Here is a 72,089-nt window from a genome sequence, read left to right on the forward strand (position 1 = left end):
AGAGACTTAGGAATAGGGATGAGAGAGAGGAGAGATGTAATGGACATTACAAACCATTTAAGGATAAGGACTGAGATGGTCAATTTTTAAATGTTACCGACTTGATTGGTATTACCCCAATCCTCAGGGTATTTTTGTGAAATTTACCTCTATTTCATGAGGATGGAGCTGTATTATAATTTGACCTCTTTTAACACATTGTTTTACTTTTATAGTGATTTAATTTGGCCCTATAATTTAAATGGAAAGTTTAATATCTACTTGTAGACACTCGATTTTGCACCCATAATTTAATCAAGGAAGATAGCTAGAATGATCATTCATATAATTAAAATTCATGATTACATTATATGCATTAATTCATTCATTGCATATCAAAAAAATAATTTTGAGATTCTAACAGTCGTGACGGTATGCCCGATTTCCAAATTGGACTGTCAGATTGAACAATATCACATGATCAAATTTGCACAGTCTGCGTGCATTTTGTTTAGGTGGAACCAACCACACATGATTAATTTAAATTAATTTTGATTGGCTAGACAATTAAAATTAATTAAATAATTTTGTGATTGGTTGTTAGTTAGTATTAAAAATAGGCTTGCTTGCATGACAATAAAGAGGATAATCAGATAATTACAAAATTGTGGATAATCAAGACTTTTTGAAGTGTTTATCTACAAGATAATCAATGTTGTAGAGACCTGAATCATCAGAAAATAAGTTTAATTTTTAGAATATGGATTAAAAACACGTCTATGTGCAAGTTCCGGCTAAAAAAACCTCAAAAAAGGAGTCCAAAATGAATTAAAACTCAAACGCGGGTCCTGCACCCAAAAGGGACGTTTGGCACTTCTTAAGTGCCGATTGGCACAAATTGTGGGCACAGCCCGAGGGCTCCTGGATTGAGATAAATCTTATCCTTTTCGATTTTTTAGAGATAAGGACGCGTCCCAGTTCATATTCTGATCATTCAGCTAATTTTTCGAACATCCCAACCTCTATAAATAGAGGATGCCTCTCAAAATTTAGCACACTTTTTCACGTTTTCTGACCCCCACCCCTCTTTCTAGCTCTTTTCTTCTTTTCTTTTTCCTCTTACATTAAAGACGTTTTGGAGGCTCTTGCGTTAGGAATTTCTTTTCTATAAGCAAAAGATTTTAGGCTTTAAAGAGTTGAATAAATTTCTTTGAATCCTAAAATATCCTTTCACAAAGAAGGGTACACTCATGCAAAAGGTAGTCTATTCATTTTCTTTTTGTTTTCTAGTTTTTTTCCATTAATTTTATTTGATGATGCATGAGTAGATTTAAGGTGTTTTATTAATTCTGATTCTTGATGTAATTGCCATGTTTTGTTTAAAGTTTTTTTTAGATATGTTCTAGTTGATTTCTCTCTTGAATCTCAAAATCTGCTAATTATCAAAGATCTTTTTAAACTAAAAACTGATCTGAATTTTTCAGATCTGATTTTCTAAATTAAAAACTGATCGTATTTTCGTTAAATGCAGATCTGATTTAAAAAAAAATACAAAACTGACCTGTATTTTCATTAAATATAGATCTGATTTTTTCAACACACAAAACTGATTTGTATTTTCATTAAATACAGATATGATTTTTTTAACACACAAAACTGAGCTGTATTTTCATTAAATACATATTTGATTTTTTTAGCTCTCAAAACTGATCTATATTTTCATTAAATACAGATCTGATTTTTTTTAACTCTCAAAATTGATCTGTGTTTTTATTAAATACAGATCGGATTTTATAGAGAAAGTTTTCTTTGATACAATTGCGGATTTTGAAATTTAAAAGAAGAAATTAAAATTTAGGTTGAAGTTTTATATATGTGATGCATGTAATATAAATTTATCTAATAAGTGTGAATCCTCTCTCAAAAAGTTTTTTTTTTGTGTTCAATAACAGATCTGATTTTTTTTTTTTTTTACATATAAACCAAAAATCATTTTTTTTACTATTCAAAGCAGATATGATTTTTCTTAATAAAATCACATTTTTTAACTTTACACCAAAAACAGATCTAATCTTTTTTTTTTTTTTTTACAGAAATCTTGTTCCTTTCTTTGCATAAAAACAGACTTGATTTTTCTTTACAAATTTCAATTTTTTTTAATTCACAAAACAGATCTTAATTTTTCTAAAAAAGATGATGCATTCATAAGTTAAGCTTATTTAAATTAGTGTTAGTCAAGTGCTTGTCATGTATGTGCAACATATCATTCACATCATGCAAAAAGGGTATATTGGTCATTAGAGTCTAGAAGAGCAGACTCTGTCTGAGTGGAATGGGTGCCTAATACCTTCCCATTTCGTAACTTAGCCCCCGAACTTAGTTCTTTTGGATAGGTAGATCTGTGTTTTGTCTTTCTTTTTATTTATGGGTAGATTGTAACTAGGACAAAAAGTTATGTATTCTTTTGCATAGATATTAACAAGGACTCAAAGCCTTGTAAGGTTTAATTTATCAAGATTGTGTTTATTTTTATTCAATCAATGACAATGAAGCATTTTGATCATGTAATTTTGTATTTCTTTTTTCTTTTCTTTTTTTGTATAAGAAATAAGTGACGACTCCACACCACTTACCCAAAAAGAGAGGTGCCCTGAAAAAGTACCCAAATCTCTTTTTTGAGAGCACCCTAGGTTTTGCTGTCTCTCACACTACTATTTCGCTATTCTTTGATATTAAGCAAAAATTGCATAATTCAATAAATCTATTAGTAAAAACACAGAGGAAAGACATGATTTGATGTTTGATTTTTTTTTTTTTAATGGAATTTGATTTAACCTTGAAGGATAAAAGAAAATAAGAATAGCTTGATTAAAGTTTTATCATGATTTGATCTTGAAAGGATAAAAAAAGACGTGGTTGGAGCTTTATAATTTGGCCTCTTTTATCACAATTTTTATATTGATTTAAATTTTGAGAGAGTTTCAACCTATAAGGTTCGCTTTTAATGATAGCTTTTTATCATTAGATTAAGACACTAATTGGTTTTTTGTGTAGGCGGAGATTAAATCTTAAATATTTTATTTAACCATCAAAGACTTTACCATTTGAGCTAACTGGTGTGTTAAAAAAGAACAAGATAACCTTGCCATGTGGCACAATAAGAATTTTTTTTTTTTTTTTTAAATGGCACTAGAAGAATTTAAAGGATATAAAATAAAACATAAAATATTCACTTGAGGTGACAAGAGTTTTGTAACTCAACTGACACTCCCTAGTTTTTTCAACAAAGATGTCAAGAGTTCAAAAATCTCACCTCCAACTATTTATTTATCAAAAAAAAAAAAATCACTTGAGGCAACATAACAAATGATACCTACCACATAGTAGCTTCTTTTTTTATTTATTTATTTTTAATAGATGATATAGTATCTTCAATTCTGTTTATTTTGGTTTTATATTTTTATGTAACTGGCTTTTAAGTATATGCTATTTAATCCTAACAAAATTAAATAAATAATAAAATATACGCAAAATAATAACACCTAGAATTTTCCTAACCTTTGCAACAATGAGCTTAACATGGAATGATGCGTGTTGAGATCATACAGAAAATTTTTTATAATTCTACCTTTCAATCTTTGCTACTCTTACTTATTTACCCCAGGTACCTCTCCAAGAATTTTAATAAAATTATGAAAAAAATCAAACAATTAGCTTGACCATTGTAAACACATTAATAATTGTGTCACATATCTTTGATTTTTGCCATAAACTTCAATTTAGGTGATTAAATACATATCTTCTCCACGTGAGTATCTATTAGAAATACATGGTTAAATTATTAGAATTACCATATCTCAATAGTTTAAATTTTGAGACAATTGGTAATTTAGCATAATATCAGAGTGGGAGGTCTTGAGTTTGATCACTATCTCATCCACTCTTCCTCTGATTTAAATTCTCACATATTGGGCCTCGCCTATTAAAATGTAACTTTGTCCCACACATGAGAGGAAATATTAGAAGTATGTGGTCAAATGATTAAATTTACTATATCTCAATAGTGCCAAAGATGCTCTTTTTTTTTTCTTTAAAAAAAAAATCGAAGAAGACAACAATAAGCAATAGATACAAAGGAAACAGATCAGGAGTCCTGCACAATAGCATTAACAAAGGCTTATTATGTAAAGATCTTTACATAATTGTTGGCAACTCTATAATTAAATCCAATAATAAGAGCAAGCTGAGAGCCTGAGAGGCTATTATGCGAAATTGAGATAAGATGCACATTTGTTAGATTCCCCCACAGGATCAATATCTATTCAAAACATATATACTTGTTTATTACTTCTTCCACTTCTCCCCATGTGAATGTCTTCTAATGTAGCCAGTATTTTACTTTGAGAAAGATTTTTTTTTTTTCCTTTTATAACAAATTGTTCACATGGGAGCAAATTAGTTTTTAATTATCGAATTAAAGTTGAAAATGCTAATTTTTTTAGTCCAAATTTAGTAAGGATGAGGTATAAAACATGAATTTTACACCATCCAATTAAAGATTGTCACACCAATCTTTAATTTAAAACTTAATACATCTTACCATACCTAATAGCACCACATCAACCTTAATTTTACTTAAAACTTATAATATGATGTTTATTAAGATGTTATCCTACGTAATAAAATGTATTTATGTTTTAGTAATATGATAATGTGTCATATCCTTATTGGAAAGTGTAGGAAAATTATTGAATACTCCGAAAATACCATAAATGCGTACTCCTTTTACATGAATTGTGGGTCTCATCATAAATTTAATTAGTGGGACCCACAGTTCTGTGAGAGAAGAGAGTATGCATTTATGGTACTCCGGGAGTACTTAATAATTACCTGAAAATGTAAACTAAATAATGTACATTAAGTCCTTATAAAATTTAATCTCTTTTTTAAAATATTGGTATGATATAGGTATTAGGTAGTGTTTCAATTTAGTTTGATGACAAAGTTTGAATTGGAGTAATCTCATTAGTGCAATAATTTTAATATTGATTATGACGTAGGACAATCAGAACAAAATTAAAACAACAATAAAATAAATGATATGACCTAGGAGTTAGTACCTAGGCCTTGCTTGGAGTCACCACCAAGCAAGGAAACCACTAGGACTCAGCATCTACGGTGGGATCTGGAGTTAGTACCATACCAAAGAGAGATCAAATGACCATTTTTTTTCATTCATCAAGATATCAACTAACTCCTTAACTAGTACAATAGGTTCTTATAAAATATTGCTAAACCTTAGATCTAATTATCTAGGAAACCCTAATTGCCTTATTACAAAAATAACCTTACTTCCAAATTAAAATACTAATAGCCTACTAAAAAACTAAAGCCTAAAACATAAAAATATAATTGACTTGTGTAGGTGCAAGTTAGATTTGAGCTTATATAGAGAAGTAAAATAAGTTATATAACAATACATTTACATGAGAAAGCTTGACAAGATGCTAGCTTTGACATGAAACTCAAACAAGAAGAAGAAAATGATGATAGGACGTGAAAAAGACGCACATTTAAACAAGAAGAAGAAACCGATGATGAAAGAAACACAGGATGTACGTGGAAAACCCTAATGAAGGGATGAAAAATCACGGTTTGAGCAAGAATGTAACATTCTTGCTCTGTTCAGATTGTGTTGTGTGTAAAAGAGATCAATTTCTTACAACAAGGTTATTCTTCTCTCCTACCAACTCTCTATCCTCTTCTACAAATATCTACTTGGGTTCTTACCCTAACAACACAACTACATGTTCCTTTTATACTCTAAGGAATATGGCTGAGTACAAAGACAGGTATCAAGTCATCATTTCTCTATTTTGAATCTTTTCACAGTTGTGATGTTATCTACTAACTAGAGGATAAGAACTGCGCCAACGAGGCATTGGGACCCGTGAGTAAGTGACTTTGCTACTGCTTGGGAAACAAGTCTTGGACATTGAGAGGGACATCAGGAGTACTGTAATTGATACATGTGTCTCTGATGTGATCCAACATGCATTCAACTAATAAGGAGTGTCCTCATAGCTTCTGACCTTAGAAAGTCACTATCTCCCTTTTTGTGAGTACTTGAGTACTATGTCAAGTGCAAATCTTACTTCCTTTCTAAGGCAGTCACGCCTTTAACACTTACCAAAACAAAATCCCTTAGCCAACGCTTCTTTTTCCTTTGCTCACAGTCGTTCCACATGTAAGATCCAAATTCAACCACCTATGCATTCTTCCATGCCTTAGTGGTGTTATGTACAACTTGCAAACATAAATAATACTAAATAAAGATCTTCTTGCATCTCTCACATCAAATTAAACTTGAAAAAATTTAAAAAGAAAAGAGAGAAAAATGAGTGGGCCCTGTGGAGAAGAGACATAGGGTCTGTTTGGATAGAACTTATTGCTGAAAACTGAAAACTGAAAACTGAAAACACTGTAGTAAAATAATTTTAAAATGTGTGAATAGTACCGCGGGACCCATTTTTAATGAAAAAGTTGCTGAAAAGTGAAATTTGTGGGTCCGTAAACAGTGCACGAATGCACTGTTCACAGAAAATTGGGTCAACACTTGCGGCTGGAGGAAAAAAAAAAAAAAAAAAAAAAGGCAAAACTTGGACGCAAAACGTGGACGCTGAATCCAAACCGCACCATATAATATTCACATTAAGCCATTTGATAGAATCATGAGTAAGATCCAATTTAACTATATATATATATATATATATATATATCAAATGACTTCATAAAATTATAGTAAGTGTTAGGCAAGAAAAAAAAACGTTAAATCTTACAAAATTTTGTTCATGCTATTTCCACTTTTTTGTCATATAATTTTTTTTTAATCTTTGATTAGTTTTCAAAATCAAAAGTGAAGATCAAATTTGATGAAGGATTTGTTAATTGAAAAAAAAAACACATTATTGATCACTAAAATTTATATTCTGGGCATTTTAGTCCCTAATGATAGTGTTTAAAATAAACACTTTTAATTCCTAAAGTTTTAAAAAAAACAAGCAGTATTAGTTCCTCTGTTTAGATCTGTTATTATTATTTATTTTTTGTGTGCGTGTCTAACAGAATGATGAGATGGCTACTGAATGTTCATTAAAAAAAATTTACATAGTAAGAGCATCACCATCAGCTGTTGTAACATTATGTCATTTTAACACATCAAAACACCTACTTTATTATTTTACCACATCATTTTACAATACACCATTTATCACATGTTCTATTCTTCAATTCTATATATTAAAATAATATATACAACATATTTGAATAATATTTACAACTCATCAAACACAATCAACAGCCACCACACAGCTGCCAACAACCAACAACCACCACCATACAACCACCACATCCTCCACAACCCAAAACACAATTCAGAACAAACCCATAGCTCACCAACACCAAATTGGAAGCCCCACCACCACCACCACCTCAACCACAAACCCTGACAAACCCACCACCTCCACACCCTCACTCACACCCACTTCCAAACCCAAAACCTTCATAATCCAAGTCAACCCAGACTCTAAACCCACCATCTTCCCCCCCACACTCTTCGCTACCTCCACGTCACTCGCTCCCCTCAATTCCTCGACCTCAAAACCACCAACAACTCCGGCCTCCTCAAAGAGTCCAACTTTGGTTCCAACCTCGTCATCACCGTCATCGACACCGACATTACTCCCAACCACAAAAGCTTCAATGACCCACCCACCACCGATCCGCCCATCCGAACCCACCCACCTCCGTCGGAACCGAACCCAGCCAACACAATCTGAACCCACACATCACCGTCTAAACGCACCCATCAAACCACAACCAAAAAAAAAAAAAAACAGAAAAACCATTGCTAGAGAGAGATCGGCGTGGAAGTGATCGTCAGCGTCGACATCAACATGGAAGAGTAGTGAGGGTGAGAGAACAAAAGATGAGAGGTTGAGAGAGAGGAGAGGATTGGGGTTTGAGAAAAAAAGAGAGGAAGAGACTGACGGAGAGATGAGAGAGAAAGATGAATAAAAAAATAATAAACAAATGTGCTATATTGGTCCGTACTGTGCCAAACTTATCATGGTACTGTAGCATGTTGTAAATTTTTGACACATTTGGAACACCTCATGAGGCTTGAATAGTGGTGTTTGGTGTGCTAAATGCCAAATATTTGGCATTTGCCACACCTGATAGTAGTGCTCTAATAATCTTAACTTACCTGTATTTTTTTGGTACTTTTCCCAATAATTCAAGCCCAAACCCAAAGAGATCTCCTTATCCTACATACACTTTGACAGTTTTCATTAAAACATTATATATCATTGTTTTGTAAGTTACATATATAAAAAAAAAAATTAACAGAAAAATTAATAGTGCTTATTTTTTAAAATTTTAGGGATTAATATCACTCGTTTATCACAGACTAAAAGAGTTCATCAATATTTAAATTTTATAGAAAAACAATCTATTATAATTTAGCCAAAAAAAAATGAATCTATAAAATACTTCAATACTCCTTGCGAAATAACAAAAACTGAAAAACCCAACCTTATCAAATATATACAATCGAAATTAAAGCTTCTTTACTTAATATATCCCAATTCCACCTTCCCACATATTCAAAAAAAAAAAAAAAATCCACCTTCCCACATCCTTTCCAAAACTCAGGAGGTTTTTTTTTTTTTTTTTTTTAATGTTTTGGGGTTAAATAAAACTGAAAAGACTTTGAAAATGAAATCAGCCTTTTAGTTTTAGACTAGTTAGGGCAGCACGTGCAAGGCATGTGCTTGCCATGGAAAAAAAGTAGTAATTAAGATCAATTCTAGATTTTATTTGTATCACAAAACAAAAATATGAATCATTTGATTTTTAAAGTATATAAAGATTTACATTAATCAAAAGAGACATTAATTTTAAGAATTTTGATAAGGCGTAAATGCACTTTTAGTCCCTACATTTTGACCCGATTTCTATTTTGGTCCCTACATTTTATTTTTACCACTTTTAGTCCCTAAACCAATTAACGCGTGACGTTTAAGTCCTTACCGTCACCCAACTAACAGAAAATGCTGACGTGGCTAACGGCACAGTAAAATAATAATTAAAAAATCTATTTTGGCATTAAAAAATTGCCACGTCAACTTTTAAATTAATTTTAATTAAATAAAAAAAATTAAAAACAAAAAACTGTTTCTTTTTCAAAAGTTTCAGATCTAAAACTGATTTTTTGTGTGTTTGAAACTTGTCACCTCTATAAACTTAGTTTCAGATCTGTGTGTTTGAAACTTGCTTTCAGATCTGAAAACTCGTCGCCTCTAAAAAGCTCGTCAAGGTGAAAAACTCGTTCAAGCTCGTTCCTGCTGCTCCGGTGAAGAAGTCCTCAACCGTTTCTGCTCCGGCGAAGCCTAAGTCCATTGCAAAGCCGAAGGCAACCAAAGTGGCTCCCAAGGCAAAGAAAGTTTCAACCAAGCCAAAGCCAAAGGCAAAAGCCGCAGCGTCTGTGAAGCCTAAGGCGAAGTTCGTGACTGCGAAGCCAAAGCCAAAGCCAAAGACGAAGGTTGCAGCGAAGGCAAAACCAGTTGCGAAGCCAAAGGCGAAGGTGGCAAGGACTTGAACGAGAACAACTCCGTCGAAGAAGGTGGTGTCGGCAAAGAAAGCACCGAAGCTGAAGAGTGTGAAGTCTCCGGCGGCAAAGAAGAAAGCTCCGGCGAGCGTGAAGTTAGGGTCCGGTTCTATCTCGGTGGAAGAGAGTTTTGTGTTGTGTTGTGGTTTGTTTTGTTTCTAATGGGGTTTGGGACTTGAAGCTTTGTTAGATGTTAGAAGTTAGAATGCTAACAACAAAGATTTCATCTTAGAAGCCAGGAGATTGAAGAGTTTAATTTTCATTGTGTTTTAGGTTCTGGATTTAAATGTCAGAAAAGATTTTGTTTTTTAGGTCTTGGATTCCTGTGATTTTGTATAGATTGTTTTTCACATTTTTGTGTGGTTTTCATTTTTGGGTATTGTTTAGAAAGTTGGGGTTCTTTGATCAAATTTTGATTGATTTGTACAAATTTTTGAGTCCGATTCGCAAAGAATCATTGAATTCTGCTGGGGATTATCGAAGTGGGGAAGGATCCATTCTTGTATACATTACTGTTGCAGGGTTTGTTGTTGTTGTTGTTGGTCTGATTGGCGTGGGTTTGTTGTTGTTGGTTTGGGTGTGGTTCAGTCTGATCTATTTTGTTTTTGTTGATGTTCATGTTCTTGATTCTGGGATTGTTCATGTTCAATTTTTTGTTTTTAATTTTTTTATTTAATTAAAATTAATTTAAAAGCTGACGTGGCAATTTTTTAATGCCAAAATAGATTTTTTAATTATTATTTTACTGTGCCGTTAGCCACGTCAGCATTTTCTGTTAGTTGGGTGACGGTAAGGACTTAAACGTCACGCGTTAATTGGTTTAGGGACTAAAAGTGGTAAAAATAAAATGTAGGGACCAAAATAGAAATCGGGTCAAAATGTAGGGACTAAAAGTGCATTTACGCCTTTTGATAATTATGTCATAAAAAGTTAATCTCATTCGCACAAGAATTTTAATCAACCAAAAAGTTAAGGTAGCTATTGAACATATAAATATTTATTTAAGTATAATAGTTTTTTAGTACCTACTTGCTAGAGACAATATATCTACTTTCTAAAACTTCTAAGAATGATAATGAATATCATCATCTTCCAATAATAAACAATTGGGTTTTGTTAAGAAATTTAAAACAAAATAAAAAATAAAATATAAAAAGATAACAAAAGGCATATGTTATCGAATTTTTCATTAGATAAATTATAAGTTTTGAAAATTTAAACCTAGAAAATCGACGTTCTTTAGATAACAAATAAAACACCTAATATCATCATTCTAATTTTCTAAGAATTTCTATCATTTAAAACTCAAAATACGTAAAGAAAATTTTTAGGATGTTAAATTTTAGTGAGAGTAATTTAGATATTACACAATAAAATATTTTAAAAATCATAAGTTTTCATTAGGGTTTAACTGAGAGAATAATAATATGATATGTTTGCTCTTTTCCAAAATATTAAGGGAAAAATTACTTAATTTTAATGTTTAAGGAAAAATTGTAAACTACCCCAAACATAAAGGATGAAAAATGTTTTTTTCCTAAGTTTTTGTTTTGTGTGTAAAACTATGTGTTTTTACTTAAAATAGTGTGTAAAGAAAAAAATATACAAAAAGTCAACCCAAGAAAATTGTATGTGGAATAGTGAATTTTGGCTCAACAAAGTTGATTAAATCAACAAAAAATTTCTAAAAATACAACAGAATGATGCAATATTTTCATAATACCTTTATAATTTTGTTATATTTTATTTTAACTTGTAAAGAATTGACAACTCAGCAATTTTGAAAATATTGTGAAGACATCAAGATGTCTTAACATTTTTTCACACAAAAAAATGTTATGTCCATGACATTTTTACAACAAATCATAAATAGTAAGTTACTACAAGTTGTTATTAGTGGGCAAAAAAGTAGTTTCATTGGTAAGTTTAAATTAGAACCAATAACAATTTACTATATTTAATTTGTTATGAAAATGTTGTGAAAATGATTGTGGATATAGCACTTCTTTTTCACAATACTTTTATTTTTAGTTGTAACTGGTTTTAGTATGATATTTTATTGTTTTATTTTGACCTATAATGAATTAACACCTCAACAATTGTGAAAATATTGTGCCAATTTGTGATGTTAATATTTTATTATAATGCGAAACAGCATGAATTGGACAAACCAAAAATAATATAGCAAATATACTACAACTTTATGCATTCACCAAAAAAAAAAAAAAACAGCTAGCAAAACTGTGAAAGTTGAACAAACCAAAATTATTGTAGCAAAATTACTGTAACTTTTCTCATTCACTCTTTTTATATATAGAAATATACATTACACTTACAATGTAAATTTATATTGTAAACACATAAAAATTGGCAAATATAGTACACATTTGTACAATTTTTTTTTCAAATATATATAATATTTGCTATTTTTTGTGTGTATACGATGTAAGTTTATATTACAAGTAGAAAGTAAACATATAAAGATCTTTTAAAAAAAAAAAAAAAGCTCAAACCAAGTTGGTTATCTTGAAGAAATTTAAATAAATAAATAAATAACCAATTCACTAAACCAAAAATACTGTTTATAATACTGATTATGAGCTTATTAAATGCAACCTTTTCTATTTTAGGTATACAATGTAAGCCTAACAATTATATTTATGTCTAATCAATGTTGTTATCCACCAAAAATTAATGTATGTACGATGGGTACTAAATGAATAAGACAGCTAGCATATTTATGTCTAATTAATGTTGTTACGAGTACTATTCACACTCCCCATAATAAAATTTTTTTTAAAAAAGTACTGTACGTCACCCAAGGATAACCATACATTTAATAATAAAGGGACCTTTACCGACTCGCAAAGCTAAAATTGGAATCTCCCACTTTTAGCTTCATCTGTTGATATTTTTTCTGAGTTTGCCGTCAGTACTGGCTCTAGGAATAGGCCTAGGCCACCTAGTGGAAGATTTCAAATTTTGAGGTAAAAATTAATATATTTAAAAAAAAATAATATAGAAAAAAAATTAGTTTTATAATTTTTCTTTGCTTTTAAAAAATTTCAAAAAATTTGAATAATGTTAGAGGTAATATAATTTTAAATATATGGGTCGTATAAATAGAGCAATGATACAGTTACAAACTATTATTGTGTCCAACTTCTTACTGATTCTCACATAAATCCACCGATAACATTACTTTTTTTTTTTATCTATAAGCATTCATCACATCATCAGTTTGTAAAAAAATTTATATCTATAGCGTTTTTTCTTACAAATATATGTATCACTAATATCAAAAAATAATAATGATTTTTTTTTTGAGAAACACACACACACACACATATATATATATATATAAGAAATGAGGATGAGATAAGAGAATACACTCACAAGTCAACACCAAAACTGCATGCGACAGTTAGTGTCGCGGAGCAAGTGATAAACCCCTTCTTAATATCACACATAATCGCAAAAAATAATTCAAATAGGAAAATGCTAAAAATATTATTAAATTTACTTGAAAACTTTACAAATTGATATAACAATTAATATGATATGTGGACGTTAATAACTTATTAAATGCATTTTTGAATTATTTTTTGTGATTAATGATACATCTTTGTAAGCCTCATGTTGTAAAATTTATAATATTCTTAACATCATTCATTCCTGTAAAGTGTCACTAATCGCATTCATTTCTACGTCGTTTGAAAGTTTTTTTAGTAAAATTTGTTATAACTTTAGCATTTTCCCAAAAAAAGAAAAAGCATATTACAAAATAAAAAGAATAGATTTTTGTTATTAAAAATTATGATATTAAATATTATTTAAGTGATAACAAAAAGACCCCATTTAAAAATATCGCCTTACGCCTCCAAATTTGTTAGACGGCCCTTATTTACAGTGTGGTTAGAGGATTTACCATTTCAATTTTCTTCTGTTTTAATTGATGATGTATTAGCAGTGATGTAATTCCTTCTTCCTATAATGAAATTTCTAACTTTTCCATTAAAAAAAAAATCTCAATTGTTGTTATACAAAATGTGAGCATTAAACAGAAAAGGGACCCAAAAAAAAAGAACCTGTACAAGTACCAATCACGTTAATCATTTTTTTTTTATGAAAAAAAAAAATCCTTTATACGTATGGTCATTGACTCGGTTTATTTGAACTCATAGAACTCATGGCCTAGAGTATTCTTAAGTGCGTTAGGGCTATTTACTTTGTAGCATAGTATTTTTGCGAAATGCATGATTTGAACCAAGCAATTCTTGGACCTGTAAATATGATTCAATTCAGGACTCCTACTAACACACCACACGCATGTTAAAATAGACCCTGATAATGGAGGGGTTTAAAAAAACACCTTTGCCTTTTAAAAAGACTATCAGTGGAGTATGATCCAATTCAGGACTCCTACTAACACACCACGCACATGTTAAAATAAACCCTGATAATGGAGGGGTTTAGAAAAATACCTTGACCTTTTGGAAAGACTATCAATGGAGGTGAAATTTACATATAAATTTATTGTTTTTTATTACTAGCACCTTTTTGTTGCTATTAATAGTTTTTTTTTTAAGAAATACTTAGTGCCGAGGGAGTTACCAACTGTCCAAATGTTGTGGTGGTTGTTGAGATCAATAGTTGTTACTACTAATATGAACATTTATAATTATGAGCCTAACTAGTTAGACATGTATTAAGAAATATTAAGTATTAAATTATAAGGTATAATATATGGTCTTTTTTTAAAATAATTCATTAGTAAGTAAGCAAATCAAAATGGTTTTACTTGCTTTTCTTGATATTTATATACAATTTGACTTCATTTCTTTAAAATTACAAAATTTATGCTCAACTTGGAGTAAGTTTGTCTGACTTGTCAACAAGTACAACTTTAACCCATGTAGGTTACCAATTATTACCGTAATGTTAAATTCTTTTTTAGTACTAGCTGTTGGACAGGGATGAAATTTGTCAACCAACATTTCTCTATATAAACGTGTATTCTAGAGTTTGAACATCACTTGAACCTTCCCATTTGCCATTGCTAATTATAGGAGCCATGGTTGGTGAAAAAAGCAAGATTATGGTATTTGGAGCCACCGGGTACCTTGGCAAATACATGGTGAAGGCAAGCATTTCAATGGGTCATCCAACCTTTGCCTATGTGCGCCCAATCAAACCAAACGCAGACCCTTCCAAGCTAGAGCAGCACAAAGAGTTTGAAGCTTTGGGAGTTACCATTATCCAAGTACTAATCTTTATTATCTAAAAACTCTGTAGGATGTGGTTTTTTTTACAAACTTCATTTTGGTTCTTTTTTTAGTAATATCATGGTTATGAAATCCATATTAGATTTTTAAAACTCAAAGAAAATGATTTGATTGAACAGGGTGACTTGGATGAGCATGAGAAGCTTGTAACAGCACTTAGTCAAGTGGATGTTGTGATTTCTACCTTGGCTGTTCCTCAACATCTTGAGCAATTCAAAATAATCAAAGCCATGAAAGAAGCTGGAAATATAAAGGTGACTATCCCTCCCTTTTGTTTATTTGCTTATAACAAATGGGATTTAATAGCTTTATCCTAATATATATGTATGTGTGTGCGTGTGTATATTTGTGCATCAGAGATTTGTTCCATCAGAATTTGGAAACGAAGTTGATAGAGTGAGTGGATTGCCTCCTTTTGAGGCTTTGCTTGCAAACAAAAGGAAGATCAGAAGGGCAACTGAAGAGGCTGGAATTTCATACACTTATGTGTCTGCAAACTCATTTGCAGCCTATTTTGTTGACTATTTGCTACATCCTCATGAAAACAAAGATGAAGTTGTTGTTTATGGAAGTGGTGAAGCCAAGGGTAGGTTTTTTTCCGTCCTTAACTTCGTCGAATTCGAGGCAATGACTTTTTATGAATTCTCGAAAATAATTCTAGCTATACCATTTTCAATGATGGTGACTTGGTTAATTATTCTAAATTTCTTTTTCAAGTGGCTGAATTATTCTTTAGGTGCTCATATCTCAACGTTAAATAAAACGGGTCTTTTCAGAATTTAAGGGTAAATAAACAGACTTATTTGACCTATCAATTCATGAAGTGGGAACCATGCATGCACAAATGCCAAAAGGCATATTACTATTAGACATTTTTACATATGGTTCTTTCAATCATAAAATAGTGACATATATATTTACAATTTATCTTCTGTCACGGAGGTATTATCACTATTTAGTCTAAAAAATTTTAATGGTAATACTTGACTCTCTAAAATTTAGACTAAAATGAAATTGTTAAGATTCTGTCTAAAATATTTTTAATGGCTTCATTTTAATCCAAACTTTAAGGACTCAAAATATGATAATTGAGAAGGTGAGTGAGGCTAAACTATGATTATGTCAAATTAAAAGGGATAAATTGTTTGTCCACAAACCGCAGAATCTGTTAGTTTCGATGAAACTTTAACAATTTCTATATGCTTTTTTGCCCACTTTATTTATTTATTTTTTGTGGTATTTTGTTTATGCAGCCGTGTTAAATTATGAGGAGGATGTAGCAGCCTATACAGTAAAAGCAGCCACAGATCCAAGGGTGGAAAATAGGGTAATTGTTTATAGGCCACCAAAAAACATCGTTTCTCAATTGGATTTGATTTCTTCATGGGAGAAAAAGACAGGACGTACTCTTAAAAAAATCAACGTGCCTGAAGAGGAAATAGTGAAGCTCTCTGAGAGTAAGAAATCTTCTCTCTTTAATATAATATCTAGGAATGCTTGGTCTATAAATTTTAGGAGTACAGATTATCCATGTTCTATAAATTGTTAGACACTGCTCACAGGAAGATTCAATTTTTTTTCTTTCTTTCTATTTTATAGAATATTTGTCATATAATGATTTTATGTGGTGTCGAGGAAGGATGAGGATATTTGTTGTTGCCGTTTTTGACAACAGTCAACAAAGACGTCCATTTGTAATTATCAAGATTGCAATTTGCAAATTACTTTTTGAAGAGATAAAGAGATGCTTTAAAAAAAATAAAAAATAAAAATTATTAGGCCGTGTAATCATAATAGTCTTTATCTGCTCTGAAAGGTGACTTATAAGGAGATGCTTGTCCCTTTGAGATAGTAGCACCTCAAACTCAAAACACCATTTTTTACCACAACTTTTTACATTTAATTTTTTTTTTTTTATATCCATTTTACAATCAACTATTTCAATATATTATACACAAAATTGTGTCTAACTTGCGTCCATTATGGCCTGTTTGGATGTTTAAAAAAAGGAGGGAGAGTAGAGTAGAGGGAGGGAGAGAAATTTAAATCCTTGTTTGGAAGTTTTTTAAGGAAGGAGGGGAGGGATTTGGAGGGGTTTGGGGGGGTTTTAACTACCTTTAACCCCTCATTTTTAATTCTCCCAAATTGGAGAGATTTGGAGGGAGAGTAGAGTAGATAAATTATTGACCAAATGAATTCTCTAATTTACCCATTTTAAATTAACAAAATTACAAACCAATTAATCATAGACCAATGTTGCAATTTATTTTCAAATATGGGTAAATTTGTCTATTTAATCATTTCTTCTCCTCTCCATCCCAATTTTAAAAACATCCAAACAAGAGGAAGAGCTAATTACTCCCTTCCCCCTTACTAATTTTAAAAACATCCAAACAAGATGGAGGGTAATCATTTCACTCTACTCTCCTCCCCACTACTCTCCTCTCATCTACTCTCCTCCCTCTCTAAACTTCCAAACAGGCCATTAGTCCATAGAAAAACTAGGAAAGATAAAATGGGGTTTAGGTTCGTTGTTGCCATGTTTTACAAAGTACAAATATATCAAAAAACCAATTATTTAGGATTGGAAACTACTTTTTGAAGAGGACCAAGAGGTAATTAGGAGATGCTTCTCCTTTGTCATGGATAACTTCTATTATTATTTTTCTTTTTGGTGAGACGACTCGAACCCGAAACTAAACGACAAGAAAAAGGTATGTGACAGTGCACGGGGGCTCAAGACCACTTTTCTTTTCTTTTTCTTTTTTGTAAAAAAAAAAAGAAAAAAGAGTCCACTTTTCTTTTCTTTCTATTTCAAACTCGATACAATGCAAATGTTGAATGGCATGTCCAAAACGACCAAAACAAATCCGAATATTTGTACATACACATGTCACATGTGCAGCAGCTTTTCCTCTGTCGACTAGTAGTTTATTAAGAGAAAGCATGTTGAATGCATTTATTTATTTATTTATTTATTGTTGCTATTCACATTAATTAGTTTGATGAAAACTCCAAAAAGTACGGAGTTGTTGATTATAGACCATTAATTCATCTTTCTCTCTTAGCACATAAGCTTGATGGTATTACTTAAGATTGTAAACTCAAATTATTGTTCCTTCCTTTGCAGCACTGCCATTCCCGGACAGTGTACCTGTGTCTATCCTTCACAACATATTCATCAAAGGGGATCAGACAAGCTTTGAACTCAGCGCTAATGACTTGGAGGCCTCCCAATTATATCCTGATCACAAATACACTTCAGTCGATGCCCTCCTTGACACTTGCTTGGTGAATCCCCCCAAGCCCAAATTAGCTGCATTTGCATAATAAAAAGAACTATATATCTTTTTACTTTTTCATCAAAGCTCGGCCAACACTAGTGCTCTCTCTCATTTTTTATGGACAAAATATGAGCTCCACTTCAATGAGTGTACCTTCTATCATTTCCCAGTACCACTAATTCCTCTCTCTCTCTCATGTATTAATCTTGCGTACAAGAACTGAGATATAGCTTCTCTCTCTCTTGTATTATTGTGTACTACTATTGAAAATATTAGACCATATCCTGCCTACACGTGCGGATACTTTATATTTTCTTTTCAAAATAATTTTTAATTATTCTTCATTATTAGTAAATAATTAAAAATAAATAAAACTTGTTAAGACTAACATCGTTAAGAATATATATATATATATATATATATATATATATATATATTATCAGAGTGAATTCACAATTATTTAATTATTTCATCCAACCTAACTGATCCTATACAGCAGTGGGATGAAAAATAAATATGAAAACTAAACAATTCATCAACATAAGAAAAAAAAAAAAAACATAAATGCTTTTCAAAATACCAAATCAATATGAAGTACATTCCTTCAAGTAATTACTGAATTTTTATCTTAAGCTAGCTACAACAGTGTGACTAATTCTCAAGTTATTGCTTGTTATTGACTTTCTTTAAACCAGTGATTAGTTATTGCTTAAAACTCAAAGGCGATGTATGATGGTGTTTTGGTAGAGTTTCGGTACAGTAAGCCTAAGGTTCCAGAGCCTTTGGTATGGTGATGGAGGGTGATATTTATAGAGCGCTTAGGATCTTTGGGTTTCTCATCTATTCTGGCCAGCTAAAGGCTTACCATATTTAATCACTCAATCGATTGGAAATGGAAATGAGCAATTTTAGTGGTCCTGTTCCTAAGTGGTGTACGCTAATGTGGGACTATTGGCCATAAAAGGGCTTGGAAACTTGGGCCAAATTTTGCATTTGGGGTTGTTGAGCTCCATAAATATTGTTGATAGTTTTGGTAGTGATTAGGGCTTTCTATGTCATTGGGACCGAAAAGTTTGGGTATAGGTCTAAAAAAATGCAGTGTCTACGTTATCACCATCAAGAATTAGGCAATTTTGTCACTTTAGTTGTGGCAACATATCTTAGGTTTCACATAAACCAAATTTCTATTTCAATATGTTACACCGTATTTCTAAAAAAGATATGTTCGCTCCTATACTTAGCAAAGCATGAAATAAGCATCTTAGTATCCTAATTTAATTCGCGTGAGTAACTCTCAAAAATTGAATATTCTCAATGGAGATACCTAAATGTACATATTCTGGCATACAAGAAATATAAATGTGATGCATGAGTCATGTTACATTGTTACTTACATTAGTCATGGGGTAATACTAGATACTCTGTCTGAATAAGAAAGTCAATGGGTTTAGAAGTATGCTGTATGCATATGAAATTGTATATCATCATCTCAGGGAGAGATTGCAAAACAATCAAAGAGCATTTCTTTAATAGTTCTTAGGGACCCAAATTATGAGAAAAAACTATTTTCAGCCCATTCTTAAACGTCCAAGTATGACATTCTATCCCAAGCTTTTCTATCTACTAATTCTTAACATCAACGACGTGTACCATTTTCGTGGATATACCTATCACTCTAACATTGTAAGTCCATTCATAAGGACTCAAAAAGAGGTGAAGTAATATTAGTCTTGATGATTTCGTAGGCAGCAAGGACTTATATTAAAGCAATCATTGCGCTCTAGTCCTTCGACTATGTAATGTCCTAGAAAAATGTCATACTCTAATCATGCGACAATAACTAGAAGTTGTTATGGGACAAACTCACATGTTTGTCCATGTCTATAACCTAATTTCCTTTATCATAACGCAAATATATATATTATAGAGGTATGTATGTTGGAATTTTAAACAATGCTACAATACTCAATAGTTTTTAATTTAATACAAATTTTGACAAATCTATCTTTGGAATCACATTATTTTTTAATATTCTTTATACTTACAAAATTTCAAGATAATCAAATATCAATAGTCATGTTATTGGGTCATTCTACTGTACCCCTTTGTTTTGTTTTGTTTTTTGTTTTTTGTGTGGGTATAGTACCTACACAAATCTTAACAATTAATTTAGTGTTGTTTTAATTGTAAGGTCACAATTTATGCCTGAACCAAACCGTACCAAGGGAATAGGCCCAAAATGCCCAATACAATGAAATTTATAGAGAGTGGGCTTGAAACTTAGGTTCTATGGATGTTGAATAACGAAAATGATGGGCTAGATCCCCAATTCACATGCAACAAACTGTTTATGTAATAGAAATTCTCCTCGAACGTATGCCAAGGGTAGTTTATATTGTTTTTCCTTGTCCTAAAGATAGATTAAAATTGAAGGTGGTGTGTACAGTGTTTTTCTATTTCTTTCTCGATCTCCCCCACTTGAATATCTTTCTCTTCCTTTTATATCATCTTTTTTACTTTCCTTTATCCTCCACGTATGGATTAGATCACCGATCCAGATACTTGTCCCATCCACCGCCATCTTGAAGTCTTCCAACAATAGCTATAAGGTTGATCCCCACTGTTCAGATGTCATTTCTTTATTAATGCGACCAGAGAAGTAGGTGCAGAGTCTTTAATGTAGTGGTAGCAGCTTTTTCTAAAATATTTCTCATTCGTTCTTCCAATAAAAGGTATACATCAAAATCTTATTTGATTTACCTGTGGACTATACCCCTATGTATTCTACTCGTATCTAGCATAAGGCCCTCTCGGAAGTAGTTGAAGATCTCAATATGAAATCCTACTAAAATGCAACTCTAATTCCCACTAAAACATTGCCTAAAAATTAAGACCACTCTTCTATTAATTTTGAAATTGCTCTATCTACTTATAAATTAGATTCACAAATAAAAATTATATATATAAAATAAAAATACGGGTTTTTCATAACATTTTCACGATAAATCTGAGATGGTAAGTTGTTATTGATTCTAATTTGAATTCAACACTTAAATTACTTTTTTGCCTATTAATAACAACCATTAAGAAGTTTCCGCATAGAATTTGTTTGGAAAGTGGTGAGAAAAAGAAAATGGACGATGCATTTATAAACCCCAAAAAAAAAAGGCAGTTGCCTTCTCCTCTCTCATCTCATATTTTTCCTCTGCCTTTGTACGCTCCCTACAATCCTCACTACTCTTAGGGTGTGTTTGGTTGGGGTGAAAACAGGAAAGATGGAAAATAGGGAAAGGAAAATAGGGTGAAAAATGTTGTTTTCCACTGTTTGGTTGATGAATGAAAATAGGAGAGACAGAAAATAAGGGAGAAAGTTTTCCCTCCTGAGTCCACTTTTTTTATTCTCCCAAATTAGAAGGAAAATGAAGAGAGAAAAGTGATGAGAAATCAATTTTACACAAATACTCTCTCACCTACCCCTCACATATTATGTAACAAGAGTATAATAGTCAATTTATATAAAATACATTTTTCATCCTTCTCTTTTTCTTTCCAACCAAACAAAAGAGTTTTTTACCCCTCCAACCAAACACACCTGAAAAAATATTTCCTATCCCCTAACTTTTCCCTCTTTTTTTTTTTGTATATAAGAACAAAATGCATGCCCTATTACTCATTCGTTCTCTCTTTTTGTATATAAGAAGAAGCACAAAATGCATGCCCTATTACTCATTCGTTCTCAGTAACTCTATCTCTCTCTTTCTCTCTGGGTTATCATTTTTTGATTTTTCTAAAACGAATGAACAGAGGACTCTCTGAAACACGAGACTGGAAGCAAGGTCCAACATGCTAATGTTGTTTTTTTTTATCTCTTCTCCGCTTCTTACGTATTGCTTCTTCTTAGAAAACCCAGATTGCTTCTTCTCGCATTCTCTCCATTATCCAGCCGATCTTATCTCAGATGAAGGTTTATTTAAAGGATCAAAACCGTTTAGCTATCCATAAAGGTAAGGATTAAAACAATAAAACCCTTATTTCACTGTCATTGTTTTGCTTTCCTGTTTTCTTTATTAGTTTTCGGGATCACCCACTTGCAAAAGTAGATATATGCAATTTCAACTTTTTGTTTCATATGATTAGTGTTGATTTTCTTGTGGGTATTGTACTATGTTTTTCTGAATTAAATCAATAACATAAGAATTTTGAGTTACGAAGTATGACAATTCTTCTTCAATCAACTTGAAAAAACATAAAAATAATTTCCTTCAATCAGCTTCTTCTTCCCAAATATAATGAGGGATCTGCCGATTTTTAATTTTCTTAGAATACTTAGGATTTTAGCATTTGTGCATTTGGGCTTTGTCAAAATTATGCTCATCTTTGTTTAGATTTTCTGGTATTTTGAAATTTGAATTGGTTGATTGGTTTTAAGGTTTTTTTTTTTTTAATAGTGCTTTTATGATTAGTGTTCAGTCTGATATGGGAATTCAAAATATGGGTTTGAAGCTAATAGATTGTTACAGTTTTCTTAACATCAGGTACACCTGTTTCTGTTTTTTTATTTTTTTGGAGATTGGGTGTTTTAACAACTGGTATTTTCGCTGTAGTTGTCCGTTGTTGTTTTGTTGATTATATAACTGTGAGATGGTTGGTTTGTGTACAATTTGGATGAGATTTATTAGGCCTTCAAAACTTCCTTTAGTTGCTTGGAGAGACTAAGAAAAAGGTAGGAAACTAAAGTTAAATTTGAAGATCTAAAGAATTTTCTTTTATTTTTCCTACATTGTCACAGCTGCTAAACAATGGATACAGTGTTGCATCTGGGCTTTGGGCCATATGTTTAGTTTTTGTTTAAGCAAGAGGGGAGAGATGAAAGAGGAATATGAAATCATATGTAGCTGTTTTGAGTTGTTAGAAGCTTATTCTAGAAAATGGATGGAGATTTTATTTTCTTAGCATTTAGTAATAGACTCCAAGGTGAGAAATATTTTGGTATTGTGTGTTCATCATCATGAACATGCATTTGGTCAATTCAATTCATAATTAGTTTGCTTAATGAAACTCTCGACAGTGTACTTCATCTTTTGAATTAATGAAAGTTTACATACCTCACATCATAGACAAAAACAGGGGGAAAAAAAAAACCTATTGAAAAGGTGTGATTTGTGGTGCTAATCATATTTCATGTTCCTGGAGCTCCACTATTGCTTCAAATATTTCATGGTCTCGAAAATAAAAGCATTTCTAATGAACTTCTCTTTTTGTATTTCTAATGAACATAATTGGTATGTATTTCTAATGAACTTTTCTTTGTATTTCTAATTTTTTTTGAAACAGATTTATGAGATCATGTGTTTCAAGTTGTAGCCTTGACTTTTAGCTGGAATTGTAAGACTTGTATTCCCCAAAATAACTAGGGTTGTAAAGAAAGAAGGTAGAAAAGACTTGAGAGAAATGCAACCAATGTAATCCACGTGATAGTTATATGTTCAAATGGCCAAAGTTTGCTGGCCTAAGCATCGACCTAGGAGAAATGCCAATCAATTGAGCAAGGACAACAATCTTTTATGTGATGGTTATACTTTCAAAAGTACAAAGTGTACTCAAATTTATATCTTTCTCAGTTAAGTGTTTAATGTTAATGATTTAAAGATTATGTACTGATAGTTAAGTGCATAGTGTTTATGAGAGGTGCATGGATATGCAATAGCTCTCATGTATGTATGGCTATTTCTATGTAATATAGTAGTGTTTTTTTTAATATGAAAATAAATTTAAATCTGCTTATGAATGGAAGGGTTTGCAATTTGAATCTTATTTGTGATAATTTGTTCACAGACTACTGCTTATGAAAATAACTGAGAGAGAAGGGTGTTAGGGGGCAAAAATTAATGCTCTTGAATAAAATATGGGAAGGCCAAACTGAGACTTAACCTTGGGCTTAGAAATGCCACCTAAACGCTTTTGGTGTAATGAAAGGCCTATCCAAGTGAGAAATGAAGGCTGCACTTTAGCAAGAACAACATTAAGGCCCAAAGAAACATTTCATAATGATTAATTGATACAGAAGTAGTTCTATTACAACAATGCAAGAAAATAAAATTTTCCAGCAGTAAAGTAAAATTAAACTAATGGCCCAACAGTCAATTTTTGAAAAAATTTAAGTAAAAGTCCGTTAGAAAATAGCTTATTTAGGGTGAGTTTGGTTCAACTTTTTTAAATAGGCTTTTTTTAAAAAGTGGGGGTTTTAAAAAGTGTAGTATGAAATTGAGTTTTTTTAAAAAGTTGAGTGTTTGGTAAAAACTGTTAAAAAGTGCTTTTTAAAAAAGCTGAGTGTTTGGCTAGTACTTATAAAAATGGTGATTTGAATTCTAAATTACCAAAAAAAACAAATGTATATCAGTGGTGGAGCTAGAAATTTAGGTCAGAGGGGGCAAGATTAGAAGACAAGATTTTTAAAGTAAAAAAATGAATTTGAAAAATTTTTATCAATATTAATAACAAAAGAAATAAACAACTATATGCTAATGTAATTACCATATAGAATCTAACATAAAATCATGGTTTTAAAAACCAGTACGGTAAAAGAATCGAAAAAGAGACTGGTTACCAGTTTTTTGGTCAGACTGGTGGTCAAACTGATAACATCATAAATAATATAATTAAATTTTTTAAATAATAAAAATTAAAAAAATATATTTTAAGTTTTTTTTAACTAAGTTAAACATATATATATATATATATATATATATAATTTTAAAAAATAACGTGAATTTAGTTTTCGTGTATTAAATTTAGGAATAAAAATAACAAAACCTAACAGTAATAGTTTTAATTCTCCAATGGTATTTTTTTAACACATCTAGTGAAGCACTTGTGGCAATAATATAATGACTTGTAAAATCATCTAATATTAATATGAAGTGCCATGTTCCCAACATTTGTACAATACTTTCACAACAAATCATGTGTGGTAAGTTGTTATTGATTTTAATTTGAACACACCACTTAAATTATTTTTATTCACTAGTATTAGCTAGTACCTACCCTACACTTAAGATTTATTGTAAAAATATTGTGATAGCATTTCTTAATTTTAACTTCTTATTTTTTATTTTATTTTTCCCTTATCTCTTTTTTCTTCATCCACACATTTCTTTATTATTTTTTTCTTTTTTTTTTCTCCTCCACACATATTATTTCCCTTCTCTCTGATCTTTATCTTCACTTTTGATCACTTTTCTTTTCACTTTTCTCCGCTATAGACTACCACTTCGTCCACTCCATATTCCACAACATACCAATATACTATATTATAATTATATATAAAAAAATTTGCAAGTTCAGTGGGGGCAGTTCAGGGGGGGCACCTGCCCCCCCACGCCCCCCCCCTCTCTCCGCCCCTGATGTATATATAAGAGAGTTTATTTCATACTTAAATCAACTACTTAATAATACTTACTCAAAAAAAAAAAAAAAACTACTTAATAATAATAATAATAATAATTTATTGTTAACTAAAATTTGTCATAAAAATATTGTTAATTAAAAATTGTTGTAAAAATATTTTAAAGATAACATTACTCTAATATAATTTTTTTTTCATAGGCTTACTTAAAAAAAATTTTGTTCATGCCCTTCCCCCACACCACACGTATATCCAAAACCAACACAACACCTTTTTTCCCCCCTTTTTTTCCCTGCCACATTTTCTTCACCTTTTGTCTTCTTTATTTCTCCCTTATCTCTATTTTCCTCCACACACTTCTTCACATTGTCTTCTATCAAGTTTCAACACCTCTAAACTATTACTTCATCAAAGGGGAGAGAGTGAGAAAGATCAAAATGAAAAAGAGAGATCTCGACAAACCCAAAGAAATTGAAGAACAACAAAGAGAGAGAGAGAGGTGGTCGCCGGTCATTGACTGAAGATTAGATTAGAGCAGAGCAGACGAAAGGGAGATACTGCACAAGGGAAGATTTCTCTATATTCCGATGTTTTTTTGTTTTGCATTTTGAGGAATCCTGATTTGCAAGGGATTGATTTTTTTTTTCCTTAACTGATTTGGGAATTTATTATAGATTTTTTGTGTTTGGATTTGGAAATTTGTTATTGAATTGAACTTGGACTAGATGCTATTTTTTTGTAATCTTTGTAGAAGACAAGATGCCGCTGCACAACAGCATAGAGGAGCAGAAAAAACCATGGGCAATTTAAGAAAAAGAGAAACCCACCAACGGTAATATTTTTGTTTTGAGAAAACGCGTTTGTACGTTTTGCAACTGCAGCTCAAAGTTGCCGTGCCAAAGCGCGCAAGGCCTTCACATTTCAAAGCGCAGCTTTTTAGAAAAAGCAGTGCTTAAACCTTACCAAATGCAAATATTATTTTTTGGGTTTCAAAAAACACTTTTTACCAGAGGAAAGTGCAAACAAATGGGCATAGCTGGAGATAAAAACTTTTTGCTAAAAGTGTAGAAAAAAAGTTGAATAATACAATGAAACCCATGAATAGTATCAAAAAGTGCAATGGAACCCATGAATAATAACAAAAATAAGCTAAAATTGCAAATAAGTTGAAAATTTTAGCCCATCCCAAACAATTTCTAAGTGTCCACATTAGAAAATCCTTGTGTGTTTCAATCAAAATGGTCCAGGGTACTATCTGCTACTACCACATCAATGTGAGGAAAAAACTTCATTGTTACAAACACATTATATCCTTCAATGGAAAAGCAAAAAGTAAAGACCGAAGGTTCCATGGTAAAAAAAAAAAAAAAAAAGGTTATTTGGCATGAGATGAAGCGAGAGAAAGATTCCAGCTCAATGCAGTGAAGCTTCAACTAAGATCTTATGAAATAAATATTAAGGATAAATGTGGGATTGTAAAGGCTATTTTTAAGTAAATGGGTGAACTAGTTTGTGGTAAAATAAAGGGAAATAATGAGAAGGCTTAGCTGTATTCAATCTTTTGTGGGGGGAAGGTAGATTATAACTGATTTGGGAACATTTACGGAATTAGGATTTGTTGAAAAGGGCAAGGAATGTTTCTGGGTAGATGAATGTGAGCTTTTATGGACTGAAGGAGGTTATTTATGAATTGGGAGAACTAGTCTACAAGCTAAAGAAGGCTTTTCTTTATGAGCTGAGGATCAAAATAACAAGAGTAACATAAGTTTTCAAAAGGGTTGGTGTGTGTTGGTAAAGCTAATGAGATTTCTCTTTTATAGTGGAGCTTAAGCAAGTAATTAGCAATAGTCCAAAAACGTAGGGATGATCTGTAAGAAGGTTGCCCGATTGCTCGTTCAAGGATTTGACTAAAAATGATGGTTTTTCTTTTGGGATGTCTTGCTATTTTGGATAACATCAGATGGAGGTGAATATTTGGGTAATCTTGCATGAAATGCTGAGATGCTTGGGATTGACTTCAACCAATGAGCTTAAGGCAGGTATTAGGGTAGAATCTTGGTTGCTGCAACTGAGATTTGAACCCTAGAGAGTAGGATTTAGCACCCTAAGCTAGGTGTCAAATTTTAGGCTTACTTCAGAAAAATCCGTTGGAGATCCCTTCATGCCCTCCAAACCATATTTTCCCAAATTTTCCCCTTTTAGGATTCATGGGCTTGGTGCATGAACCGATTCTTGAACATTTTTGGCATTTAAGGAGCTGTTTTGTTAAGGTTTGAGTAATTTGGTTTTGGCCTCCTTCTGCTAGAACTAGAGCTTTGAGGAAGATCCATCAGACTTTAGTTGCCAGCCCAACCTTTGGGCATTGTCCACATCAGGGAAGGTAGTGGCAAAAATTTGATGGCTCTTAGTTTAGTCATAAAGATCTGGTTGCTTCTTGAGGAATCCTCCAATTGAACCTTGGCTAGGGATGGATAAGAGAGAAGTTGTCCAGTTGATTATATCTTTTGCCCTGGGCTGCCTTTGCTAGGACTTCAAATTAGGCTTTGTCTACATGGGCTGAACTCTTCAACTGGGCCTTTTTTGTGCCTCTCTTCACTTAGGTTTGTTCCCTCTCTATTACTTCGTGGTTCCTACAAAATGGAAAATATTGACACATGTTGCCATGGGTTTTTTAATCCTCATGGGCTTTCATCGTTAGTAAATATTTTATATATTTTAGAGTTTTAGTAGATATTTGTAATAGGTTCTTGGGTAATGATTTGTAAGATAATAAAATAATAGTATTTGATATAAGCTTAATTATTTCAAAAATCTTGGTGAATAATAACTACTATTTTTAAATAATGATTTCCATGTTTTTTTTAGAATAATATAGGTAATGTTTATGGGTTCCAAATAAAACCCAATAATCATGTCATGAATTAAATGATGAGCTTGTAAGATGAATAATCTACCATAGCATCATGGACGTAAAATAAATAGGGACCAGGGGTTTTTATATGAATCTCCTGTGTTTAGGACAAATAATCATAACTTTCCATGAGTTTTGGAAGTAGATAAGTAGCCATGGGTTCTTAAAGATAAATCCCATGGGTACATAACTAGATTTGAAATGATTGTGGTTATGAGTTTAGGTGATTTCATCATTAACATATGGTATCTTCCAAAGAATCAACAACCTTGAGTTTTTTTACTAATAGTGCCAAGTAACTAGCTTAGGCTTTTAATATTGCCAATGAGATAATTGAGCTTTTTGATATTACCAGTAAGAATTGGGCTTTTGATAGATGTAAGCGCACAATTGCACCTGGACCCAAAGACAACTACAGGCTCAGGCACAATGAGCCTTAAACAATAAAATTTGTAGAGTGTGGGCTTGAAACCTAGATTAGGAGTACTGAGAACTTGAGAACATGCTAAGAGTTACAAACACATGTAAATAACAAAAGATAGTTGTAAATTGGCCTCCTCGGACGTAAGCCGATGACTACTTCTATATTATTTCTGTTTCTTACTTCAAAGTTACAATTCTTAGTTTCTTTCTTTATTGCAGATCTCCCCTTCTCTTTGGCCTTCACCCCCCTTAAATACTTCCTTCCCTGATACTTTTTGGAAAGTGACTAGAAGTTTCAACCCTACTGTTCAAGGGTCACTTCCCCATTAATGCGGCCAGGGAGGTAGGTGCAGGGCCTTTAATGCGGAGGTGGCAGCCTTTACTCTTGATATTTTCTTTAACACCGGTGCATCTAGAAGGTTCAGGGTGTCCCCCTTTAACCATTAGTCTTTCCAGAGTTGTGCCTTGACCTTCATAATGAAATTTTGAGTTCTCTCGGATCTGTTCGAGGAGAAGCTCGCCCTCGGCTGTATCCCCGGAACCTCGGCGTATGGGCCAATTCGTAGAGTTTAATTTTGGAGCAGGTTGGCCCTCCATGCTACAGTCCAAAGGCCCATATGCCCACTTGGGTCCTTTTACCCCCACAATAGATAATTTAGCATTAGCAGTTCTATCTCAATTGCCATTTTCACACACCAAATCCTATTTTATCTATTTTAACACACCATTTTATGATACATTCTGCATTAGATCTTCTATTTTCATATTCAATACATTAAAATAATATATTCAATCAATTAAAATATTCATTTTATTGCACAACCCACAAACCAAATAAAAAATTATTTCACCACCAATAACCATTGGCCACCATGACCACAACTCAATTCTACCAAAATCTAACCAAACTTGCAACAACAAAATAATCTAAAAACAAACCAAAATCACAAAAAACCCACTAGAGGAAATTAAATAAACCCCCCACCACCACCAGAGGAAAAAAGTAAAGAAAATAAAAAGTAAAGCACCATCACCACATGAAACTCACCATCATCGAGGGGAAAAAAAAACAACTGACCTGCAAACCACCAACTAGCAGCCAAAATCCACCCAAGTCCCACGTCATAAACCCACCAAAATCTTTGTCAAAATCAACCCATGACCCAGACAACTTAGATTGGCAATGGGTGAGGTAGCGAGAAGGCAACATGGAAATACTAGAAGCTGGGCGAGATCGGTAGTAGTGGAGTTTGGCTGCTTGGTGAGATTGGTTGTAGTAGAGATCGCTGGCTTACACTAAGGTTGAGAACAGTGACGGCTCTAGAAATTTTTTTTAGGGTGATCATTAAAAAACTTAAATTATACAAAATTTAACAAAGAGACAAATTGAATATATCAATTCACAAAAAAAATGCAAATACATGAAATATTACAATTTTTTGTACAAACAAAGAGAATAAGGAAAAAAAAGACTAATAAAAGATAGTGCAAATTGAAAATGTTGATATGAGAATAATAAAGTAACCACAACAATTTCATAACAAATCTTATGCAACGATAAAACATGTCAATATTGAACGCGAATTAGAATTAGTAACAGCTTACTACATAAGATTTATTATGAAATTATTATGAAAATGTTGTGGATCTACATTACTCTTATATATACTGAACTCAAATTCTTATGATTATCAAGTAAAGGTAGGGACAGACCCAGGATTTCAAGCTAGGGGGGCCGGAGTATAACAAAAAATTGTTGAGAAAATAAGCAAAGATGTTTCAACTGTTGCAGTCTTGCAGATTAGGGATGGATGTAAGCTCCAAGTCTATCCACCTCTGGACCCATTTCCAACAATTGATTAAGAAAAGTAGTTGATTTGTTGTGCTATGCTTTGGCTTGAGGTAGGGGTGGACGCATGATTTTAAACTAGCAAGGGCCAGAGTACAAAGGGAAAAAAAAAATTCAAATAGGCATCCATATAGTAATAAAAAAATTATAAATACTCAAAAAAAATTAATGCTTTTTTTTAAAACTAGGCTTGCTAGGATTTTTTTTTTTTTGGTTAAAGTTAGAGCATTCACAATGGTGGTGCTAAAGTGTTTAGCTCTTAGCATCTCAAAAAGTTACTTTATTTATTATATCACCTCACTTTACTATACATCCAATAAAAAATATTCTATTTTTTTATCACTTCATCTAAAATAATATAAACAACTCATTAAAATAATAAAGGAAGAGAGAGAATTTGAATTTTTTAATTGAAGAAAGAGATATAATCTTGATAAAATATTTATTTTATTTTTAACAATTTACTACAGTCAACTGGTATTTATATCAATTTACTGTAGTTGCAAAACAATTTAGCGAGGACCTAAGGTTTTGGAAGGGGGCCCAACTACAAAAATTAAACATATAATAACTATTAAAAAAAAAAAAATCGGACCCAAGGGGACTTGGGTCCCTACCTAGGTCCATCCCTATTAATAAAGGTGTTCAACATTTTTATTAGAGTAGTCAAAATAAGTTTTTTTTTTTGAGAAAAAAAAGGTTAATTTAGTATGTAATATATTTTTTAAAAGTATATATACACATTTTTTTCAAGTCAGGGTGAACACAGAACATATTAGTTTAAAATAATTGTTTATATAAAATTTTTTTTGCATGTATAAATTTCTTTTTTTGACAAGTGAGGGTGGTCCTAGGACCTCCCTCACATAAAAGTAGAGCCGCCAATGATTGAGAGTGAGAGAGAGAGGCTGAGAAAAAAAAAAGAAAAAAAAAGAGAGGTTGAGAGAAAGATAGGTAGACGGTAGAGAAAGAGAAAGACACGTGAGAAGAGAGAGAAAATGTAGAATAAAATAATGACAATTTTTTTTTACAATTTCTATTGTACCGTTCTAAAAATAGATTGACACGGTACACAAATGCCGGTTTTTTAGAGTTTGGTGTGTTAAATGTAAAAAATTTAATATTTAATACACTGATGCTAATGCTCTAATGATTGTGCATATTATCATTTGATTAAGACACCAATTAACTTTTGATATAGGCAAAGATTGAATCTCAGATTTTTTATTCAATCATAAGAGATTTTACCAGTTTATCTAAGTAGAACCCACAATGCTCTGATGCATTAAGGCTATGTTTGTTTCTGGTGAAATGGAGATTTGGAAAATATTTTACACCAAGGCGTGTGTTTGGGTGCACATGAAAATACGGCCGTACATAATTTTCAATTGATCGTAAAATAACCCCAGCTAACCCGTAAATGGATTTACACTTCCATTTTACCTTCATTCAATTTCTGGACTCACACACTCAAAGAGAGAGAGAGAGTGAGAGAGAGCTCAAAGGGACACGAGTAGAAGACAACCTAAGTAAGGTTCATTGGTCAGATCGCGCCATCTTCTTCCTTTCCACGCGACGGTGAGTACTATTTTCCTTTTCTTCCTTTCTTTTCTCTCTTCTTTCTCGGCTTTTCTTCTCTCCCTGCCCATCCTCATTCCCTCCATCTTGCTCAAACCCAACTCCAATGAAACAAGCCCAAATTGAGCAATGCATGTACCCGATCTACCCACTGCAACTAAACCCACACTGATTTTAGCATCCCAACACTTGATCTGTCCCACTTCGGACACCGTCTCCTCAAACCACTGGCGGAGCCAGAGGGGGGCGAGGGGGGGCACCTGCCCCCCTGACTCCTAAATTTTTTTTGTTGTTGTATTAGTAGTCACATGGAGGGAACAAAAAAAGAAAAAAAAACTTCTACTTGTTGAAAGTGACCAAATCATTGCTTTTGTCTTGTCTACGTGCAACTTGCTCCTATTTCACTATTTTTTTTATGTCATTATTTACACAATTTTTACTATCTATGATACTTTTCACAGCATTTTATCTTTAAATGATGCTAGAGATATTATAAATTTTACTACTTATGTCTTACAAATTTGCATGTCACCAATCACAAAAAATAATTTCAAACATTTATTCATTATATTTTTTAAGTAACACTAATCATATTTTGCTCCATCAGTTTGTAAATTTTTTAGTAGCTATGAATTGGTTGTTTTTGTTTATTTATTTTAATAATATGAAATATATTCATATTTGCTTACAATTGTTTATTTATTTTGTTATTATTGTTGATTAATGTTTTTTAGATAAATTTCACTTTTAATATCGTCTTTTAATTTTGCCCCCTCTAGACTAAAATCCTAGCTCTGCCACTACCTCAAACCCACCACTCAAACCTATCCCTGTACTAGATCCGCTATATATATTTATTAATTTAGATATTAATATATATATATATATATATTTGTATATAAAATATATGTGCATAATGTTATCTACAATAAGTGTTTGTGAAGGTATATGATAGCTTGTGAATATTTTAGTAAACTGAATTTAGCATTGTTCTTGAATTGAGCTTGTTATAATATTTATGTGAATTTGGATGGTTTAACAACAATTATTGTGGAGGCTGAGATGATGGTTGAATAGGTCTACACTGTCTTGTATTGCAGGAAAAAAAATCATTTTCTTGGAAAATATCATTTTCTTGCTTACACATTTGATTGAATGGTATGTCAAATAATCCCCTATGCTAAATATATATGCCAATTTTGGTTTTTAAACTGTTTATCATATTCACCACCTAAAGGGTAAAGACGTATGTTGTTTTTGTTGGCCTTGTGCCTGGTGTGTACGGCACATGGGAAGAAGCCTGTTCCCAAGTTCATCAATATTTCAGAGCTAATCACAATGCATTTAAGCATAAAATGGAGGTAGAAGTTGCTTTTATGAGGTTTTGGCAAATTGATGGTAGGAATGTGCAACAAGGTTCTTCATCCAATATATATTCTACTCATTCCAGCTCAAGTACCAGAACTCCTTCAATTGAAGAGAGCCCCTACTGCACAGGAGATGTTAAATACAATTTATTGAAATATCAATTAGATATTGCAATTGAGCAGGGGAACCATGCAATAAAGATTGCAAAGTTGAATGTAAGAATGCTAAATGCAATAGCATCTCAAGTCCTGCCCAAAGATGAGCTCAATAAAATGGCACATCTAAACTTGGGTGAATAATCATGAAAGAATCGTTGATTTTCTGATTTTTGTATGTGGATACCTCTGTAATTGTTATGTAAAACTTGGATTTGTATATGTTAATATTTTTTGTGATTGCAATTAATGGATGTGCATATATGATGTGTATAGGTATGTTGAGATGCTCAATTGTAGTATATTTTTTGATTGATTTCCTGTAAAATGTTTTACATTACAAAGACAAACAAAGGAAAATATTTTTTGAAAAAACGCTTTTATACACAAGACCAAACATTGAAAATACTTTTTCGGTGTATTCACTAAAACAGAAACAAACATTTGAAAATATTTTCATTTTCATAAAATATTTTCAACTCACATGTTACCAAACAAAGCCTAATATCCAAAGTTTTGTCAAGTGCACTGCACAGTACCTTACATATTGCTAGGGATATTTCATATTTGATCCATTATATCCGAAGCTTTGTCACGATTAGTTTACCTATCTAAAAAAAAATATCTACAAAAATACAAGTAGATGGTGAGATTTGAACTGAACGGGAAACGGTCCCCGGCCCCACTTGGAAACGGGTCAGAAGATTCAAGAATCTGGATTCCTAAAATAGTCAACAAAAAATTTAAAAGATTCATTCACAGCTAGCAACGAAGACATTCCGAAGATATCGGAAACCGTCGAGAGAGAGGATCATATGGACATTTCCGTAATTTCACACGGCCGACGACACACATAACGCTTGTCGATTCCAAAGTAAGCAAGCAAGCTAAGCAAAAGGTAAATCAAGCCGTGTTGTTTGCGCATACGAAATAAAAAAAAAAGTCCCGCGCTTTTCCCTCGTCTTTCCACTTTTTATATTTTTATATTTTTAATTAATAATTATTCTATATTCTTCAACAACTAGTATATAATGATAATAAATAATACTAATACTATATACTGATTGTTTTATCCAAAAATATCAAAAGCCTCTCTCTCTCTCTCTCTCTCTTTCTTTTTCGCTTCGCATCTGAGAAATTTCGTTTCCTTCTCTCTCACTCCGAAGCACGTAAGCCATGAATTCTAGGGTTTCTTCTCCAGGTAACACTGGTTCACTTTTAATGTTTCGATTCCTTTCTCTTTCTTTCTTTCTTTATTTATTTATTTTTTTGCGTTTTCTTTGTGTGTATTATTTGTATTTGATCAATTAGATCTCAAATTCCAGTGTTTAGGTTTTTTTTTTTTTTTTTGATACACCACGGAATTTGATTCAGGTGGATTTTGATCGTTTTAATCATTTGCTTGATATGAATGTTTGGTTTAATTTTAAATTTAAGTTTTTATACGATTGTCTTTGCTTCGAATTTCGGCAAACGATGAAGCTTTAGCTAGAAATTACCATTGCTTTTTCTTGCGTTTTGGCATTGGCTCTCGGAATGAATAATATTTCACATTTTAATCAGAGATTGATTAGTTTTTAGTTGAAATTTCCATTTATTAATTGAATTGTGTGTGACTTTTCTCATTCCATTTCATTAATGAAACAATTGTCATATCTGGTTCGAAATGATCTCGGTCTTTCACTCTTCTTTAATTCTCAGAAACGATCATAATTTTTTTAATTTTAAAAACTCATAAACCCCACCACAGTGGTTTAATGTTATAAATTTCAGAAAGGGCCCGAGAGATTTTCGCTTCTGATTTGTTTTCGTGCGGGCTACATGGTTTTGATTTGAGAAATTTAGGATTTTTATATTTAATGGGATTGGTTGCAGAGTTAGATGGCGCTAGTAGTGAGGATGATTTAATGTGTAGTATGCAGGAGAGCATAGGAAATGGAAGCATAATGTGAGCTGTATGTATGTTCGTCAATAATAGAATAAAACGTAGCTGGTTAGGAGTAATAGGGAGTGATTCACTTGTTTCTTGACCCTATGGAAATTAGCCTATCCCGTTATTGCCACAGTAAATTCCCACCCCTAGATGTTTGAATAAGTTAATCTTCATGCCTTGGCTTGTTCCATGCCGATGGGTAGTCAGGTTTGAGCAGTGGTGAAATGCTGAGAGCTGGATTTATCAGTATAATAACTGTCTTGAAGTCATATGAGTAGGTTCGAAGAAACTATATTTAGTTACACTATCCTTAAATAGTGATTAGTGTCCTACACTTTTGATAGATGACTTTTCCAAGAAAAAGAGAGGATTAAGGTGAGATCTCAAGGGGCCTACATTAAGCTGCGAAATTTGTTTCTTTCTCTTTCTCTCTTTTCTTTATTTTCTCTTCTTTCTTTCTAGGGTTTCTGTTCACACAGCCCTAGCTTCTCTCTAGTGCTTCTTCTTTCCTACCCTAAATCCACAACAACTAAAAGTAGACAAATCCCTAATTTGTCCTACATCATTTTCCTTTTTAAGTTTTGATTGAGTCTCCCACTTCTTTAAAGCTTGCTTTAGCACTAGATTACACATTTTTCATTTAGGTAAGCCTTTGTTCTTCTTTTTCACTTCCCCAATACACGACTCCATCTTTAGTCAATACATTACACACACTCACACTGATAGTTGGGGTTGGGGGGGACTTGACCCCTGGATGTTTTTGTTGGAAACACCAGAAGAGGCCAACCAGTTGAGCTACAAGGCTCTTGGTCAATACATTCTTGTCTTGCATGTGGTATACTTATAAAACATGGAATTACCTTGTGGTTTATTTTCTGATACTCCCCCCCCCCCCCCCCCCCTCTTGTTGTTAGTTTTATGAGGCATTTACCTCCCTTCTAGTTTGTTTTATGAGCTATTTTCTCTAATTTTAACAGAATTTGATGATGTGCCAAATTTTAACACTACATATAGAGAAAGAATTGAAGAGAAAATTGTTCTACCCTCACATTTCTGGTGTTCTTTCTAACTTTCTTCTTTAATCCTCATTTTGGTTTGTCTGTTTAGAAGGTGCAAGTTTTAAGGTAGAACAATCTTTTTATTTATTTATTTTTTCTTTCCCCATGGGTGTTATCTTCTCAACGGTTGTTGTTAGCACTTGTCACATTATTAAATTCCTATAAAATTAGCGGAAATGCCTCATAAAGCAAACTGCACAGGACATAAATGCCTCATAAAGCTAAACACAAGGTAGGTAAGTGTCACGATATAAAATACAGAGTCGTTCCATGATTTAAGGGTATACGGTATACCACATGGGTGGTAGCGATAACTTATCCTATTTTTAATGGTATCTAACTAAGCCTAGAACTAGAACTTAGCTCATTAGAGTTTGAACTTAAGTAAAAGAAAACAATGGTTGCCAGACCTCATATATTTGTGCAGTTACAATGGTAAATTCTATTTACTTATGTTGATTTGTTTCTCATGAATGGTTTTTTTTTTTTTTATCTGATCAGGTTTTGCATGCATAGTCTATTTGGATATCTTTCATTCTGTCTACAGTAAACAAAACTGAAATAGACAATGGATATAAGGTTCACCATGATTGATTTGAGAAATTCACTTGCATGGTTGCTGATTTGCTCCGATGCTTATGGTCCATTTATTTTTAAATGGCTGGTAACTGGATCATTTGGGCTTCTAGCTGTCATATATGCATTTCTTAAGTGGCAAAAAAGGAAATCTCTAAAATGGGTTGAAGCTGCTGCCAAAGCAAAGAAAAAAGTCTGGAAGAATCTAAAGGTTCCTCTATCACATCATATGTGGATAGAAGATTTTGCTGATGGTGAACAGCCATCCATGTGCTATGTTTGCTTGAATTCCTTGGTGTCTCTTCAAAATTTAGGTACAAAAGCCTCATCACAAACCCTTGTTCATCGTTGCTCTGTTTGTGGTGTAGCAGCTCATTTCTATTGTTCTCAGTTAACAGAAAACGATTGTAAGTGTGTGGCACAAGCTGGTCTTAACCATGTTCGACACCACTGGTCAGAAAGGTGGGGTGATATGGATGATAATCCTGAGATGTCTGCTTTCTGTTTTTACTGTGATGAACCTTGTGGTGTTCCTTTTCTTGATGCATCTCCTACATGGCATTGCTTATGGTGCCAACGCCTTATTCATGTCAAATGTCACACTAAAATGGCGAAAGAATATGGTGATGTTTGTGATCTGGGTCCTCTTAGAAGGATTATTCTTTCTCCACTCTGTGTGAAAGAAGTTATTGAAGAAAACACTGAAGGTGAAGTGCTAAGTTCTATAGCCAAGGAATTTATATCTTCCTCTGTTCATAGCCAGATGAGACGAAGGAACCACCGTAGCAAACATGGAAATGTTCGTTCTGTTAAGTTGCAAGATGCCTCAGTGACTGATACAGCTGTCGGAAAAGTGCTTAATGGCCTTGCTGGTTTGAAGAGATCTGGTGGTGATTTCAATATCGATCTAAAGAAGAGTGGCAATGCAGTTAGTGTAAAGCGTATCCATAATGGGTCAGTACCAAAAAAAAATGGAACTGCCACCTATTGTCAAATCAAAAGATATCAACTGGTTGATTTGCCACAGGATGCAAGACCTCTTTTGGTCTTTATAAATGCCAGGAGTGGAGGTCAACATGGGCCTACTCTTCAGAGGAGACTGAACATGCTATTAAACCCTGTACAGGTGATTTTTTGAGTGCTGTAGTAGCATTTTGTTTATACGTTACATGAATCAATGACTGTAGAAAACTAATTAGTGATATTAAATGCCTTATTTCATTGTACTCTTTAGTCTCTCTTGAAGATGTTATAATACATAGGTTTCCCTGGATTATGAACAAGTTAATTGCTGTTGTGCATTACACATATCATAACAAATTAATTTTAGTGTGACATTTGACGCTAAAATTCAGTTTTACACATTTGTTCTCTTTTACCTATCAAAAAAAAAAAACTATTTTGGCTTGTTGAAGAGCCTTTTGGGCCCATGCCCTTCCTCCTTTGCTCTCCAAAGAATACAACACACAAACCAAACAAATAAGCCAGGTTACTGTTCTTTGTTCTGTACCCTGCATATATTTAACTATAGTTTAGCTTTGCTACAATGCTAACCTTAAGTACATCTAGTGGTTCCCAGGGCCTTAAAGATAAACGAGGTCTTGAGTTCAAAAATCCTAACAGCATCTTGAGGCTGCCCTTTGTTGGGGTGGGGGAACTACACACACCCAGTTGAATAGTCTGGTGCTCGAAGAGCTCTAAACACTCATGTTAGCCAAAAAATAAAAAGAATTCTTGCTACAATGCTATGCAAGAATGACTTGTAGTTTCTTGGAATAGCTGAATTAATTTTCCTCAATATTCAATAAACTGTTAGGCTGCACATAAATGACTCTTTCTGCACTGAGTTTTCAATTAAAAAAGTAAATAAAATAATATTTTGGCAACATCACTAATTCCTCCTGGTCATCTCATCATCTGCACACTATAATGGTTTTATGGTACCAGGAAACCTCTGTTAGGGTATGAATCTATTGCCCTAATCACTCTATGATTTAGATAGGAATCATTGGATGATCCTAAATGTTTTAAACTTCTGCTCTATTAGGCAACACAATGATCTATAATTGTTTTTTATACCTTGGACAATAATTTTATCAGTATCATAAGGTGACCTGTAAGACCAAAATAGGCTAAAGATGTAGAAGTTGTTTCTCAGATGCTATCTTCTCTCTCTCGCCAATGAGCTCTAGCTCAACTGGCACCTCCTCCCCCTTGAGTTTTAGGTGGAGGGTGAGGTTGTGGGTTCAAGACCCATTTGGTGTGTGTAACTTACCAATGAAAAAGAAAAATGCTATATTTTCAAGACCCATTTTGTCTGAGTTTTTACTATTCCTATTTGCAGATTTTTGAATTGAGTGCATCTCATGGCCCTGAGGTGGGTTTAGATTTGTTCAAAAATGTGCAATATTTTAGGGTTTTGGTCTGTGGTGGAGATGGCACCGTTTCATGGGTTCTTGATGCAATCGAGAAGTACAATTTTGAATCACCTCCACCTGTTGCTATTCTTCCGCTTGGTACAGGAAATGATTTGTCAAGGGTACTGCAATGGGGAAGAGGTTTCTCTACAGTTAATGGACAAGGTGGCTTGACCACACTTTTGCAGGACATAAATCACGCTGCAGTTACAATGCTAGATCGCTGGAAAGTTGATATAAGAGAGGAAAACGGAGAAGGAAATCCTGATAAAGTACAATCAAAGTTCATGATGAACTATTTAGGTATTTATCTGAAGTTACTTTTTTTTAGTGCTCTTTTCCTGGGTCAATCTGATCTTCGCTACTTTTTATGTTCTAGGTATTGGGTGTGATGCAAAGGTTGCATATGAATTTCATGTTACTCGGGAGATAAATCCTGAAAAGTTTTGTAGTCAGGTAGCTATACTACTTTCTGTTCATCCTTTTTTTTTGGTTGAATAATTATTGAGTCCATGTTGTAATAATTTCTTGAATCTTTTGCATTTACACTGACACTTTAAAAGACCAGATGTGATTTTTCGAAAGTGTCTACAAGTTTACATAGTTTACTCAATGGTTTATTCTTGGACTGGGACATTAGGGTAGTCAGTGTGCCTTGCCTTGAAATAAGGTTGGCTGGCTGAGTTTCATTAATAGGTTGATTGAATTTGTTTTATACATCATGGCTACAAACAAGAATGACCTGTCAATAAGGTGACGCATATATCTATCAACGCAATATGAGTTTGAAAGAGAGAAGTGGAAAAAAATTGTTTACTCAGTTTGCATACTGCAATGTTTTTGGTTAATCTTTTGTTCTTTTCTTCTTGGGAGAATTACAGTGATGGGTTTAACCATAGTAGTTCTTTGAGAGGCTTGTTATCTTTAATATGTTGTTTAGCTTTAAAATTTTCTGACTAAAATTTTGTGACCAGTTTGTGAATAAATTACGATATGCCAAAGAAGGTGCCAGGGATATAATGGATAGAACTTGTGCTGACTTACCATGGCAAGTTTGGCTAGAAGTTGATGGGAAAGACATTGAGATTCCAAAGGTACAGTATTATTAATGATCCTTTTTTTTTTTATCCAATTTATTTGCTTTCATGTTGTAATTGCCACTGTTTGCTAATCCTTTTCCTGCACCAGGATTCTGAGGGTTTAATTGTCCTCAACATTGGCAGTTATATGGGTGGAGTAGATCTTTGGCAAAATGACAATGAGCATGATGATGATTTTCGTCTGCAGACCATGCATGATAAATTGCTTGAGGTTGTATGTGTTTGTGGAGCATGGCACCTTGGCAAACTTCAGGTCTGAGATTCTTCTTATATCGTTTGCTTCTCAATACTGGCATGTTTTATTAACCTAATATTATTTTCTTTTTCATTGTACTGTGCTAGTATGTATTTGAATCTCCCAAAATTTTAAAATTATAATATAATTATTCAATTTCTCTCCCTCTCATGTGCGCACACTAAAAGATTTTAATAATCTCAAATAAGCACATTGCTCATGCAGAAAATAGGAACACATTGGCGCCTGCTTTTTGCTTTTGAAAGCACTAGTTAAGACACTCCATATAAATTACTTGAAGAATAGTTCAATTATATTTGATAACTAAAGCCTGACTACTCATTAATTATTATAAATGAAGTGTTTGAAACTGCATTTTCATTAGGGGTGATCATATACTCAGCCACATTGACCAGGTCTGAGTCGAATTGTTGTGGGTGATTTTGGTAAAAGAAGAGCTCGGAAGTTTTTAAAATATTTTTTGGTTGAATATTTTCTGTGTGTTGTTTGATGATTGAATTTCAATCATTTTGGTAAGAAGAGCTAGGAGTGAATGGGAGCTTGAGGTAGAGGGTGTTAGACTGGGGATTTGACAGACACCCTTCTGCTCACCTAAAAGTGTAACGCGGACGATTAAGAAGCATAAACACGGACACAACACGGGGCACGGTGACACGGTATTCTTAAAAACAAGGGCATGACACAGTGGGGATACAACAATTTATTAATTTATATTTATGCATAATAAAATTTTGAACATATTTTATATTAATTGGTGATAATTACTATAATATTGTGACTAACTTTGGAATGGTAGTGTACTATTCCCTATTTGGCATAACTTTAATTTAATTATTAATGGTTAGTGTTAGAACTTAGAAACAAGAACATTATCTATTTCGGTCATCTCGGTATTTCAAAGGAAAATAATAATAGTAATAATAATGATATAATGCAAAGCTTTAAAAAAAAAAAAATATATATATATATATATATATATATATATATATATATATATATATATATAAGGAAATGGTAAGAGCAGCACCAATGGGCCAACCCCAGTGCCAGTTAATTGAGACAAGTGTTGAAGTACCAAGACCAGCCCTGATGAGCTTTGCTGGAGTGGAGATAGATGACAACAACCAAAGAGAGAGAGAGAGTGTGCGACTGGGTTGAGACCAATACCAACTAGATTGAAAAACCAACTTCTTAATCCCCCTTTTTTCCCAAATGTTTTTCATATCCGTGTCCCAATCGACCATGTCCAAAGCAAGATAAATAGATAAAATGCCAAACACCATACAGACACTGAGACACACAAGCAACTGTGTCCAACGTGAACACGCTTTGCTTTTTGCCATGTATGTGCTTCCTATGCAGACAGTTTTGACTAATCCGTAGGTCAGCATGTGGCAAAGTTCCTAATCAAGGGGATCAGGCTGAGTAGCAATTTGACCACCACTCCAAGCCTGACCGACTGATCACCCATAATTTTCATGACTTTTTTTTTTCCAACTCAAATGATGGCGTATTCTCCATACCATGACAATCCAAATTCTAAATATTTCATATATCTAATATTGATATAAAGATTGGTGTACAATGTTGAAATGTAGCAACATCTAGACAAAAGTTCTGTACATATTGTGTTTACTATGTATATTAAATTTAAATTGATACTGTCATAAGCTATAATTTAAATAAAATAAAATAAAAATACACCAAATTTTTTACTAAAAGTAAAAAGATCATTTTATGCTTCACTAACAACCGTGCTGTAAGCAAACACACAGTATCCAAACAACCTCCCCTGCATATTTTTATCATGACTATATATACTCTTCTACTTATCAAAAAGAGGATACAAGTTTTTACCTTATATGGAAGCGTATGAGATACAGGGATTTATTGTTGAAAAATTTCTTGATAGCCATGGTTGTACAAAACTTTGGGTCAATATTTTCACTTTCCAGTACAAAAAGATAATCTATCTGTATGATAGTAATGCTTGTTTTCTTTATAGGTTGGACTTTCCCAAGCCAGAAGATTAGCTCAAGGGAAAGTCATAAGAATACATGCTTCAAGTCCTTTCCCAGTTCAAATAGATGGGGAGCCATTCATTAAACAACCTGGCTGCTTAGAAATATCACACCATGATCAGGTATAATATATTTTCTGTAACAACATTTTGATGTGTGCCTTTGTATGTGCTTATGATGGGATAAATTTTGTACTGTTTTAGTTAATTTACATGAATTAATACCCATGAAATTAGATTGAACTTAGCATCAACAACAATCTATCTTTGTCTATTTGTATGTTGTAAAACTGATTGACAAAAAAGAAGTGGTTGCCCATCCTGCTGCAACAACAAAAGGCTTTTAGATCTTGGGTTGGATGTGGTCTGTAGCTGAAACGCATGACCCAGTTTTTATGGGAATGCTATATGGTATTTCAAATAAGAGATCATGCATGTGTGTGCACAAATTTAACTTGAAGGCCCCCTCCCTGAACAGGGGAAATAAAAAATAAAAAATTCTCTTGCTCTTTTTGAAAGAAGAAATGTAATTACCAATTGACCTTCCTTCTAATAGGAACTTTCCATGTTGAAAAAGAACCCTCCTATTAAGTCAGAGTTTTGCAATAAAATTCATGGATTCTCTTATCTTTGAGCCACAGCTGCATTATTGTATTGTTCCAAACCTTAATTGGCATACTATTTGCCATGAGAGTTGCTTCTTATCCCTCTTTCTCGGAGCTCTTATACAATCTTTATACTCTATAGATGTACTATGAAGTTACAATGTGTGCTTTTGACTTGTCATCACATCATTTTTTACGCAATTTATCCTTTGTTTTAAAGGTCTTTACTTATTATTATTTTGTTTTCCGGGAAAAAAAAACTTTGATTTTTGGTATATTGGGAATAGGCTAGGCTGTATATAGATTTTTTGTTTGAAATTAATAAATTCTTGGCTTGCATCTATGTGCATGTCAGATGAAGACGTTTAGGAATATTTGCGTGAAAATTTCTGATATCAGATAGTGTTCTGTAGTTGTAGCCTTTGTGTATATGTATGCATCTACATAAATGTATATCTCTAGTTTGTTTTCTGAACAATCCCCAATTTTTTGAACTCAAGACTAAGTTCTTTATTTTGGCAATTTGATTATGTATGTTCAGGTGTTCATGTTAAGGAGGGCCTCCGAGGAGCCCAGAGGGCATCCAGCTGCAATAATGGCAGAGGTGTTACTGGAAGCTGAGTGCAAAGGCATCATCAATGCATCTCAAAAGAAAGTACTTCTCCAGGAGATGGCCCTCCATCTCTCTTGATCTTTATCCCAACACACCTCGCCTTTCTCTTTGTTCCTCACACTTGATCCAGCTAACATACTTTCCTTTTCTTTTTCTTTTTTTCTTTTCTTTTTTTCTTTAAAAAAAAAAAAAACAAAATAGGTCGCCAATACCACTACCTTTTTGCAAATTATCCCATTTTGTAGTACATGTATACCGGTGAGAGTCAGAGTTCCAGGAGGAGCAACTATAGAGAAGTGTGAAAATATATCGAGATTCAATTTTCACTCAAAAATTTCACGTGTATTCTGGGTTCCAATCCCATCTTTGAGCAATCAAATTTATATTTTGTCCCATTTTTCTATTCCATTTTATTTCCTCTTTTTCTTTTCTTTTTTGTTTTGGTTTGTCCCCCTTGATCAGATGAATTAAAATTTTTTTACCCCTTGTTCAGATGAATTAAAAATGCACTGTAGTAACGGAATGTCCCATGTCCGCATGAAACCAAGCTTGCCTATTTTGGCCTTTAATAGTGGGGGTTTTGTTTCTACCTTACTAATATTTATATACACCATGAAAGATTTAGAGTTCAAACTATCATGACTCATGAGTGCGAAATTTGGTAATTAAGCTTATTATTATTATCTCTGTTCAGCTGTTGAAGTTAAGGATAGCATGGTGCGCTGAACAAGACGATCTTTTGGTATCTCTACGAAATCAAATCACATTGATGGATTATATATATATATGAACCAACTTATGGCTAACCTGATTTTCAGATTCAGTGTCTTGAATTTGTTGGTGTTAATTTTTTGTTACTTTGTTCTTATATTTGATTGACTAGTTCTAGATTGATTTTTCATATTTTATTTGTTATTTTTCTAGATTTGGCCACTCCGCACCCTCCTCTCCCCACCTCCTCCTGTGTTCTTCTTCTTCTTCTTCTTTTTTTATTTTTAATATTTAAAATTTTTATTTTTAACTCTTACCATCAGCCTCCAAGTCTTACAAGTAAATTTGACTACGGAAAAACATTAATCAAACACCAATTAATTTAAAATTAATGGTTTTCTAGTGATAGGGAATATTTTCACCATCCCGAAAATTTGTTCAACATCCTTTGGTCACCAAAAGCATTTTTGGTCACTAAAAGCTTCATGAGCTCGTCAAAAGAGTTTTCAGTCACCAAAAGCATCTTCGGCCACTAAGGCATCTTCGGTCACTATAGAAGTGTGTCGCCTTGTTGGACTAGTTAGGCTCCTCTTGTGTCGCTAGGCTTATAAGCCTCGTCAGTCTCTTGAAGAATCATCATATCTCCCATGCCTTAAGGGACCCGTAATGGCAAATACCACTTGCCTGTCATCCCATGGTGTCGACGAGTGTCTCTATACCAAAGACCCTTCATACTTATTTCACGTTGTTTCCGTGCCCTCCACTCAAGTATCCCTATATGGAAAGAACTTGCACATTACGCCTAAAGATCCCTTTACATATTCGTATCCTTAAGATATGGGAAATTAAGCCCCAAAGATCTTAGAGCATTAACTTCACATCTTCCTTATAAGGGAAGAGCCTACGTTCACTGGATCTTGGTTAGCTCTATATCACTATATAAGCATCAAGACTCTTCTTCTCCAAGATATGTGAAAATTTCTAGCTTTTATACTTTTAGAATTATTGGAGATCCTTCTGTCACTAATTTAACCTTCAGAAGATCTTTGGTCGGCACCCCACTGGTGCTCTCTATAAGTTCTTCACCTTTTGTTCTTCAAGTACCTCCAATCACTACACGTGTGGACAATTGACTCACTTTGTGCATCATCAAGAATTAGTAGATCGAATTGTTTGTGACTTTCTCTTGAAAGTGTATTGAACCGCAGCTTCAAATATGTTCATCTCTTTTCAATGAATCCTTCACTCCCTTAATAAAGATTCCAATCATCTTTGTGGTGCCCGATTTATTCCTCTAGTGATTTGACGTAAATTGATGGTTTTATATGCAATTTTCATTTTGTGCATGTTTTACATTATGAAGCAGTCAATTTTGCTTGTCTTATTATAGACTAGTTTTAAGTTTTAGCTAATTTGTTGGAGTACTCGCATCAAACATTGTAAAATTGAAAAAGTTGTTAGTTTTATACATTTTTGTTCAAAAACTACCCACATCAGTCCATCTATAACGTTGTACATATACAATATTGCTATAGTAAAATCATGTATATTTACACGGTTATTGTAGTTTTCTATTTGATTGTTTTTTTTTTCTCTCTCCTCTCTCACCCTCATTTAACTCTCCCTCTTCCCCTAACTCTCTTCAATCTAGAAGAAGAAGGAAGAAGAAGAAAAAAATCAACCCAAAAAAAATCCACTCTAACCCATCTAAAAACTCATCACAAACTCAACTCAAAATCAACCAAAAACAAAATCAACTCAAAACAAAACTTAATGAAAAACCCAAGTCAACTTAAGCCGCCGTTGTTGTCGCCGTTGCCATGGAGGCTCAAGTGGGAGAGAGAAAGTGAAAATGAGTGAAGGTGAGGGAGTGCTTGTCCATAGAGGCTTGGGTGGATATAGAGAGTTTAGTGTTCAAAAATTATAAAGAGACAGTGAAAGAGAGTAGTGTTTAGAATATATATATATATATAGAGAGAGAGAGAGAGAGAGAGAGAGAGAGAGAGAGAGAGAGAGAGAGAGAGAGAGAGAGAGAGAGAGAGAGAGTGTGTGTGTGTGTGTGTGTTTTCACATGGGTAGGTGAAAAAAAAAAGATTATAAAGAAAATAGAGTGTATAATAGATAATCTGAAGTGTATGTCTTTGCAAAGTGCTTGTATAAAATAGAAAAATTAGGTCCTTATGTTAAAATAGATGGAAAATTTTAAACAAACTGATGAGAATGCTCTAATATATACTCCAATATAAACAATTAATGTGCCAAACTTAATCTATGTTTTAATTGCATGGTTCCATTTTCGATGTTCACTTAGGCATTTTATAAAGGTATTAGGTAGCATTGGTTGTTAAAGCATCAAATAATAATAAGTCTGATACATATTTGTGGCATTTTCTAAAACAGTAAGATGAAGACAATAAATTATATATTCAACACCATTCGAATTTTTTTTTTTTATACAGGATGTCTGTGGTTTGAACCCCCTACCTCCTCCACTAAATACCCTTGTTAAAATAATGCCAAGATGCAAAAAGGCCCTTTGGGATTTGGTTAGTTGCAAAAACACCCTATGAGGTTTCAGTTCTTTCTTATAATTTTCAGAGATTATTTTCATATCTGCCAAATTGGGGTGGGGGGGGGGGGGGGGGGAGCCACTTTGTTTGCTCTTATGGGTAGAAAATCATGTGAGCGATGACACGAATCGGTGGTCATTTTGACAAATATAGAAACCTTATGCAGTTATAAGGCATAATTAAAACCTTAGGGAATGTTTATGCAACTGGCCCAAACCCAAGAAAGTCAATATCGTACTAGCTATTGAATCGATACCGGCACTACTCTTAAATGTGCCAAATAAAATACTGAATTGTACAGGCTTGTACTAGGAATATCTTGGGTGTTTTGGCCGGTATTGGCATCTCAGTCGGTATAATAAAAAAAATTGAAAAAAATGTTATTTAAAACAATATATCAGTTGATGTACTTATGCTAATATTATAAATTATGGAGATTTTAAATTTTATGTTGATAAATATAAAAATTAATAAATTCATACTTACATAAATAAATATAAACACATAAATTTGTATATAAATATTAAATAACAGTAATTCTGAAACGGTACATTGGTATCAATAGGTACTGAAATATTTCGTTCACCACGTCAGATCGAAATGGCCTTTAGTACAAAATTTGACAACCTTGCCCAAACCCTAGTCAGTGTTTTTACATTTAGGCCTAAAAATAAAAATAAAACATATGTAAAATGCATTCCAAAACAGAACAATTTGAAAAGGATGGCAAGTAAAGGAAAGAATGAATACACATATGAGAATAACCATAGCATAAAATGGTGTGTGAAATCAAGGGAAAACAATATAAACGTTCTATATGATGGTGTCATTCCTTTTTTAATGAAGTTTTACCTGTCAAAGATACTGAATTTCAATTTGCAAGAGAGGTCTATCGATCGCTTGTTTAGATGAATAAATAAGTAAAAAAAAAAAATTTGTCATAATCAATCTGCATCATTGTCTTCTCTATAAGAGCCTTTTTATATATTACTTTGTATTGCATCATCGTGTAAATTTCAACCTTCCCGGATAGCCAAATGTTCTCTTCTCTAACGTGATTCATATCTCATTTCTTCATGTCATTTTTCTATTTGAATTTCTACATCCCACTAGCTCCCAATAATTATTTTCTTCTTCTTCTTCTATGCCATTTTGATATAGTCCAATATTTAATTTAACAATGTTCTAAAATTTGCAAAATAATAATAAACATCTGGGTTTGATTTGAAAGGTTAATAAACACATATCTAACTTATTATTTATTGCTATTTAAACTTAGCAAAAATATTGAAGTATATATTTAAAACTCAATATCCCTTTTTCTTTTTCTGACGTAGTGATGAGTAAAGTTTATCAAGAGATAATATGATGTATAGGTGAAAACTTACTAATTTTTGTTTGTAGGACAATGCATTAAATTAAAAATATTCTCTTAAAACTTAGATTTTCAAATATAACAATATGGAAGGGAGTGATGCCAAGAAAGATTGGACTTTCAAAAGCTCATACTTCCATTTCAACAGCTCAAGATGTTAGATATGATGTGAATATGCTAAAGTTGTGAGTACAACTTTACAACTACTCTTTGTTTCTCTATTACAAAGAAAATAAAAATTTTTTTTTTCCTTAAACATGCTTTGTTTGACGCCATGATGCATCTACACGCATTGCCCAATTAAATTCACCATGACATGTTGTGACTTTTCCGAAATGAGAAACTAGTCAATAATTGGAGTCGTATATATATGTATTGGTTTAGACAAATTTTTTCATTTTTTTGGGGTCTCACGAGCAACTTGATTGGATGATATGATGCAGATGCAGAAGCAACATCCAATCTTGGCTCGATCGCTTGGATTTCCTTTCTAACAAGGAAGTGTCCTCCTCCCTGGGCCATTTCCTTGAGTAGAATCTTCTCCGACAAAGACAGGAGAGGAAAATCTCAAAAAAACGTAGCAATCATTACAAGTGCAAGCAATAGAGTGTCATTACTAGTCATGGTCTAAAGAGATATATAGAATTGGTTGTGACCATGCGTCTGCACATAACTAATTAAAAAAAAAGCAATAAATGGGTGTGTGCTAGGGTTTAAATGGGAAAAATAGCGCTATAATTAGGTTGTTTGCTATTGATATAAGGACTGCTCGTCTTTATATGGCTTAACATCCTTACATTACTAATTCCCCTAATGTCGATCTACTTCTTGTTAATAAATCTATAAGAGTATTGTTCCGATGAATAACTCTTCTATAAAGTTCATTCATATTTGAGCTCATTTTATTAAGGTTTTAGACAAATTTCAATTATGCAAAGTAGGAATCGATTAGACTCTCACCCAAAGTAGTTGTTTATGTAACAAAGGTTTTAAGTAACTAAATTTACCATGACATTTTGTGACTTTTCTGAAATGAAACACTAGTCTATAATTGGAGTCGTATATGTATTGGTTTAGACACATTTTTTCATTTTTTATTTTTGCTTTTATAAAATATTATTTTGGTCCTTAAATTTTAACAAAAGTTTGTTTTTCATCTCTAAACTTTGTAAAGAATTTTTTCAATAGTTTAGAACAGTGTTACTGATACTATACCGTACCGGCCCGTCCATACCGTACTAACCAGTGCACTGGTACAAGTATACTCCTATTTCGTACCGGAAAAAATACCGGCCGTACTGGCGAATTCCGGTCGTATTGAACTGAAACACAAAATGCTGTGTTTTTTTGTTGTTGTTGTTGTTGTTGTTGTAATTGTGGCAGTTTTTGTTTCTAAAATAATCAATAGTGAAAGTATTTTGTAGATAATTTCATTATTTCACCTAACATTTGATCTCTCCAATTCTTTTACTTAATTTGGATTTGGTGTTTGAATTAAGAGTTCCATTTTCTTCTTTTTCAACTATTTTACTTGCATTAATTCTAATCTCCAGTTGATCTTTAAGTTGCTATATCAATCAGTATACAATAGTTGAAATGGAAGGTATTTATGAGACTAAAAGTTGGAGAGTCTGTGTGTGTATGTGTGTGTAAATAGAGATTTTGTGTGTGTGTGTGTATTAAATATATAAAATAGCGGTAAACCCAAAACGGTACACTGGTATTGACCGGTATCCGAAATATATCGATCGTACCGGTAGCCAAACCGGTATAGTTTCCGATACGGTATTGACTTCCTTGGTTTAGAAACAAAAATAGAGATGGAAAAAGAACTTTTTTTCAATAGTTTAGGATGAAAAAGAAACCTTTAGTAAAGTTTAAGAATATAAATAAAATATTTTCAATAGTTTAAGGACAAAAGAAGAAATTTTCAATAGTTTTGGTACAAAAAACGAACTTTAAGTTTAGGGAAGAAAAACAAACTTTTATTAAAGTTTAAGAACTAAATGATATTTTATCCTTTTTTTGTTAAGGTTTTAGACAAATTTCAAGTATGTGAAGTAGGATTCGATTAGACTCTCACCCAAAGTAGTTGTTTAAGTAACAAAAATTTCTTTGCAAACAATAGTAGCAAAAACATTTCAGCAATTTTAACTTGTGCTTAGCTCTGATCCATAACTATTGAATTTTACTGTGTGTTTGGATTAACTTTTTATTGAAAAGTTTATTTGCTTATTTTTTAAAGTTATACATAAAAAAATGAGACTTTAAAAACTGCATGTATATTCATAAATAAAGTAAATAAAGATAAACTAAAGGTGCAAACTAACCCAACCTAAAGTGGAAAGCAACAAAGGTCTTCTATATATGGATCAAAGGAACTTTGTACCTACCAATTTACCTCAGTAAAAACCTCTATAATATATAAATGGGTGTTGCACTATGTTTAGGCGATTCTGGATGGAACACATGGTGTAATCAATATTGTATGATTTGACATGATCTGATGATCATGATCAAACCCCACATTTTTTTGTTGTTGATGAAAACATCAAACCCCACTTGAAACATTATTGTCCAGTGACTTTTTCATTTTTTTGCTTAGTAAAAAGGGAGAGCCAAGCAGGGAGGAGCATAAGATGAAGTTGAAGAGAGCTAGAGAGCAGTGTTTGTTTTCAAGCTTTGTCTTGAACGTTAGACAAAAAGTGGAACTAACAGTATCTAAGAAAAATACAGCTGGGATTGATAGGATAGAAAGAAAGAATGGATACAAACTGGACCCATCACATAAAGACAAATAATACATATACTTCTTATTCACGTAATCTCACTTGTCTCAGCTTTGGCCCAGGTTCTCGGCCCTTAGCTGGCTCTCTCTCTCTCTCTCTCTCTCTCTCTCTCTCATAGACACAAGATTTATATAATCTTATGACTTATCTCATGTGAAAGAAACCTAGGATAATGCATGTTTTGTTTCTCTCTCTCTCTCTCATAGACACAAGATTTATATAATCTTATGACTTACCTCATGTGAAAGAAACCTAGGATAATGCATGTTTTGTTGGTTTCATTTAGCTTAGCTAATTTTATCGTTGAATAAGAGATTAACTGATTTTATCATTGAATAAGAGATTTGAGATTTAAACTTAATTTGTTCATACCAAAAATCAATTGGTTTCTTGGCCTAATGATAAAGAATAATCATCATGAAATGGATGCGGTAGATTAAACTTTTACCATGGCAAGCCCAATACAAATCATCTATCCAACTTTTTTGTTTTTCATTTTATATTCCACCAATTATGGTATTCTATATTTGGTGGATTATTTTTTTAATCTCTTCATTTTAGACTTTGATTATTTTATAAGAAAAGTCAAATAAATACATGACAAATCATAATTGGTAGAGCATATAATGGAAGACATAAAGTAGGCCGGTTGATTTGTATATAAACAAAACAATAGGGTATCCGTGAATGTATTAAGATTACAATGCAGAAAACTAGCCCTAGTACGAGTTAATTTCCTTTTATGAGTTCATTCAGCTCTTTGGGCTTTTAACTTAATGTAACATGTTAACCAGTGTACATAATTTATTCATAGTCAAAACATATTTTAATGAGAATCTCATATTGTATATGAGCACAATTGTTGATAAAATTTATACAACTCCATCAGATATCGTTTGAGCAAGATTTTATATTGTATTTTATAAGGTGAAATTATGTAAGATGATGAATTGCTTAAGAATGATAATCTAAAATTTTGTAGCATGCTTTTTTGGAATAAAAGGACATAGACGTGCTGCACTTTGGGAGGGAAATATTGATGAAAAACTTGGAGACTATTAATGGCTTTGGAAAGAAAAAATCAACTGAATCGAATTTATGTAAGTCATATCAATCAAATAGTATGTTTGAGAAAAACTTTGTACAGTTGAACTCACCCTTTCTAACATTTTTAATGAAAATTTTTAGGGATTGAAACTTTAAATCTCTCATCACCCAATGTAACTACAGAATTTTCAATATGTAACAATGCTATTTAGTTTTTTTTTTAAAAAAAAAAATTAAAAAAACACTTTGATTACCCCTCCACTTCCATAGCCTTTGCTTAATTTCCTGTGACGTGATTTTTTGCTGCGTGGTTTTTTTCTCTTTCTCTTTCTCTTTCCATGTCTTAAATTCTCTCAACAACTCTTCCCGTTTCTACTTTTTTTATTAAAATTTTTTAAGTTTTAGTTTCTCTTTTACCTTTTGTTTTTGAGCACAGCACACACTATATATGCCCGTATACTTTTTTATATAAAAAATTCCAAATAATATATATAGTAAATTTTAGAGCTAATAATTTTAGAGCTAATGAGCTGTCATATTTAATTTGCATGTACAATTTGACACAATAATATCTAACATCGACGAACATTGCTCTATCAACAAATCAGAAAAATAATCTAATTTAGTTGGTGTTTGTTTAGGTGCTCTGTTGTTTTCGGTAGCTTACTTATATGGTGTTTATTAAAAAAAATATAATTTTTAGTAACTTTTATATTAGATGTGTGACAAAAAAACTAAGAACTAATTTATTTTTAAGAAAACTAAAAGTTAAATTATTTATTTAAAAAACTAAAAGATAAATAGATAAAAGCTTTGACCTTATTCCAAACACGTGTTATGTTGGAACCCTCCTTAATTATTGCATTACCCTTTTGAGGATTAATTGTCCCGAACACACCAGTCCAACACACATTTAAAGAAGCTAATCAATATGTTAATGCACTAATTAGACTAAGTGTCTCTCAAAAACAAAGTTTTGTTAACTTTACTAACTCACCTGCTTGTTGCAGAGAATTTACTAACTTTTGATAAAGTTGAACAATATTGTGATGCTTATAATCTATGTTAAAAAATACATACCTCAATCTATTTCCTATCATATCATTACAATTTGACATGCATGGATTATAGAACTTAAAAGGAACAGAGTGATTTTACACCAACTGACGAAAAAACAGTTTTTTAACTCCCAAAAGAAAAGGGGGAGAAGATAAAATAGAAAGAAATTAAAAGAGAAAGCTCAAAGCTAGGTGTTGTTGAATTGATAATAAATACTTGATGAAGCTGCCAACAGAAAAAGGTGATGGTTTTCCCTCTTTCTTTAAAACACCAACAAGTTTGTCATGAATCGATACCCGAGCGAGTCTGTGCTCTCCGTTTCATTTCCCAAGAAAAGTCAGATAGTCGTCATTGTTTCACTCTCTCTCTATCTCTGTAACTTTTTCTTCATGTTGGGTTTTCAAGGCTAAAATAAATCTGTACTGTACTATGACTTCTTGAAAGAGAAGTCAGAAAAGAAGAGAGAGCTGCCAATGACAATGCCTATACCAATGCCACTGCTGATCCGAGCTTTTCCAAGGATAGTAACTGATTTTTCAACAACTTCAAAAGCCTCATAAATGCATATACACAAACGCAAATACATGCAAACACACACATATACTCATATACTCAATCAATCTTCTCTTCCTCTTTTACAGGTTTTGTTTGCCTTTCAATATGCAGGTATATCTGTGTCTGTCATGATGATAATGCCAATATTGGAGGATGATTAAGCGAGAATTTCTCGCTTCTTTTTTCCTTTTCTCGTTAACTTTCAACATCTCTCTATTACTCTGTCTATGCCACCCTTTACTTCTTTCATTCACTGTTCCAGATGTTTCAGCAGCTTTTGTAACTAATGCACTTGTTTAAAATTTAACGTACACATCTCTCTGATCTCACCACAAACAAGGTATAATAAATTAAACAGTAACGTTTCACACTTCTGGACCCTCACATCATCTTCATCTTTCGTTGCTAACAGACGGAATTCAGTAACAACCTTTTAACGAAAAATATCATCATGGCAAAATTAACATCTCAAATGGACAACCAAACTCACCCTTTGAGTACGATATGTATCATCATCTATGTGTGTGTGTGTGTGCTGGGAAATTGTTCATTCATCTGTTGGTACAAATACAATGCTGACCCATGGTTCAGATGCTTTTTTTTTTCTTCTTCCTTCTTAATATTCATCATTTTTTGTTTTTGGTGGGGGATAGCTATAACCATTGTGGAAAAAGGGTTAATTTTGAAAAGCTGAGAGAATTGAAAAGTGGCAATTAATATCTAGATTATCCTCTATTTGTGGGGGATGCTGTGTCGAAACCCTAGAAAGACCTAGACCTAGATCAGTAGCTAGCTATTGCTGGCAAGAATTTCACATCTAACAGGTCTTACAGTACATATACCATCTTGTCCACGTGAAATAATGAACATTAGAGACCGATCCATCTTAGGTCTTGAGCTAAGACTAGTCTTACTATAAAAAAAAGGGTTTAGACTGGTCTTAAATAATCCCATTTAAAAGTTTAAATTATAGAATAGATATATTCACTGATTCTCAGTGTCTCTTTTGTTTGTGTGTTGTGGCAGGTTGAAATACATGACCTACAAATGAAAGTAAGGTAACAGATAGAGTTTTATTTCTTAAACTAATTTGCAGAGAGTGTTTTTTTGTTTCTCCCAATTGGTTTAATTGGACTTAAAAATTAAACTGATAAACTTATAGCTGAACTAAAAATATATGAACTTCAAAATTGTTGTACATAAATTTAATAAACTGAATCAACAGCTTTATTGCACCATACTGCTCATCCAAAGGAACACTTATAATATATTTCTTTGGAAGGATTTATAATTTACAGACTCACACTTCTCCACTGCTTCCACCAAATTAAGATCTTATGTAATACTGTTGGAAAAAGGAAGAACTTTCTTGCATCTTGGTCATATCCTTGTACCTTTGGACAAAGACAGATGAGCTGAAAATCAAACCTGAAACAACAATCAACCTCTTAGAACATGTATAATTTTGAAGGGTTTTTTTTTTTTTTCGTTTGATATTTGGAAGAGAGATTTTTACCTGAACGTCTCCGTTGAAAACAGAGAAGAGTGTCGCTTGAGCTACAAATCTTTTAACAATTTTGAAGTTTAAAAGAAAGAATCTAAGGAAACAACTCAAAAGACCATTAGTAAAAACATATAATATATTAATACATATATATGTAGTAAAATCTATGAAGTAAAAGAAGGATACTAAGGTTTCTAACCTGTTCTGCACACATAATCATATACAAATCTATATGAGGAATCAAAGGAAGCCTTACCAGAAAAGTGACCGGTCTCACTTTAATTTAGTAGGAGAAAATCAAAATGGTTGTAGCAAATGTTGGTTGGGGGGAATGAAGCCTGGTCCGAGAATCATTTAGGGTTTCGAATTATGAACTTTTTTTTCCGGTACTACATACTATAGTTAAATTACCCCGGAAAAAATGTCATAAAAAATCAACCTAGCTCCATGACCTCGAGCCAGACAACATTCCTCTCAACCTAACCTTCACATGAAATATTATTCACCAACAATTATATAAGCAAATCTTGAAGAAGCTGCAAAGATAGATACATACTTCAAAAGGTTGAGGGGAATGAAGCCTGGTCCGAAGCCTTAAGAGTTCATTATTTCATTAGAACCTCATTGTGAAAAGCCTCGAGCCAGCCAACATTCCCCTCAACACACAAAACCCTTTTCATTTCTTTCACTCTTTTTTTTTTTTTTTGGTTGTTGTTGTTGTTGTGGGAGTTTCAGTTTTACACTCACTCTGAAAACTTGTAAGTGTGATAACCCTAACACACATAGCTTTATAGTATGAGAGAAAGAGTGAGAAAATAATTATTAAAAAAAAAAAAAATGCACTGACTCACTTAATGGGTTTTTTAGTAGTATTACTTTTTTAATACCACCATTCAAAGGTTCCTAAATTAGCTTACGCAAAATGGCATTTAAGAACTAAGAAAGTAGGAATAAAACCCAAACCCAAGCCCAAAGCAAAAGCAAAAAATAATGAAATAAGAATAGCTGTGCCTGTGTAGTGTACCCACTCCCACTTTTCAATGTTTTTGGGTTCTGTCATTTCCTAAGTGTATTTTACCTGCTGCTGCCGGTTAACCAACCGACCTGTTACCTGCTACCACCAGTAACAGTCAAACACACAGAGAAGAAGACAAAATGGGCATTTAAATTACACTTGACACGAGACAAGTCTGCCTTTAATGCGATCCTTTCATCATTACCTTATTATTTTTGGCTTTTCCTATCTCTACTTTTCAAACTCCACACCCCACACCCTCCTCTGTACGATCCTATACCCGCACGCTCAGGGTGACCTTTTATGTAAAAACAAAAACATAAAATTGTTCTTAATATATTTCTATCATATTTTTCCTTTTAAATTTTACCATTTGACAATGAAATCTTTGTTTTTTTCCGTAGATAAATATTTTAATTTTATATCTTCATGTCTATTTAAAATGACAATGACAAAACATCACAACTGTTTTCCTCTCTTTCTTTTCTGTACCCAAAATTAAATTTTAAGGAGATTTTAGATTCCTAGAAGTTGTTGCCATCAGACTATAAGAAAAGACTTTCATGGTATATAATATTATTCAAATAAAGAAGAAAATTAAATTTCTCATATCCATAAATCAACTTTGTTGACCTCTGGTTGATTTTGTTTTTCTAATTAATGATTATAGAATTTCATGAACTTTATGAGATCTTAGAACTATTAAACCAATTTATTGGAGTTTACCTTTAACATAAATGGTTTACGATTCAATGAATCCCTATCTTATACTACTTAATAGAAGAAAAAAAAATTATGACAATCAACCATAATTTGGTTTCATCTCTGTTTAATTGAAATTAAAACTGTGATATGTACAACGTTATTAGATTATCCTATGTGCATGAGATATTTTATTTTTTGGGAAATATTAATAAGTACCTTAAAGATATTAGTTTATGAACTATTTTTAGAAACATTTAATGAGAAAATGACCAAACAATTAGTTTTTTGATAGCTTTTTATATTTTTTATAAAAACAGTGTTAAAATTTTCTTAATATGGTTTATTAATAATTGCTCTAAGGCCACCCGTTAACATGACCCTTATTTTTATTGGTTTATTATGTTTTAAAAAAAATGAAGTATTGTTTTTTTTAGACTTCAATGAAGTATAGTTGTAGTTAGAAAAAAGTGGGATTTTAAAAAACATATACAAGTTCCAGTAAGCTTAGTTGGTAAAGTCTCTGATGATTATATAAGAGATCTGGGGTTTAATTCTCGCCTACACCAAAAACTGATTGGTGTCTTGGTCTAATAATAAAGAACTATTGTCATGAGCGGACGCTATAAGTTAAAACTCTCTATAAAAAAAAAATGAAAAAATAGAAAAAAAAAAAAAAGACTGTAAGAGAGGCTGAAAGGGAGACAAAAAGAAGGAGATGAATGAAGCTAGAATAAAAGAAAACCAATGATAAAAAAAAAAAAAAAAAAAACCCTATGAAATGGAGTAACTTCAATTTTTAACTTGACTAATTTTTATGAATTTCTTTATTATTTTCACCAATGGAACAATTAGTTAACCCTATATATTTTTCACAAAAAAAAAAAAACAAAAAAGTTAACCCTGTATACTCCTTTAAATCCATTCTGAATTTCTTTTCCCTGCATTTGCTCTCCCTTCATTTACTACGTTAGAATAATGGCACTTAATGAAGATTCTCTCACGTTAAGGTGTTAAATAGCCTATGAAATGATAGTGGAAAAACATTCCTTCTCAAATAAGGATCACCCCTACCCCCCTACTTCTATATACGACTGTCAATAAAAAATTATCTTAACTGATCAAACAATAAATGAAACCAAAATCTAATTATTATTATTATTGTAATCTTTTTGGGAAAAAACAGTAGATGAAATCTCAAGGTTCCCCGACAACCAAGAAAAGTATTGCCATCAAATAAAAATATTATGCGTTAAATCTTGAAATTTTCTCATGATATAGATGTAAACGAGATGTCTAAGATTGGTTCATTTATTTTATTGTTGAACTTGATCAGAATTCAAGCTTAAGATTGAGCTCAATTCTTATGTTGGATTTGGGTTCGTTAATATCTTTAACAATTCCAGTTTAGTCCGTTAACTTTTTTAAGTTCTTTAAGTAATTAACTTAATTAAATTTTTACTTAAGAAACCTATATTTCTATATTAATCAAAGCAGTCACTAAATTATATTCTAAAGAGTTTTTTTTTCTTTGTTTTGGGTAAAAATGTTAGAGAAATTAGAGTTTCAATAATGAATTTATCAATACAACAATGAAAATTCTTTAGAAAGAAAAAAAATTCTATTTTAAATCTTAAAAAGGCATTAATTTATATGAATCAGGGGATTTTTTTTTTATTCTTCAATAATAACAGTTGTTAACAAGCATTCTTTAAAGTTGCAAATATTCTTGTTCATCAAAAAAAAAAAAAAGTTGCAAATATTCCTCGTGAGCATAAACCAACTTTATTAAGTTTGGTCTCTCTTAATGTTGAATGTTGGTAACTCAATATAATGGTTTGATGTGAAGTTATGGTTTGGAGTACTAGAATATGGAAAATTCTTAGGTACTCCCAGAGCACGGAGAAATGGTGCTCCCTCATCTCACATTTATGGTGGACCCCACCATGAATTTAATGAGCGGATCTCACCATAAATGTGAGAGGAGGGAGCATCATTCTTTATACTCCGAGAGTATCTAAGAATTACTCCTAGAATATGACATCATGGATTAGAGAAAAGATTCAGAAACACCTCATTTAAGAAGACTTTTTACCTTTAAAAAAAAATTAAGATGACTGTTTTGTCAAGAGATTAAATACAATAAGAATGTGGTATAAAACTCTAGTTTTACCCCTCCAATTCCAACATGTCATATCATCATATTAGATATTAAAAAATAGGCACAACCACACTTGACCAATTTTAGTACACATTTGAAAATCTAGTTTAACTGTGAATTTATTGAGATGTTATTATGTGTAGTAAAATGTATTAAATTTTAAGTAAAAAGCTGATGTAGTGATTTCTTATTGGACGATGAAAAACATAGGTTTTACACCCCATTTTTGCCAAATTCGTACTCTTTTGTCAAAATGAAAGTAACAGTAGAAAATGAAAAATATGGTGATGAAAATGGATGAAAAACTAAGTGTGTTGATACCTATATCTAAGTTATCTTCAATAATTGTGATTCGAAGTAAACTAATTTGATGTGATCTAAATCTAAGCAACCTAATTTGAAGTAATATAGTTCTAAGTAAACTAAAGCATATCAAATGCTAGATTATCATTCTAACACTTAACTAATTCAAAGTAGACACAATTCTGATCATCTGTGGCTAAGACCAATATCTAAAGTCGTTTTCACCAAACACTAAGAACTAGAAGATCTTCTAAATAACTTTCCATATAATCTCATAAATAACCCCAATACGTTCTTTTCTATGTTCATGATGCTTTGTGAGGGTTGATATATGTTGTAGATTATAGTGTGTATGATGAACTAAGAATGATTATGATTATTGTAGCTGTAGATTTTTGGGGAATTTAGACCTCAATTGTTACTGATTAATCAATTTTAATGTTGAGTTTGATTTATTGATTGATTACGCTTAAAAAATATAGTTTTTGGTTAATCATACATACAACCATATTGTGAATTAAAAAACAGTAAAAATGAATAACATCATCAATATCATTATGAAGAAAAAACTCTAGCAAGATAAAAACCTTCTTAGGTTTATCACCAAGCCCCAAAGAAACGAATTAACTCTGTAAAATTGAAGTATTTACAAGAGATTTAACCTTAAATCTATTACTATATCATATAATATAAATATTTATTGACATGACCACAAGCAACTTCAAGTCCATGGACATTTCTATTGTGGACTTTGTTCATCACGAACAGTCGCTTTTGACCTTAAGAATAGTCTTAAAAATTCTTCACAATAGCTTGAATGTGTTTCAATTGTAGCAACTTCAACTTGAACACCAAATCTTCAATCTTTTATCAATGGGTGATGATTTCAAAGAGCTTGTTTAACCCTAAATTTTGGTATACAGAACACAGCTATCCAAAAGTTTGCTGTCAAATCCAACAGTACGTGTGCTTTTATATGTTGACTTTAGGGTCACAAAACCCTAGAGGCTTGGATGATTGATTGTGCTAAATTTGGACTTTGATTGCATGATTCTTGATTAATCAACTTAAGTGATCTATGTGTCGAGCTCTCGATCAATTGACTATGTGATGAGATTTCAAAACTTGCAGATCTTCTTGAGCACTTGTAGGCCCATGTCTTGAACTTCATATGCACATTGAAGGCACCTACAGGACACTAAATTTGTAGAAGGTGGTGCTTGAAAAATGTGTATAATAAGAGTTTTTGGGATTAGATGGCTTGAAGAGAGTAACATTGCATGAAGAAACTTAATGTCTCTCTTTAAGGTTTTTTTTTTTTTTAAAAAAAAAAAAAAATTTAGATTAGAGAATTGCTGCATAATTTAAAAAAAAAAAAAAAAAAAAAATTTATGCAGCAATTAAAAAAAAAAAAATTATGCAGCAATTCTCTAATCTAAAATTTGGAACTGGACTCCTCCTTTTTTGATGAAGGGATGTTGTATTTATAAAAGTGAATGGATTCGGGAGTTTTTGAATTCATGTTTACGCTCACGTGTTTCTGAATTGAACTTTATGCTGATAAGAGGCACCAAAAAGATAACATTAGGACCAAGTACCAGACTACCAGTCAACACTTGAGTCCTGGCCTAGAAGGCCAGATGGCTCTCAATTTTGAATTTTGCACAAATGTAGCTTGTTTTCTAGCTTTTTTTTTTTTTAATATTTTTTTAGTATGATTATGAATTTAAAAGTTTTTTTAGCCATTTAAATATCAGAGTGTTGTCTAATCAATTTTAACTTTCCCTCTTTTTTTACAAGGAAGTAAATTCTAAAGTATAAAATCAAAAACCATAATTATTATTTTGTTAAATTAATATGATAATATAATTGTATTGGTATCTTAAAAATGAAACCTATGATATATATATATATATATATATATATATATATATAATAGATAAAATAGAAAAAAAATCTAATTAAATTTTAAATTGGAATCTAATTAGAGCCTAATTTTGCGTCATGTGTCTCATCTAATCTAAATTTTAAAAATTTGTGCTAAGTAAGTTAATTTAGTGTAATAATTGAATTTCAAATAGAGTTTAATTTTGTACCACGTGTCCCATCTAATCTAAATTTTTAAATTTTTGTGCCAAATTAATTAATTTAGTGTAGAAAACGAGGAATCTAATATAGTAAATCATAAAAAACATAATCATATAACTAAAAAAAATTCAAATTTATAAGTCATCTATATATAGATATATATTAATAGGTAAAGTTTAGAGAAAATTGAATTAGAATTTGAAATTTTAATCCAATTTTGCGCCATGTGTCTAAATTTATGTCGGAGTTACACCATAATTATCTACTTAAGCTTGTTTCAGATAACCCTTATATTTAAAAAAATTCTTATCATGATTTATGGATGTAAAGGTCATTTTAATGATATAGGGTTAATAATGTGACATAAATTCATTTGAAAGGTTATCATTTTTATAGATGATAATAAAGATCTTTTTTTTTTTTTTTTTGATGGGAAAATAAAGATCTTTCAAACAACTTTAAAAATAGGCAAAAGTGCAAAACTCACCCTCTAAGTTTCATTACTTTTCATTTCAGTCCTTTAAGTTTGAGTTTTGTCATTTCAGTCCTCTAAGTTTCATTTATTCTCAATCAAGTCCTCCCTTAACAATCTGTTAAATGTTGCCGTTATTTACCTGTTTTGTCATTTTTAAAAATTTTTAATTTTATTTATTATTTTAAGAAAACATTAATTTCAAAAAAAAAAAAAAAAACCCAGAAATTATACTAAGAGACGACAAACAACATTGAAGAACAAAATTGAATCCCTACCCCATACCCCAGCCCAATACCGAGAGATTGAGAAAGAGAATGGGAGATACCACAAAATCTCACCGGAATTGAAAATCATGAAACCCATTTTGTTGCTTTCAGAGAGATGAACTTAACACCCAAAATTGAAAATCATGAAACCCATTTTGTTGCTTTCAGAGAGATGAACTTAACACCCAAAATTGAAAATCATGAAACCCATTTTCCAAAATGTAAATTAGTTGCTTTTAAAGAGTTGAACTAAACACCCTAAGATTGGGTTTTGAAAACAAAAGGCAAAGCAGTTCCAAATAACAAAGTGGGGAAAGAGAGAATAGCAAACAGTTATCGGATCTCTTGGTCCTCACGCTCCCACTCCTCGGTTTCCAAGGCCCGGGCCGGCGTCGTGGGCACGGAGCTGTGGTGCGTGGCGAAGAACAACACGGAGGACACGGCGTTGCAAATGGTGCTGGACTAAGCCTGCGGGCTCGGCGCCGTCGACTGCAGCCCAATACAGCAAGGCGGGCCCTACTATGACTCAAGCGACATAGTGGTTACGGCTTCGTATGCGTTCAACGACTATTACTTGAAGCACGGCTTGAGCACGGATTAATTATCCATATTTTATGATAAAAATTGTGTTTAATTTTAAATGTATCTATATGTATGCATGAATGCATGAGTTATATGCTTTAAAAAAAATTAATTTGACTAATTATTTATATTTTTATAATAAAATTTTGTTTAATTGTAAATGCATCCATGTGTTTGCATGGAGTTACATGTTAGTGTGTGTGTGTGTGTGTATATATGTGTATACACAATAGGTGAAGTAGAGAGAAACTCAAATTACAATTCTAAATTAGAATCCTAATTTTGTGCCAAGTGTCAATATTCATGTGGCTCCATTTGTCTACATTTAAGTGGGGTCAGTTGTAATTCTGGTGTGCTTTTTTTTTTCTTTTTTTTTTCCACACCCACGTATTTCTAGGTTCACCTCCCCTTCTACAATAATCAAAACTCAAAATCCTTCCTCTCCTACTCAGCTAATGGTGCATGTACCCAGTTACTGCACTGATTCAGGCACCTTAATATATATCTCTCCTCTTCTTCAATGAATGCTATAGAATTTGAAAAGAATTTCTCGGTATCAATGATGCATGTATTAGGGTATTTCTGTATTTTACATAAGAAGAGGTTTTTCATATATTCCGATTGTACTCACAATTTTAATGGTCCTGGTTTATGTTTCCTAAGGTTTGATTACTTCTTTCTTTCATCTGCCTATACTTTCGTTCGTTTTTGTGAATAATTTTTATTGTTTAATGATAAATTTTTTTTTCCTATCATTGATGTTGTATGTTTATTTTTTGTTTCATAACAAGTTGCAAGAAAATTCAGAATTTTAATGGTTCTGATTTATGGTCTGCAAAACGAATTCCAACCATTCCTAAGGTTTGATTACTTCTTTCTTTCATTTGCCTATTGTTTTGTGAATAATTTTTATTCTTTAATTATAAAATTTTTTTGTTTGCCTATAATTGATGTTACATGTTTATTTCCTGTTTCATAACAAGTTGCAAAGAAACTAGGGAATTGTTTGAATTCCAAACTTTCAAGCATGCCACAAAATTGGAATGGGACATTGGAACTGAGATGAATCTTATCCTTACGGTTATGAATAATTTGTAGTTAAGTGCAAAAGATGCTCAATTGACCTTCAAATGTTTAAGTTGGTGAATAGGCTTCTTTTAAGTCTCTTTTATTGTTTTTTTTTTCCCTCATTGTAGTATCACTTAAATAATAAGATGCAATATTCTGTTCCTTTGTTAATCGTTTGTTAAGCTTTGAAAAAGTTTTACAATTATGATTTCCTTAATGATTTTCCAAAAGGAATGATTATCGATTGTGAAAAATTCAAAGTGTAATCAACCTTATCCTTGTGATTATCAAAAATTTGTAGTTACATCTCATTGAATATAAAAACCTGACTCTTCACCTTTTTTTTTTTTTCACATCAATCCCAATCACTCTAAAATCCTTTCTTAATTTTTGTGCCTTATCCTTGTGATTATCAAAAATTTGTAGTTACATCTCATTGAATATAAAAACCTGACTCTTCACCTTTTTTTTTTTCACATCAATCCCAATCACTCTAAAATCCTTTCTTAATTTTTGTGCCTAAGAAATTATATATATATATATATATATATATATATAATCAAAGCTAAGAGAAAATATAATTTAAATTCTAAATTGGATAGTTAATTTTGCATCATGTATCTTATCTAAAATTTTAAATTTTTGTGCATGCATTAACACCTAACACGGAAGTTAGAAAACCATTTAACTTACACACTATAAAAATCCCTATCATCCCATTTTTTGTTCATATAAGCATAAACATACAACCTTCTAGAAACATATAGCCACATTTTCCACAAAAAAAGACATTCCTACGCCTCCACCACTAAAAAGTTAAAACTAACACAAACTTTCACTCTCGCATATATCTTCACATTTAGTTTTCGTCTATCTCTCAAATGCATAATCTTTGCTCTGAGTTTTTAAAGGCATTAAAGATAGTTTCTCTCTATCTCCCTTGCTTTCATATTCTTATTTTTTCCCAAATTGGTTTACAATTTGTACAATCGTTTTTTTTTAGTGGTATGATGAAGATCAAAAACAGAGTCTCCATTAACCCCCACCCCCTCTTTTTCTAGTTCCTTTATGTTAATGTTTATTGGCCATATGATTTCCTTTTTTTGTTCCAACCAAACCCACATGAAGAAACCGAGTTTGCATGGGACATATATACCTTTTGAACGTTCCCTGCCAATCTTGTTTTGAATGTACCTATTATATCATTATTATCATGTAAAATATGAGTGGGTTGAGGGATTAATTTGTGGTGTTTCTTCCTTTTTGATTGCTTACTAAAAGTCTTTAAGTTTATACTACTAACATGTTTGAGTTTGGAAAAACTTTGTTATGTGTTTTCAGGCTAAGCATTATTTGCTTCATTTGAATTTTTTGTTAGTTTTGTACACTATGCAAGTTAATTTATTCCTTTGTTTGACTTGGTTCTATGTGTTATAATTCAGAATCACCAAATTAACCAATATTATTGTCAAAGTTATATTCAACTGAAATTTGTTTGTTATGTTTTATTATTTCATGGCTCTAACATCTACAATTCCCTTTCTCCCCCTCTCATGTCCAATATTAATTGTAGAAAATTACATTGGTTTACGTAAAATTAAAAGCAGACAATTAGTAATTAGAAAACAAGCAAGCAAATACGTTTAAATTGCACAAAAAATATTTATAATAATATTATTCTAACTTATATACTCATTTTCAATATAGATTTCAATTTTTTTAATCCAAATGAATAAAAAAATTTCGTTACATCATATGAAGTTTTCCTATAAATAAATCATAATTAAAAAAAACATTATGAAGTAGGCAATTATCACTTAGACAAATAAGCAAGAAAAAAAAAAGAAAAAAAAAGTGCTTCACAATATCAAAAATTAAGAATTAATAAATTTTAAACAAAATATGGACAATTTACATTTTCTACCTAATAGTATCCTTACAAGATTTTTTAAAGACTTAACAAATTATAAGAATGACTATTTATCAATGGTATTTAAATTATATATATAAGAATTATACTAAGCATCTTAATGTGTATTTTTTAAGTATATCCATGCAATTGTAAAAAAATTACATAATGCTAAGTTTTGTTAATGAAATTTTCTGGTTAATAATATGAATTTAGACTTAACTAAGCCTTTTAAATATGAATAAACTCATGATTAATAAAATAAAAAAAACCAAAACCAACAGTATCACTTAAATAATTAAATGCAATATTTTTTTTTTCATTGTTTTATTAAACTATATCCATTCCCGTGCGGTAGCACGAGTTACATACTAGTATATAATAATAGGTGAAGCTGAGAGAAACTCAAATTAAAATCCGAATTAGAGTTCCAATTTTGCGTCATGTGTCCTAAATTATTTATTCTTAAATCGTTTTATTTCTTAATTTTAGAATCAAATGTGAAACCAAATCATACATATTCATTTAAGTGAGTTATTAAGTACAAAAACCAAAGAGTCCAGAATAAATGAATCTTAAAAAAAAAAGCGCTTCATAATAATTTATATAAAAAACATAGATAATTTACATTTTATATCTAATAATAGCCATAAATTTTTTTTTAAAGAGTTAACAAAATATAAAAATGACCATCAATAGTATTTAAATTATATATATATATATGAATTATATTATGTATCTTATTGTATATCTTTAAGTGTATCTATGCATATGCATGGCGTTACAAACTAGTTTTTTTTATTTATGGGAAAACCTATGAGATTTTGATATGTAGTTAATTTTAGTTAATTCAATAAAGGACCAATCAGAATTAATTAAAAATAATCACATAGTTCATGCTTTAATTTGTAAGATCGTATATCAACCATTGAAACTCAATATGGCTTGATTTTTTGATCGGACAATCCGATGGTTGTATTCAGCGTGTTATTTGGATCATTGCGAACTTAGATGTATCTTATAGGAGACTTCGAATTCACGGAACAATCTAGATGACGTATTTACTCCTTAATCGAGTGACTTGAGATTATGATTTTTCCCTTGAGTGAGTTCTTGCAAAATAGGGTGTCTGCAATCTCTAAGCTTCATTGATTCAACTCAAAACTCTTTTTTTTTTTCGGCAAGCTACGTCATGCTCTCTGCTGGATCAAGTAGGCTTCAAGCGCAATTCACCAGCGGGTTGTCAGTTGTCAATTTTATTACTTGCTTAAGGGTTCTAGCGTTCTGCACACCCAAATCCAATGCCTTAATGTTCATTTATTGTCATGGTAACACTCATGTATGTTGATGACATTTTGGTTACTAGCAAGACAGTTATTTTAAAATGGGTAAATACTACTTATTGCATGCAGACTTAGGTACACTTTTTGGACTGAATCATGACCTGAAGTTACAATTTTAATACAAAACGTGTGTTTACATTTGTATGCAATAAGTAGTGTGAAATAGATATCACCCTTTCAAAATTGAGTTCAGAATTTTCTCTCAAGGGTCTTAAACCGCTACTTTCTTGGGATCAATTGAAGCTACCCCTACTACTGGAAACCTTCATCTCTCTCTCAAAAACATTACATGGATCTATGATGTCTATGATTTATGGAATTGATAACTCTTGTTCAGACTCTGATCTCAGCCTCTAATTAGTTTTCCAAAACTGATGATAAATTGCTTGCTAATTTTTCATTTGATCGTCATATTGTCGATACTTTTTATATTTTACTCTTATAAGATTAGAATTAGATATAGCATTTGTCAAAGAAAAGTGTACCAGTTTATTCATATTCCTTATAAAGATCACAAGAATGTTATCAAACATATTTTATGTGATCAAAAGCACATTATCCATTATAGTCTCTCCAACTCAAAGCAGTCTCCTATGCAATTCATGACTTTTAAGTCGGGGATTATGCTGGGTGTGTTGATGATTGACGATTTATTGGTGCCATTTTTCTTAGCAACAACCTCATCTTTTTATCAGTAGCGGCTCTAGAAATTTTTTTGAGTAATCACTAGAAAATTTAAATTATACAAAATTTAATAAAGCGATAACTTGAATATTTGTTACAATTGCGAGTCAAGTTACTAAAGAAAGCAAAATTGTTGCGATTGTAAAGCCAAAAAAGTATAACTATCGTCACCATCAAAGAGAACTCACAACCACAATATTTTTCTTAGTACTATTTTTTAAGGAAAAATGAAATTAAAGATTATTTTATTGAATAGGTTGAACAATCTACAAATTTAAATGATTAGCAATTTTTATCCTTTTGTTTTATAAGCTTTTTAAAACTTGTTCACTTGTTGTTGTTTGGTCTTGTCTTATTTTTGTTTGGTTTATGTTTGTAGTTATTTAAGCTAATATTTATTGTTGTTATTTAAGCTTTTTTTTTTAGTTTATAAAAGGGATTAAGAATTATGTTTGGGGCGGGGGGAGGGGGGAATTAATTTTGGAGTAATGCTATGTCCACAACATTTTTACAATAAATCTTATGTAAGAAACTGTTATTAGTGGGTAAAAAAATAATATCAGTATTTGGGTTAAATAGAATCATTAACAACTTACTGCATTGAATTTGTTGTGAAGTTATTGTAAAAATGTTGTGAATGTAAACATTACTCTTATTTTTGTTGAACCCAAATTTTTGTAATTCTCAAGTCAAGATGTTCAACATTTTTATTAGAGTGGTCACAATAAGTTAGTTTAGCATATAATATTTTTTTAGCAAGTGTATATATACAATTTTTTGCAAATCAGGTGCAAGTCGAAGTGGTCTTGTAACCACCCTAGCTTGCATGTGGAGTTGCCAGTGTCTCTTGTTCCTTTTAAAAGAAATGGCCAGTAGATTGTTCTTCAACTAAATCCGAGTACAAAACCCTTGTTATTGCTGTTGTTGAACTCTATTAGTTAAAAATTAGGGTTTCACTTCTAACAATGCTCCTTTCTATTGTCAAATGAAGTTGGAGCCACATATCTCATTGTCATTCTGCTCTTTCACACTAGAGTTGAAATTGATTATCATTTGCTTGTGAGAAGATTGCCTGTAAGTAGTGAAGAAACTAGAAAAAAATTTTACGGGTCCAAGTTATATATATCAATATAAATTAAGTAATATATTTTTTTTGTTGAGAAAGTAAGTAATATAAGTTAACATATGTTATAGTTATTTTCTCATATATATCTATACTCTATATAAGAGGATTCTTCTCTTTGAAATGAACTTTTATATGGTTCAAAAATACTCTCATTAATGAAGGGTAACTCTTCTTAAAAATAGAATCATAAATGTCAAATAACAAATTTTATTTTAAATTAAAAAAGAAAACTCCTCAAAATTAGTATTTTTTCCCTACACGTTCATCTTTTTATTCTCTAAAATTTAGCATTTATTATTCTTTTTTCATCCGAATAAAAGTAAAACGCCCCAATTTAAAAGAAAATTTAAAAAAAAGTAAGAGAACTCCTAAAATTAGCCCATTACTTATCTCTAAAATTTATCTTTTTTATTTGTTTGAAATATATATATATATATATATATATATATATATATATATATATATATATATATATATATATATATATATACATTTCAAATTATATAGATGCAAAATTTTAAAATCCTGCGGGATGCCCTTCTCCATCTGCCCCTGCCCCTTAGAATCTGTAAGTACATAAGTAAATTTTATTTCTAGCTACAAAAGTCTTCGTTGTAGTCATTTTTTTCTTTCTCTGAGACAAGTTGAAGCTCTCTTTCGATAGATTTCAACTTGAGGGGACATATCAGATAATGTTGTATTTGAATTTGTATTTTAAGTATGTATTTTGAATTGTCAATTTGTTGCAATGTATAAATATAATAGCCCTCTTAATCTCGAGTTAAAGTGAGAGACTAGGTTATAATTATTCTAATCTAAGTCTAGCTCAAAATTACCTATATGTGGAAAAATGGTTTATGCATCAAGCGCATAAAATAATTGTCTCACTGACAGGTGAGTCCCACAGGTATGGGACCCACCTGTTAGTATGTGAGACTCACTTGTCAGTGAGACGTTAGTTTTATATGCCTGGTTTATAGAATACCATCTTGAACTCATTTGTTTCTACACGGTGGTGAAACAAAAAAGAGTTAGGTGTGTGTGAAAATGTACCAAAAGCACAAAGGAATTGGGACTTGATTGAATAGCTCTTTCAAATGCATATGCTTGAATCGTGGAAGAATACCGTACCCATCAACTTCAGATTTGAGGGGACATGTTTGATTAATTTCTTCATAAGAAGGAGAATCTCGTTCTAATCCATAAATTTCTTAGGAAAAAAAAAAAAAACGAGTTGCCAAACATATGATAGCTTGTATTAAATGTATGCATGGTGGTTGCATGTATTGGTCTACAATTAATAGACTTGGATCAAGACCGTATTATTGACAAACTTAATAGTTTATCAAAAAGAAAGTTTATCAAAAAAAGACAAACCTAATATGTTCTATATATTCATTATTCCCACACACACAAACCTAAAAAAGTGAACACTATACTCCATTACTCCTCCCACTTGTTAATGCATGATGTGATAGAGAGTTACCAAACCCAGGCTATTGTCCAATCAAGGGATTGGTCCACTGGAATAGGTCATTGGTCGGACGGCATTTTGTCTAAATATTTTAAATATGAATCTTGATATAAAATATGTTATGGATGATTGAATAAAAATAAACATCAAAATAAATTGTATGATAAAATGTGTGTTTTTTTATGAGGATAAAAGTGTATTTTGATTTTTGATTGATTATGAGAGAGAGAGAGAGAGAGAGAGAGAGAGAGATATGTTGTTTTCATTAATATAATATATAAGAAATTCATAAAAGTAATTTCCTTTCTAATTTAAGAGTACAGATAAAATATTTTATTTGAAAATTTTCAAAAAATAAACTATTTTCTAAAATATAAATACGGATTAAAAACCTATGATGCTTGCTTTATGAAAATCACTCTTAATCATCTGGATTTGTTTTGTAGATATGATTCGAATATAGGTCTTTTTTAGACATTAAGTGACTTTACTAATTTAACTAATTAGAACCCTCCTCAAGAATTGAACTTAATACTACATTAGCTTTTGTTCCAATCAAATAATATCATGATTGTAGAAAAGAAAACAAAAATCATGTTTTTTAGAATGTATGGGATATCAATTAGGGTTATAAAAGCTAAGCCAAACTGATTATTAAAACATCATGATTGTTCGCCTAATTTTATTTCAGACACTCATTTGAGCTCATCACAAAATTAGATTATATGTTCGAACTTGGTTCTTTTTTTTTTTGTTAAAAAAGTTTGAGCTTTGTTAAAAAACTACTTCTTTTTTCTT

General features: G+C 31.9%; 2 protein-coding genes, 2 long non-coding RNA genes and 1 pseudogene across 4 annotated transcripts; 4 read left to right on the forward strand and 1 right to left on the reverse strand.

The window, feature by feature from the left end:
* The first annotated feature begins 7,966 nt into the window (after positions 1-7,966).
* On the forward strand, positions 7,967-9,811 carry LOC142632536 (uncharacterized; annotated as a pseudogene).
* A 4,770-nt stretch (positions 9,812-14,581) lies between these two features.
* LOC142631471 (isoeugenol synthase 1-like) lies at positions 14,582-18,542 on the forward strand. Its single transcript, XM_075805643.1, has 5 exons — positions 14,582-14,912; positions 15,054-15,188; positions 15,292-15,520; positions 16,188-16,391; positions 18,065-18,542. The coding sequence occupies exons 1-5, from the start codon at positions 14,724-14,726 to the stop codon at positions 18,262-18,264; spliced, it is 957 nt and encodes a 318-aa protein (XP_075661758.1). The 5' UTR covers positions 14,582-14,723; the 3' UTR covers positions 18,265-18,542.
* Positions 18,543-21,941: 3,399 nt separating this feature from the next.
* LOC142631990 (uncharacterized) lies at positions 21,942-24,021 on the forward strand. Its single transcript, XR_012843706.1, has 2 exons — positions 21,942-22,222; positions 23,553-24,021. It is a non-coding gene; the product is annotated as an uncharacterized LOC142631990 (long non-coding RNA).
* Positions 24,022-34,973: 10,952 nt separating this feature from the next.
* On the forward strand, positions 34,974-44,880 carry LOC142631522 (diacylglycerol kinase 2). The gene is made up of 8 exons (XM_075805688.1): positions 34,974-35,108; positions 37,400-38,600; positions 39,819-40,194; positions 40,271-40,347; positions 40,866-40,985; positions 41,080-41,244; positions 43,253-43,390; positions 44,414-44,880. The coding sequence occupies exons 2-8, from the start codon at positions 37,467-37,469 to the stop codon at positions 44,561-44,563; spliced, it is 2,160 nt and encodes a 719-aa protein (XP_075661803.1). The 5' UTR covers positions 34,974-35,108; positions 37,400-37,466; the 3' UTR covers positions 44,564-44,880.
* A 10,915-nt stretch (positions 44,881-55,795) lies between these two features.
* LOC142630984 (uncharacterized) lies at positions 55,796-56,844 on the reverse strand. Its single transcript, XR_012843481.1, has 2 exons — positions 56,108-56,844; positions 55,796-56,019 (listed from the first exon to the last, which is right to left on the reverse strand). It is a non-coding gene; the product is annotated as an uncharacterized LOC142630984 (long non-coding RNA).
* Positions 56,845-72,089: the final 15,245 nt, after the last annotated feature.

Source organism: Castanea sativa, chromosome 4 (genome assembly GCF_040712315.1).
Source record: "Castanea sativa cultivar Marrone di Chiusa Pesio chromosome 4, ASM4071231v1".
Classification (NCBI taxonomy): domain Eukaryota; kingdom Viridiplantae; phylum Streptophyta; class Magnoliopsida; order Fagales; family Fagaceae; genus Castanea; species Castanea sativa.

Bases quoted from the DNA above. Each gene is read 5' to 3' on its own strand.
- LOC142631471 (XM_075805643.1), top strand. From the start codon at position 14,724: ATGGTTGGTGAAAAAAGCAAGATTATGGTATTTGGAGCCACCGGGTAC. The intron at 14,913-15,053 runs GTACTAATCTTT...TTGATTGAACAG, and splicing joins TGGGAGTTACCATTATCCAA to GGTGACTTGGATGAGCATGA. The intron at 15,189-15,291 runs GTGACTATCCCT...TTTGTGCATCAG, and splicing joins AAGAAGCTGGAAATATAAAG to AGATTTGTTCCATCAGAATT.
- LOC142631522 (XM_075805688.1), top strand. From the start codon at position 37,467: ATGGATATAAGGTTCACCATGATTGATTTGAGAAATTCACTTGCATGG. The intron at 38,601-39,818 runs GTGATTTTTTGA...TCCTATTTGCAG, and splicing joins TGCTATTAAACCCTGTACAG to ATTTTTGAATTGAGTGCATC. The intron at 43,391-44,413 runs GTATAATATATT...ATGTATGTTCAG, and splicing joins AAATATCACACCATGATCAG to GTGTTCATGTTAAGGAGGGC.